The sequence below is a fragment of the Trematomus bernacchii genome, unplaced genomic scaffold (assembly GCF_902827165.1).
Source record: "Trematomus bernacchii unplaced genomic scaffold, fTreBer1.1, whole genome shotgun sequence".
Classification (NCBI taxonomy): Eukaryota; Metazoa; Chordata; class Actinopteri; order Perciformes; family Nototheniidae; genus Trematomus; species Trematomus bernacchii.
The window spans coordinates 81,852-147,500 of NW_022987752.1; the positions used below are offsets into that span (position 1 = coordinate 81,852).

Here is a 65,649-nt window from a genome sequence, read left to right on the forward strand (position 1 = left end):
TGGCAACTTGCAAATGTCCAGAGGCACAAAGCAGGAAACGTTTTTCACAAACACAATAGAGTGGCGAAATCACGCCCATCTACTTCCGGTCCATGGGACCTTATTTCGGAAAAATAATGTATTGAAGTCAATGGAGAGAGAAAACTTATCTTTCGATCCCGTTTGAATTGTGCCATGAATTACACATATGATGTTTGTCAATTTAAAAAAATCATTTCCATGTCAAAAAAGTCACAGTTTGTCGTAAAACTGTTGAAATATAAGACTATGAAAAATACGCAACTAGAAAGACTACAAATCCCAGAGTCGCGTAAGTGATGTCATAATTGTTTTCCTCCACTAAGAGATAGCTAAGATCAGCGCCATATAGATATAATCTATCTATATGGCGCTGGCTAAGATAAGATAACTTTAACAAGATGCCTGTGTGCTTAGTACCAGGTTGTTATCATACCAGCAATGGGTCTTGCTCGTTCTTTTGCTTCCCGTCTGATGAAAGGACCAGGAGTGTCTGGATCAAGTTAGCTACCTAGCTAGTAGCTAGCACGTTAGTTAGCATTACAGCCTTGTCATTTGTATTAGCCTTAAATCAAATCAAATCAAATCAGGGTTTATTTATAGAGCACATTTAAAAGCGATTTTTGGTCGGGCCAAAGTGCTGTACATGTAATAACTACAATCACATAAAAACATATTTCTATAATCACAATAAAAGACAATAAATTACAACAGAAATTTAAAAAGAAAACACAGGGAAAAGTCAGGAGTCGTGCTCCGCTCTGACTAAAAGGCCAGGGAGAAGAAGTGTGTCTTAAGAGTAGATTTAAAAACCCCTAGGGTCTGGGCCGACCTCACATGGAGGGGCAGAGTGTTCCAGAGCCTCGGGCCAGCTGCTGCGAAGGCTCGGTGCCCTCGGGTTTTGAGCCTGGTCTTGGGCACTATCAGCAACAGCTGGTCAGCAGACCTTAAAGCTCTTGTTGGGGTGTAGTGCTGGAGGAGTTCAGCTATATAGGCCGGAGCCAGCCCATTTAGTGCTTTAAAAACAAATAAAAGGATTTTAAAATCAATTCGGAACCGGAAGCCAGTGCAGTGAGGCCAGAATTGGGGTGATGTGGTCACGCTTTTTGTGGCCAGTGAGTAGACGTGCAGCTGCGTTCTGGACTAGCTGCAGGCGTTTAATTGACGCCTGGTCCATACCCACGTACAGAGCGTTGCAGTAGTCCAACCTCGAGGTAACAAAGGCGTTAATAACCCTTTCCAGGTCCTCAAATGATAAAAACGACTTAGTCTTGGCCAATAGTCGTATTTTAAAAAAGCAGGTTTTGACTACGCTGCTGACCTGCTTGTCAAATTTAAAAGCGCTATTGAAGGTCACTCCAAGGTTCGTGACAGAGGGGAGGATATTATTTTTGAGGGAGCCCAGAATATCAACCTGGGAGGCTAGAGGTTGGGGTCCAAAAAAGATAACCTCAGTCTTGCTCTCATTGAGGTTGAGGACATTTTGGCTCAGCCAGGATTTGATCTCTGCTAAGCAGTCCATCAATAGCTGTAATGAGTTAACATTTGAATTGAGTGGCAGATAGATCTGTACATCGTCGGCGTAGCAGTGGAAGGGGATGTTGTGTTTTGTGAGAATTGAACCTCGGGGTAGTATGTACAGTAGAAAAAGGATGGGGCCCAGAATCGAGCCTTGGGGAACCCCACAGGTAAGAGGGGCTATGGCTGAGGAGAAGGCACCAAGCTGTACCGAGAAGCTACGGTCTGTCAGGTAGGACCTGAACCATGCAAGGGCAGAGCCTGTGATGCCAGCGGACTGTTCAAGCCGTGACAACAGGATGCTATGGTCCACAGTGTCGAAGGCAGCTGTCAAGTCTAACAGCACCAAGACAGCTGGGCTACCTGAGTCGGCGCCTAGGAGCAGATCATTAAAAACTCTTAAAAGGGCTGTTTCAGTACTGTGCATGGGTTTGAAGCCAGACTGAAACTTTTCATGGATTCCATGCGTGGTTAAAAAAGACTGCAGCTGGGCGTAGACTACTCGCTCCAGGGCTTTTGATAAAAAAGGTAGCTGGGAGATGGGCCTAAAATTTGCGAGAATGGAAGGGTCGAGATTTTTCTTTTTAAGTAGTGGCTTAACCACGGCATGTTTGAAGGCAGCTGGGACACATCCTGAGCTAAGAGAGGTGTTTAAAATTAATAAAATACTTGCTCCAACTGATCCTAAAACATCTCTGAGAAGGCGAGAGGGAATGCTGTCTGAGGTGCAGTTTGTCGGCTGCAGGTGCTTGACTACATCCGAGAGAGAAGAGAGGGATACAGGCTCAAAGTGGTCGAGGACAGCAGGGCACAGAAAAGGAGCAGGATCTGGGTTAGCACTAGTGTGGGCTAGCCTAAGAGCAGATACTTTTTCAATAAAAAATGTAAGAAACTTATCACAGAGAGTAGTCGATGGGGCACAATTGGAGGAACATCACAGGGATTAATGATAGAGTTGAGGACATTAAAAAGAACCTGAGGTTTATGGCTGTTTTTGGAGATTAACAGAGAAATGTGCTCTGTTTTGGCTGCTTTGACTGCCGTCTGGTAGTCAGAAAGGCAAGCACGAAGGATTTCTAAGGAGACATGGAGTTTATCCTTTTTCCATTTTCTCTCTGCATGCCTGCAGGTGCTTCTAAGAGCACGAGTACAGTCATTGAGCCACGGCTCTGAGAGAACTTTGGTGCGTCTAAGCGTAAAAGGAGCAACAGAATCCAGTATTAGTGTGCATGTCGAGTCAAACATGGAGATAAGCTCATCAGCACTAAAAACACAGTTCACCTCTAATTTACAGATAGGAGAAGCATTAAAAACATCAGAAAACTGTGAGGCAGTCAAGGGGTTAATCGAACGCAGACGACGCGCAGGGGCACGTGATTCGACTCCTGCGGAAGGGATCGAGGTTGTAAACATCACCGGTAAATGGTCTGAGATACGCGTTGCTGCACATATTTCGTCCACAGATACAGACAGTCCAAACGATAATACTAAGTCCAAAGTGTGTCCTTTTTCGTGTGTTGGGCCAGCCACGGACTGAACGAGACCAAGAGAATCAAGGAGATTTAAAAAGTCCCTAACCAGAGGTTTGGACTCGCAACACACATGGACATTGAAGTCTCCGGAGATCAAAACACGATCATATTTCACCATGATCCCGGACAGAAAGTCAGAAAAGTCATTTATAAAATCCTTATTGCACTTTGGCGGACGATACACGACTGGGCAGAGTATAGGCGAGGCCGGGTTCAGTTCAAAAAGCTGCAACTCAAAGCTAGCATAGCTAGTTACAGGGTGAAGCAATCGGCATTGGAGGCTAGCTCTAAACACTGATGCTATGCCCCCACCATGGCCAGTGGCACGGGGGGAGCTGAAGAATGTACAGTCAGGAGGAAGAAGTTCAGACAACGGTGTATACTCGCCAGCGTGGACCCAGGTCTCCGTCAGAAACATAAAATCCAGTTCACGAGAGGTGAAGAAGTCGTTTAGCAGGAACGTTTTGTTTGCTATCGACCTAGCGTTTAGCAAAGCCATGCAAAGTTTTCGCTCCGGGCTTGCCGAAGGTGTAGTGCGTCTCAGCTGACGAAGATGTGCGTGTTGAACTCCGCGCGGGCCGGGAGCAGTCAGTCGGGCAGGAGGAGCTGCCAGCGGGCCCAGCAGAGTCCGCAGCTCCGGAAAAACAGGGCGAATCCACCGATCCCTCACATGGCGTGCAGCGGGAGGGCCATGACATCCGAGGCGTGGATAAGTCCCAGAAGAAGCCGTCAGGTATGCCTTAAGATGGACCAGTGCACCACCACGCTTTCCCAGTCGTCTAAAGCGCTTTCGGCGAGGCAGGATGCAGGGCAACCGGCGCAGGTAGGTGGGAATATTCGACAGTAGAGGGGGGGGGGACGATTTATGGTTGCCAGATGTAGGTTTGGGCAGCAATATCAACTCCAGTGAGGGTCTGAGGTGGAGGAGAGCTTGGCGATCGTAAACGAGCAGAGCAGAGACATTCTGACAAACATAAAACAAAAACAGGATAGCTAAAGGTAGAGAGCTGAGGGAGCGGCGACCCGACACAGGCACCATCTTGAATCATGTCAGAATCACCGAATTAAGAATCACTTAACATGAAGTAACATTAAGTAACCCAAAATGTTAAACAGTAAGAGTAGCAGTCATATTTCGTGAACCCTTTGAAGAGTACTGTCACCGGTGTGATCATTCTATAATACACAATTTAAGCCCGGGGGACAAATGCTAACGCTAACGCTAGCATCGGCGATTGGCGATCTTTTCTACTTCATGCTATCTGCACAAATGGTTGAAATGAAAAAGACCAGGCAGTTCAGAGAGAATCAAAGGAAGGCAGGCAGGCAGCTTTGCATGACATTCTTCAGGGCGTGTTTCATTGTGGTGATAGTGAGGGTCGTCAATCGTTTTGTTGACAAGACAGTAGTGATGGCCATCTTGGTGACGTGTGTTGTTGACCAGAGATGTAGTTCATTGAGCGTTTCACACAAACAAATGTGTTACTTCACAGTTTTACGACACATCTTTTTTTTTTGACTTGCAAAATTATCTTTTAAATTGACAAACATCATATGTGTAATTCGTGGAACAATTCAAACGGGATCGAAAGATAATCTTTCTCTCTCCATTGACTTCAATACATAATTTTTCCGAAATAAGGTCCCATGGAGGTCCACCGGAAGGGGAGGGACTTCGCCACACTATGCAAAACATGTTAAAGCTCGGAGCATCTGGAGGAGATAACATGAACACATTTCACATTTAATTCCACGGTGGAAGATGTTTTAATGAATAATAGTTTAATAAAACACAGAGTGTTCACTTGATTCCATCCTTTATCAGAAATCTAAACACTTTGAGGGAACGTGTTAATCTTTATGTCATGGAAGAAGTTTCCTTCATAATTCTCCTTTATTCTTCTTTCTAGTAGCATCCCTCGTAGCTAGATTATATTTTACCGATTTTAAAATCAGACAGAAAACCTGGAGCCCTGGTTCAGTGTCTTTGGACACTGCCATGTCTGCTGGTGACCTCTGGTGGGTAAATAGATACATGAGTGCAATGATGATATATGTTATACTGTATGTTAATGTTATTATGTTAGTGGAAGACTTTGAGTAAACTCACACACTGAAGGAGAGGGGAAGTCCTCATATCCCTTCAAAGCACAGGAATAACTGTCTGCTGAATCATATCTGAAGTCTGCATAAGAAGATGTGTCTTCCTTCACTTCCTGTCCGTTCTTAAACCAGATGTAGGAAGTTTGACCAGGTGAACATCTGCTGAGACACTGAAGGAGAGTAGACGATCCTGATCTGTTCACCTGCACCTGGAGATCTGAATAAAGCTAGAATTAACAAAACTGTCATTATGTTCATACATAAATATAAATCAAAACATTCACACTATTTGCAAGAAGTTGAAAATAAGAAATGAATTGTTATAACTCAGTTATTGTCATAAACCCTGTGTAAATGTTACCTGTAACAGACAGAGTGGTTCCAGGATTACCCCAGTATCCAGCTAGGTTTGTTTCAAACCTGAACCAGTACTTAGCTGAGTCGCTCTCTGTCAGGTTTCTGATTCTCAGAGTGCAGATGTTGTTTCCACAGAGATCCTCTACACGACCTGCATACTCTGAGACTGTGGTCAGATCTAACAATTCACCATCTTTCTTTTTAGTGAACCAGAATGTTTTCTCTAATGTGTTAACACGACCTTTCCATCTAGATGGGTATGTGTAGCTGCAGTTTATCTCCACTGTTGATCCTTTCACTGCACAGATCTCAGTAGAAGTGTAACTCACTCCCCAGCCACCCTGACCCTGAACCGCTGTAACACAGAGCACACCAGAAACTATAATCAAAGTTAATCTATAAATTGTTGAGAAATTGCCTGAACAATACTTTCAACAAAGAATGTAAAAATAAACCTTTTACAGACTTTACTGGATCGAGCAGAAACACACATGTGAATTCCTTAGGCACTTTAAAACCAATGATACTCTTTGACTTTGTTGTTTCTTAATCAAACCAGGTAGAACAGAAGTCTACACAAACAGGGTATGGTCAGTTTGACACAAGGTTGGAAAATGCCTTCATATAAATGAATAGTGAATGATTAGCGATGATATTAATTAGAATAGTGTGTGATTCTCTGAACAGTTCCCTCTCTGCTCGCTCTGTGGTCAGGATGCTGCTGAGGTAAGAGTGAACAATAACTCTAAATGCAGAGCACTGAGGTGTGAGCAGCTTCTGTCTGATATACAGATAAGAAAAAGAAGAAGACTGCTTTTAACTCAGAGTGTGGAAATATAACACTGAGGTCAGAGAGGAGAGAAGGAACTAGAAGGGTTTGGTGCAGAGGTATGATCCATAAGAGTTGAGTCAATATGTTAAGACTTAGAACAAGAATATCTCTCTAAATCACTTAAACTTAATAAAAACAGAGCTGGAGATTCTTTAAGTCGTCTTAAGAAAAAAACAAAGCAATGTTTTCACAGAGAGAGGATGGAACAGTTCTGCATACACTATGTTCTCATTTTAACGCTTGTTAAGGTGATAAGCAAACTGATGTTCTATGCAGATGATTGGAGCAAAGGACAGTGGCAACGCACGATAAGATCTTTAGAATATCCATCAAAAACACGAGTACATTTAAAATGTTCCTGCTAGGTTTGCCTTTTACACGAATCCATCCCACTTATTCCCACATGTGACCTGATTTAACAAGTCCCACATTTCCCAGAATCCCCTCTGTTCATGTGATGAATGTAAGTGTAGATGTACAGTACCTGACACAGAGAGCAGGAAGACGACTAATCCACTTGCTGCTGCAGTTAGACTCATAGCTGCTCCTCTCCTCTCTGTGAGACTATACAACATGTCAGATTAAATAATGTTCACAGGAGGTATACAGAATCATTACATCAAGAAACTGTTTCTACTCACAGTGAAGGAGGAACCATGTGTTCAAAGATGCCTTTCCTCTGTAGCCAATGAGCAGAAGACGGATATCAGGATGTTAAGAGACTAGATTTCCTTCCTCTTTAGATTATTAGTATGCATGATGAGCCAAATGCCAGTTAACACCCACTACACAATTAAGTCATGTTTTTAATTTAGTAATCTCAAAGAACCCACAAAACAAACAGAAAAAACAGAACTTAAAAACATGCATAACGACTCAAAGGACAAGACAGAGCTAGGCAGGCAGGAAAAACACAATGGTACCCGGTGAACAGAATCAAAAATCAAAAAGGAGGGAAAACACAGAGACAGGAAGCAGACACAGACATAAGACAGGGGGTGAACACTTCTGAAAATAAAACAGGAAAACAGACAGACCGTCACGAAGGGGGAAATAAGTGTTTTAGTTTGGGTGAACTGACCCTTTAAAGCAGACGGTGGAGGGAGCTCTCTGAGTGATGAAGCCTGAATGTGTCTCACTTAAAGTGGACCTATCATGCTATATTTGAATAATATAGTGTAGGACCATACCTATATAAGGCATATTTATACTTTTTTTTTTCAAAATACCAAACAGATCATGCATTTTAGCCATGCCTCATTTTGCTCAATTTGACAATTTCTAGCTCTGTTTTTGCAAGGGCTGATTCTGTGAGAACAGCACCACCTACTGGCCTGGCATATGTACTACAGCGTCTCCAGCGCTTTCGAACGGCAATGGCCGTGGCTGTCTCCTCCTGATTGGTGGATTTGGCCCAATAGCCGTAGCGCCACCGTCCTGGCGTCAGGACAGTGTTCAAATCTGGATCAGTTTTTATCAGATCCGTTGCAGCCCCTTTTTTAGAGATTTGGGTATGGAGGAAAATAGAGAGGGTTGTGTTTTCTGACACTTGGTGAGTTCTCTGGAACACCGGGGACACATATTCATTTAGAAAAGACGTACAAAAGTGCATTTTGCATGATAGGTCCCCTTTAAGATCCCCCACTAGAGGACAGTGAAACATCAGATACTGAACCAGGACCCTGAGACACATTCTAACATCCATCAGTGACTGTTTTGGCACATTTAAATGCATCTTTTGTTTTTAAAGATTAAATGAGTTAAACTTATTGCCATTTTAGTCTTTTAACATCTGAGGTAATTTACTGTATATTAGACTTACACTTCACACTTTGACTGATTGGAAAGCAACTCTTTAAAACGGGTTTCACTTGAATGTACATAGAACTTGAAATAGATGAGGGCAGAGAGAAAGAAAAACTGTATGGTGTATGAATAGAGGAGTGAAGGAAAAGGACACATTAAGGAATGAAAGGTCAAGGGATGAAAGGATGAATGGTTATGGGGTGGAAGGATTGAGGGATAAAGAGTCAGGGTGATGGAAGAGAAAGGGAGGGTGGTTTGTAAAATATGAATATCAGCATTTTTCCAAAGGCAAATCATTGAAATAGATTCTCAGTTGAAAACTCTGTCTGTGGATCTTCATATCAGAAACATCTCAGATCCTTATGAACACTGTGGCTCCTTTCCTTCCTATAGTGACACATCACCACATAGGGACAATATGGGAGATATACAAAGGCAACACTTATTACATTTTGTTTTTGTATTGCTAGCTAATAATGAAACATTATATACCGCAAAGTGAAACAGAAAACCTGAATCTGATCTTTTCCAAACACTCGTCCGATGGTCCTTCACTTGTTGTAGAGCTGGCTGTTGATTTATTCTGATTTGAATCTTACACAGTAACATCTAACAAGGTCTTCTAGTGAGCTTATGTTTCATGGTGTGAACATCTAAACTGTACATGGAGTGAAATGTGATGTTTTTAGGCTCTCTCTGTTTTGAATAGACTTAATTGGCTCTGTCAGCAGGACAGTTATTAACCAAGACACTGATGAGGATTTTTCAAAGTTATTTATTATGTGAAATAAAAAAAAACAATTTGACTAGACTTTTGTAATATCAACAACTCTGCAGTCTGCATATAACAAATAAGCATGTACACATAGTTGAAGCAGTAATATAGAGCACCTGACCACCGGCTGGTCTTAACGATAAATCATGTTTGACACCTCGACATGATTCACTTCAAGCTGCCAGCAGCTCATTCTCTAAGGCCCCGCTCACACGGGACCGTTTGCGTTTATGCACAGTATGCGTATTCAAAAAAGTCTTCCGTTCACATGCATTTGTTTCATTTAACGTGTCTGTTTAAACGAGGCCGCTGGAAACGCTGTAGTACATATGCTGGGACTGTAAGTGGCGCTGTAACTTCCGCCAAAATACACCAAAAGCCGCGAAGAAGAGCAGCCTGGAGCAGCCCCGCAGCAATGTTGCCATGGCTACCCTTCTGTTTAAGCCCTGAAACTGAAACTGAAACTGAAAGAAACTGAAAGAAACCGAATCTGTTGTTGCTGATGGTTGTGGTAGAGGAGCTGTATATTTTTGCACTAATATCTGTAGCATGGTCAGTAGCAGTAGCACTAGCAGTAGCTACTGACAGGAGGAAGTCAGTGTCTGTGGCGATTGCTGGTATTCAGCGGGATATAGTCATTTCCTCAGCATATGGATAAATGCAACGGGGAAGTTAACTGAAAGAAACCAAGAAGCACGTCTCTGTGGATATTGCATCGAGAGGACGGCTCAAAAAGAGAGATATTCTCTACAAACACCGGGTGAGATGCACCTTTGTCAATATAATGGATCAATGCATGAAATCTGACTCTGTTTATTTTGTTTAAGGAGTATATTGGGCGTTAACAATTCTGGTTTGCCTTTTATAATATTATTTCATTCAAGAACCCCTTGTGCGTTTAATTAACACAGCTATTTTTGATGGTTGCTACAGCAATGAGCAGGAGAGGTGCTATTTTTTTTTTTTTTCGCTATTTTTTCAGGAAATATTCGTATAGAGGTGATTACACGGACTCGGTTGACCCCCCAGAGCGTTTCGTTTGCAAATCTATCCACCTTGGGACCCGTTATCGTTTGTGGGGTCAGTTTCTATCGGCCTCGTGTAAATAATAGGGCTATACGCACGCGAAACTATGCAGATACAAGCAGTTTTCTCCTCGTGTAAACGGCGCCTAAAGCTACAAGCTGCTGCTACTGAAAACTGACAGTAAAAGCTTTAAGAGTTGAACGTGAATATATCCACTTCGCACACATCCTGCACAGCCTCGCTCTCCTCAGGGACATTTCAACGTCCTTCTTCTTTGTTTCCATCAGGTGAGCGTCTGAAGAAAATCACAGAAACTTTGTGTAAAGTTACAGCTGGAACTGTGACTCTAAATGTGGAGTGGGCCTGTTATATCTCTCACAGGCTCCGCCCTCTACTAATATAACAAGGGTTACAATACGTAACCCGGCGTTTTACCTGATGCAGGAGGCTCTAATCTGACTGGACTTCACACCAGGTCTTCCTGCTCCTCTCTGTCTTCTCTCTGTGCTGCAGTGTGTGAGTCGTTCTGATACTCAGGGATAGAGTCCAACTGATGAAGAGAGAGAAGATACAATTAGACCCTCATTCATGAAACCTGCATATACTTTAAGATTTTATAAAACATTGTTCATATTTTAAAGTTGACCCCAATTATTTCTTGGCTAAATTAATTACTGGTTTCAACTCAGGAAGTTGTCTTCAATCACAAGTTCTCTTCTCATTGCATTTATGAGCCACAGTATAGCTTTGACGAAGGGGTAATGTTGTCAATAGGTCCGCTCTCTCTCACCTCTATCTCTTCAGGTTCATGTGCTTCAGTGGTGGAGCGCAGAGCTTTCTTCTTCCTGGATTAAGGGCAAGAACAAATACAGATTTTATTTCATAACAGTAAACCAAAAGATGTTAGAAGGATGTGTGAAGTGATGAATTGATATGGTTGTACCTCGTCCAGAGACTCAGGAGAAACACAGGAACCAGCATCAAGACCCCCAGAGTCGTCCTGATGATATTCACTATCATTGGTGAACTCCCTTGAAACATGAACACATATGTGATACTTCTAACTACTAGATTGATCAATCACATTGTCAGTGTGATCCACCTCTGACACCATGGAGGTTCCTCCCTGGACACTGACATTTTGAATATGCTTGGGTTGCTTCAGATTACAAAGTGAATCAGGTCTGGTGAATGTAGAGAACTTACCTGTTCCAACACTCAGATGAAAGGTGGAGTTACTACGTCCTAACTTGTTCTGGGCTCCACAGGAATAACTCCCACTGTGTTCAGCTCTGAAGTCAGTGATGGTGAAGATCTGTCCTGAAGCTTTTGGAGAGTCTTCATCCTCCTTGTACCAGGTGTAGCTAGCTGCTGGGTTAGCATCACTGCTACAGGTCAGAGTCACTGAACTGCCCTCCTCTATCTCAGCAGAGGGACTCACTGACACAGAGGGGAGCTTTGGAGCATCTGGAAGAGAAAATTCATGTTAACATTTATATTTTTTTATGACACATGATTTACTATTTTATAATTTATTTGTAAACTATCCCTAGTCATCTATATTGTAATTTGATCAGGTGTCGAATCAAAGATTCCTGCTTATGGAGAAAGCCACTGAAATGGCTTAATCTTAATATTAATGGCTTCACAACTCATGCTTCTCTCTGTTAACTGGCTTTAATAGAGCATCTAAGTAAAATAAACTGTATAACATCAAACATTATCCCAATCCAATCCCAATCCATTGTATTTCTATAGCACATTTAAAACAACAGAGCTGAACAAAGTGCTGTGCATCAACAACTGTATAAAAACATAGCATACATACATAAAAAACAGACAGGACATGAAACAAATGTGAAACACGAGACAATGAAACCAGATCAGAAGCCACAGACTGAGAAACTCTCCTACATGACGTACAAACAATACAAAACACTAGTAAGATAAAAACCCAAATGTAAAAGCGTGTCACACCTGTTCTTTAAATGCCAGGGAAAAGAAGTGGGTTTTTAAACGAGATTTAAAAACAGGCTGAGTTGGAGCAAGTCTAACCTGGAGGGGCAAGTCTGACCTGGAGGGGCAAGTCTGACCTGGAGGGGCAAGTCTAACCTGGAGGGGCAAGTCTAACCTGGAGGGGCAAGTCTAACCTGGAGGGGCAAGTCTGACCTGGAGGGGCAAGTTTGACCTGGAGGGGCAAGTCTAACCTGGAGGGGCAAGTCTAACCTGGAGGGGCAAGTCTAACCTGGAGGGGCAAGTCTAACCTGGAGGGGCAATTTGTTCCATAACTTTGGAGCTGCAACAGCAAAGGTTCAACCTTGATTTAGGGACGACCAGAAGGAGTCTGTCAGCAGACCTCAGTGACCGTGTGGGTGTGTTTGGTTTTAAAAGATCTGCCAGGTACGCTGGGGCTAAACCGTTTAGGGCTTTGTATGCAAACAGTAACATTTTAAATCGTATTCTAAAACTGACTGGTAGCCAATGTAAAGAGGCGAGTACAGGCGTAATATGTTCACACCTGCCTGTCCTTGTAAGGAGGCGTGCAGCATCATTCTGGACCAGCTGTAGGCGAGACAGGGAAGCCTCGCTTACTCCAATGTACAGAGCATTGCAGTAATCCAGTTTAGTGGATATAAAACAATGTATTACTTTCTCAAAGTCATTAAAAGAAAGGAAAGGCTTGACCTTTGCTAAAAGTCTTAGCTGAAAGAAGCTGGATTTGACCACAGAATTGATCTGTTTGTCTAGTTTAAAATCACGATCAATCCGTACACCCAGGTTTGTGACAATGGGTTTCACATATGGGACAAGAGAATCCAGCACAGGCGGGGCATTGGGGCCACCACTGGGTCCACATATTATCACCTCAGTCTTTTTTTCATTGAATTTAAAAAAGTTTAAGGCCATCCAGGCTCTGATGTCCTGCAGACAGTCAGACAGACGTTGCTGAGGGTTTGGGTCATTTATTTTCAGGGGCATGTAGATTTGCGAGTCATCTGCATAAAAATGAAATGAGACGCCATATTTTTTTAATGATAGCGCCCAGTGGGAGCAGGTACAGGGAAAATAAAATCGGCTCAAGAATAGAGCCTTGGGGTATCCCGTACGGGAGAGGAGCAGAGGAAGCAGAGCATTAGATGCAGCAACAACGTTTTTATACTTCAAAATGTCATTAAAAAAGAACTGTACATATTTGTATTCATAACAAAGTAATGTCTGTATGTAACACTTAACATGTTGGGTTTATTGAAAGCTAAAGTGCTTGTAGGATACTTGTTTTTATCTTTATGGTTGTCTGTAATGTACTGTAGAAGACTCCGATGAGGTTATGTACAGTATGTCTTTAATGTCAGTTCATGTGTGTATGAGTAAACTCACACACTGCAGGAGAGGGGAAGTCTTCATGTCCTTTCAGAGCACAAGAGATGTTGTCTCTGGGCTGAAACCAGCCTTCATAAGAAGATGTATTCGTGGATGTGATTTTCTCTCCGTTCTTGAACCAGACGTAGTTCAGAGAACCAGCTGGACTGCAGCTGCTGTGACACTTCAGCTCTGCCTCGGTAGAATAGTTGTAGACCTTTGCTCTGATCACCTGCACCTGGAGAGCTGGACGTTAGAACAAGAAACAATAATAAGGCAAGGCAAGGCAAGTTTATTGATATAGCACCTTTCAATGAAGCAACAGAAAAAAATGATGATAAATAAATAGAGAAAAACAACAGTATCTATTCATCAAACATTCATTACACAAACTGATTGATCATTATCAACATTTAGAGTATTTTTAACTGTCCTGGTGTATTTACATCAGGGTGTGTTGATCAGTACCTGTGACAGTCAGAGTTGTTCCAGGTAAATCACTCCCCCATTCAAAGCTTGGTGTTTTGAATTTGAAGAGATACTGAGCTGAATCTGAGTCTCTCAGGTCAGAGGTCCTCAGAGTGAAGCGTCCTCTCTCTGTTTCAAGGATCTGAACACGACCTGCATACTGGGAGTCTTCACTAAGGTCCTCAGGTTGAGAGGGATTCTGTCTCTGATGACTACGCTCAGGTCTGAACCAGAATTTAGATTTAACATCATCTTCAAAGCTGCTGTACGTGCAGGAAATGTCCACTGATGATCCTTTTAAGGCGCAGATGCTTCTCTCAGTGTAAATCACTCTGTTGCAGGTTTGACCTCTGACACCTGAAAAATAAAAACATATTTGTATATGTGCATTTCCATCCTTCTTGTACCAGGTGTAGTTAGCTGCTGGGTTAGCATCACTGCTACAGGTCAGAGTCACTGAACTGCCCTCCTTTATCCCAGCAGAGGGACTCACTGACACAGAGGGAGGCTTTGGAGCATCTGGAGGAGAAGTGTTTAAAGTTATTCACATTAAAGGGTAGATATAATGGCAACTTGCAAATGTCCAGAGGCACAAAGCAGGAAACGTTTTTCACAAACACAATGCAAAACATGTTAAAGCTCGGAGCATCTGGAGGAGATAACATGAACACATTTCACATTTAATTCCACGGTGGAAGATGTTTTAATGAATAATAGTTTAATAAAACACAGAGTGTTCACTTGATTCCATCCTTTATCAGAAATCAAAACACTTTGAGGGAACGTGTTAATCTTTATGTCATGGAAGAAGTTTCCTTCATAATTCTCCTTTATTCTTCTTTCTAGTAGCATCCCTCGTAGCTAGATTATATTTTACCTATTTTAAAATCAGACAGAAAACCTAGAGCTCTGGTTCAGTGTCTTTGCACACTGCCATGTCTGCTGGTGACCTCTGGTGGGTAAATAGATACATGAGTGCAATGATGATATATGTTATACTGTATGTTAATGTTATTATGTTAGTGGAAGACTTTGAGTAAACTCACACACTGAAGGAGAGGGGAAGTCCTCATATCCCTTCAAAGCACAGGAATAACTGTCTGCTGAATCATATCTGAAGTCTGCATAAGAAGATGTGTCTTCCTTCACTTCCTGTCCGTTCTTAAACCAGATGTAGGAAGTTTGACCAGGTGAACATCTGCTGAGACACTGAAGGAGAGTAGACAATCCTGATCTGTTCTCCACCTGGAGATCTGAATAAAGCTAGAATTAACAAAACTGTCATTATGTTTGTACATAAATATAAATCAAAACATTCACACTATTTGCAAGAAGTTGAAATTAAGAAATGAATTGTTATAACTCAGTTATTGTCATAAACCCAGTGTAAATGTTACCTGTAACAGACAGAGTGGTTCCAGGAAAACCCCAGTGTGCATCTTGGTTTGTTATGATCCTTAAATGGTACTCAACTGAGTCGCTCTCTGTCAGGTTTCTGATTCTCAGAGTGCAGATGTTGTTTTCACAGAGATCCTCTACACGACCTGCATACTTTGAGACTGTGGTCAGATCTACAAATTCACCATCTTTCTTTTTAGTGAACCAGAATGTTTTCTGTACTGTGTTAACACGACCTTTCCATGTAGATGGGTATGTGTAGCTGCATCTTATCTCCACTGTTGATCCTTTCACTGCACAGATCTTAGTAGAAGTGTAATTCACTCCCCAGCCACGCTGACCCTGAACCGCTGTAACACAGAGCACACCAGAAACTATAATCAAAGTTAATCTATAAATTGTTGAGAAATTGCCGTACAGTACTTTCAACAAAGAATGTAAAAATAAACCTTTTACAAACTTTACTGGGATAGAGCAGAAACACACATTTGAATTCCTTATTAGGCACAATTGGAAAAAGCCTTCATATAAATGAACAGTGAATGATTAGCGATCACATTAATTAGAATAGTGTGTGATTCTCTGTCCAGTTCCCTCTCTGCTCGCTCTGTGGTCAGGATGCTGCTGAGGTAAGTGTGAACAATAACTATGAATGCAGAGCACTGAGGTGTGAGCAGCTTCTGTCTGATATACAGATAAGAAAAAGAAGAAGACTGCTGTAACTCAGGGTGTGGAAATATAACACTGAGGTCAGAGAGGAGAGAAGGAACTAGAAGGGTTTGGTGCAGAGGTATGATCCATAAGAGTTGAGTCGATATGTTAAGACTTAGAATAAGAATATCTCTCTAAATCACTTAAACTTAATAAAAACAGAGTTTTAAGTCGTCTTAAGAAAAAAACTAAGCAAAAAGTTTTCACAGAGAGAGGATGGAACAGTTATGCATACACTATATTCTCATTTTAACGCTTGTAAAAGTGATAAGCAAACTGATATTTGATCCAGATGATTGGAGCAAAGGACAGTGGCAACGCACGATAAGTTCTTCAGAATATCCATCAAACAAACTAGTAACGTCTTTGAGTTTCTACAATTCTACACACAAATACATTTAAAATGTTTCTGCTAGGTTTGCCTTTTACACAAATCCATCCCACTTATTCCCACATGTGACCTGATTTAACAAGTCCCACATTTCCCAGAATCCCCTCTGTTCATGTGATGAATGTAAGTGTAGATGTACAGTACCTGACACAGAGAGCAGGAAGACGACTAATCCACTCGCTGCTGCAGTTAGACTCATAGCTGCTCCTCTCCTCTCTGAGAGACTATAAAACATGTCAGATTAAATAATGTTCACAGGAGGTATACAGAATCATTACATCAATAAACTGTTTCTACTCACAGTGAAGGAGGAACCATGTGTTCAAAGATGCCGTCTCTGTCGTCAATGAGCAGAAGACGGATATCAGGCTGTTAAGAGACTAGATTTCCTTCCTCTTTAGATTATTAGTATGCATGATGAGCCAAATGCCAGTTAACACCCACTACACAATTAAGTCATGTTTTTAATTTAGTAATCTCAAAGAACCTACAAAACAAACAGAACTTAAAAACATGCATAACGACTCAAAGGACAAGACAGAGCTAGGCAGGCAGGAAAAACACAATGGTACCCGGTGAACAGAATCAAAAATCAAAAAGGAGGGAAAACACAGAGACAGGAAGCAGACACAGACATAAGACAGGGGGTGAACACTTCTGAAAATAAAACAGGAAAACAGACAGACCGTCACAAAGGGGGAAATAAGTGTTTTAGTTTGGGTGAACTGACCCTTTAAAGCAGACGGTGGAGGGAGCTCTCTGAGTGATGAAGCCTGAATGTGTGTCACTTAAGATCCTCCACTAGAGGACAGTGAAACATCAGATACTGAACCAGGACCCTGAGACACATTCTAACATCCATCAGTGACTGTTTTGGCACATTTAAATGCCTCTTTTGTTTTTAAAGATTAAATGAGTTAAACTTATTGCCATTTTAGTCTTTTAACATCTGAGGTAATTCACTGTATATTAGACTTACACTTCACACTTTGACTGATTGGAAAGCAACTCTTTAAAACGGGTTTCACTTGAAAGTACAGATGGAGCATCTTATTTCAGACTCCAGCTTACTGCTTCCTGCCTACTACCTGCCAGCTACCTGCCAGCTACCTGCCAAAGACCAGCATCTGGGAATGTTAAGCCCTCCCACTATTTTCCAAGAGGGCGTTGCCAGATTTTCAATTTCAGGATTTAACCAGGAGATGGCGCTTCCTTCACAAAAACAGGAAGACAACTTTCATGGACTTTCAGTTTTGTTTAGAAGAGCATTTGAACACATCAATATTTTAGATCAAATAAAGTATATCTAATCTTGTAATTCAATAATATATAGTCTTTATATATTAAATAACTATGGCCAAACTAAAACTTAGTTTTTCAAAAGAGAAAATGCAGATATTATATAAAAAACTAAAGTTAAAATCTTGTTTTTAATGCCCCAAGAGCAATAAAAACACTTGGTAAAAAAATACAAGCTGTAAAAATACTTATATATATTTAATACTAATAACATAATGATTAATTTCAGATGATAATACTTTTCAGTGTCTGTCTCATGCAGCAGCTGACCCGGCCGACAGTAAAAATAAACATTTATAACTAGTTTAGGTTGTTTGAGAGGTAATTCAAATAGCTAAGGGTGATGATCTGACTTGAAGTGTGTGTTTTTGCTCCTAATTAAATGTGTACAAGATGTGAAGTCAACAGGTATTCACTCAGAGGGGGGTACTGTAGCTACTATTTATTTTCTAATGCATATAGGCTCAGTCAAGAATTTGAATGGGATGGGGAGACGTGTGTGATTAAAAATGAGTGTCCAAACTATGGCCAAACTAAGACTTAGTTTTTCAAAAGAGAAAATGCAAATATTATATAAAAAACTAAAGTTAAAATCTTGTTTTTAATGCCCCAAGAGCAATAAAAACACTTGGTAAAAAAATCCTGAGTGAGGCTTTCATAAATTGCATTTAGCTGACGCTTTTATCCAAAGCGACTTACTATTTAATAAATGATAAATGATTATTCATAACAAATATGAGTGATGTGTGATTATTATTCATGCTATATACTGATATAGGGCTAAGTAAGCAGTCAATCCTGCAAATTAACCCTTAGTTGTTCAATATATTTATTCAGACAATGTGAGTAGAAATACAGAAAGGTGCGACGGGGTGGGGGGGGGGAGAGAGTTAGACGCTCGTGAATTGTCAACGTGGGGGGGGGTGTTGTCGGCCGTAAGCGAACCGGGCCGTTGGCGTCCGGCCGTTCTGTGATTCTGACTGCACGTTGCTGACACACAGCGCTGCAAACTCTCTGCACAGAGGAGCCGCGGAGGAAGAGACACACGTTCACCAAGCCGAAAATCCGGTCACAGTGATCTGCTATTTTAAAGTAAATTCAACACATATCGACCCTAAATATAGCATATATAAAGCAATGCTTTTTGCTCCCAAGTCAGCGTCCTCCTCTTGCCTCTCCATTGACACCCTTGATGGCGTTTCTGTTGAGTTTGTTGATACCTACAAATATCTGGGCTTTTGGTTGGACAGTAATCTGAACTTTAAACACCATATTGAAGTTTTAACAAAGAAATTGAAATTCACTCTTGGCTTCCTTTACAGACTTAAATGTTGTTTTTCAATTTCATCTCGTAAAAGGTTGGTCTCTGGCTTATTCCTGTCCCAGCTGGACTACGGTGATACAACAGGTATTCACTCAGAGGGGGGTAGGTACTAAATGCCACCCATTTACATGTAGGCAAACAAAGTCAAAAATCAACATACAGTAGGGGGGTGGGGGATGGTGAACGGTATGTGGGACACTGAAAAGTCTATGTTAAAAAGCCTCAGTCACCTTAATTCATGTAATAAAAACATCTCAGGTCAGTAACACTGAAAGCTAAATGTGCAATACCATGTTCAGCTATGTTACTATTTATAATGTTATTGTTGTTACAACAGAAGATGTTTTTCTTTATATTGAAGTTAAATGCATCAATCTGGTGCACTTTGAGGTCAAAATTAAGAGATTTATGGATACCGCTGGAAAAAGCTGCAGTACATATGCCGAGCCTGTACGTAGCGCTGTAACTTCCTCCACAAAAGCAGCCTTCTGTTTATTCAACGTGGTGGGGGCCGAGGGAACCGGGCAGAGTTTTTCGCCGGTCAACGTGTGTGAAAGTTTAAATCTTCCTTATTGAGCTTTAAAACAAATGAATAACGACTATATATAATAATAAAATAAACACCGGCTGTTGTTATGCCTGCTGTAACGTTAAATTACTCCGTTCTCCGCTTGTAATTATGCCGTTACAAGCTTGACTGCCTCACAGTTCTCTGATGTTTTTAATGCTTCTCCGATCTGTAAATTAGATGTGAACTGTGCTTTTAATGCTGATGAGCTTATCTCCATGTTTGACTCGACATGCACACTAATACTGGATTCTGTTGCTCCTTTTACGCTTAGACGCACCAAAGTTCTATCAGAGCCGTGGCTCAATGACTGTACTCGTGCTCTCAGACGCGCTTGCAGACGTGCAGAGAGAAAATGGAAAAAGGATAAACTCCATGTCTCCCTAGAAATCCTTCGTGCTTGCCTTTCTGACTACCAGACGGCAGTCAAAGCAGCCAAAACAGAGCACATTTCTCTGTTCATCTCCAAAAACAGCCATAAACCTCAGGTTCTTTTTAATGTCCTCAACTCTATCATTAATCCCTGTGATGTTTCTTCTATTGTCCCATCGACTACTCTCTGTGATAAGTTTCTTACATTTTTTATTGAAAAAGTATCTGCTCTTAGGCTAGCCCACACTAGTGCTACCCCAGATCCTGCTCCTTTTCTGTGCCCTGCTGTCCTCGACCACTTTGAGCCTGTATCCCTCTCTTCTCTCTCGGATGTAGTCAAGCACCTGCGGCCGACAAACTGCACCTCAGACAGCATTCCCTCTCGCCTTCTCAGAGATGTTTTTGATTCAGTTGGAGCAAGTATTTTATTACTTTTAAACACCTCTCTTAGCTCAGGATGTGTCCCACTGCCTTCAAACATGCCGTGGTTAAGCCACTACTTAAAAAGAAAAATCTCGACCCCTCCATTCTCGCAAATTTTAAGCCCCTCTTACCTGTGGGGTTCCCCAAGGCTCGATTCTGGGCCCCATCCTGTACATACTGCCCCTAGGTTCAATTCTCACAAAACATAATATTCTCTTCCACTGCTACGCCGACGATGTACAGATATATCTGCCTCTCAAAGCAAATGTCAAACACTCACTACAGCAGTTGATGGACTGCTTAACAGAGATAAAATCCTGGCTGAGCAAAAACGTTCTCAACCTCAACGAGAGCAAGACTGAGGTCATCTTTTTTGGACCCCAACCTCCAGCCTCTCCGGTTGATATTGTGGGCTCTCTCAAAAAAAACATCCTCCCCTCGGTCATGAACCTTGGAGTGACCTTCACTAGCACTTTTAAATTCGACAAGCAGGTCAGCACCGTAGTCAAAACCTGCTTTTTAAAAATAAGACTATTGGCCAAAACCAAGTCGTATTTATCTTTTAATGACTTAGAAAGGGTTATTAACGCCTTTGTTACCTCAAGACTGGACTATTGCAACGCTCTGTATGTGGGTATGGACCAGGCCTCAATTAAACGCCTGCAGCTAGTCCAAAACGCAGCTGCACATTTGCTGACTGGCCACAAAAAGCGTGACCACATCACCCCAATTCTGGCCTCACTGCACTGGCTTCCAGTTCGGTTCAGAATTGATTTTAAAATCCTTTTATTTGTTTTTAAAGCACTAAATGGGCTGGCTCCGGCCTATATAGCAGAACTGCTCCAGCACTACACCCCAGCCACAGCTTTAAAGTCTGCTGACCAGCTGCTGCTGGTAGTGCCCAAGACCAGGCTTAAAACCCGAGGGCACCGAGCCTTCGCAGCAGCTGGCCCTAGGCTCTGGAACACTCTGCCCCTCCATGTGAGGTCGGCCCAGACCCTAGGGGTTTTTAAATCTACACTAAAAACACACTTCTTCTCTCTGGCCTTCTAGTTAGAGCGGAGTACGACTCCTGACTTTTCCTTGTGTTTTATTTTTATTTTTTATATATATCTGTTGTAATTTATTGTCTTTTATTGTGATTGTAGTAATGTGTTTTTATTACATGTACAGCACTTTGGCTCGACCAAAAATCGCTTTTAAATGTGCTTTATAAATAAAACTTGATTTGATTTGATTTGATTCAAAGTTGTATTTATCATCTAAATTTGCCGAAACAAGTTTAATATTCTGAAAGCCAAGACTTTGTTTATTTGAAATCAGATGAAAACAAACTGTAACGGTCCCTGCCGTGTTATCTATGATTACTATATGCCTTACTGTACATTCATAATTTCAGCCGGAGGGAGGGGGGCGGCGCTGTGGAAGAGCAGATTGCGAGTGAGAGGTGCCTGTCATCTTCCCTTTACAAGCTTCACAAATGTATTTATCGTGTGATTTTGGAAATAAAAGTTTCATATTCTGAAAGCCAAGACTTTGTTTATATATTATACGTGGGTAGCTATGACGTCAGAAGGAGTTACCGTAAATGAGAGCTGCCGTAAAAGTGTTTCTAGGATTTCTAAACAAACTATTACAGCTGTTATAAAGCATTAAATAAAAAGTCATGAAAGAGATAAGGAGGAGAAAAGGTTTAAGGAAGTAAGCAATGAATACAGAATGTCGAAATCCTCTGTTTCACGCGATGTCGAACATTGAAGACAGAGGACGGCGGTCCTCCAATCTACACAGCGGGAGAAAGAAGATCATAAAGCAGATCGGAGGAGACATCACGATCTTTCCCACATTAGTGCAATTCACCTATACTTAACCCCAAATAAAAGAACCCAATAAAAACAGTTGTTAAATAATAGTGAAGTCACGTTGTAATAATAACTCATCTCTCGGTTTGAGTGTTCTTTTTCTGCTTTTCTGACTATTTCTCATTGTGGGGAAAAATAACACCCAGGGATCCTGATCGTTTTAATGAGGTTGAATACAGAATATTCATATTTGTCAGTGATTTCATGTCAATTCGGCGAACATAAACATAAATGATCGTGGTGAAGATGATGATTAAATTAGGATTAAAAATCGGGAGAGCCGGCTGCATTTCCTCTCGTTCGTTTTTTTCGACTAAACAACATTATTTTGTTAAATAACAACATGGTGATGTTTTGTAAATGATTACATGTCTTATTTAGCACAGACTATGATCCTATCCGTGACATATGGATCTTAACAAAGATCCGCTATACATTAGTACCAGACATACTGTACATCCAGCTTACTGTATCGAAGTTGATTTCACATGAGCTCCAGTGTGGAACGCCACTGCACCCCCTGGTGGATCAATGATCCATTGCAGCTGGCTTCACAATAATTAAATGTATTTATCACGGGGGCGGTCTCAAGTCAGACTGGGGGCCGGCTCTTCATCACGAACCTTTCACGGGCCGATCACGGACCGTGCACGAGCCAACCACGACCCTCGCGTTTCAAACTGTCCTAAATAAGACGCTCCATCTGTACGTAGAACTTGAAATAGATGAGGGGAGACAGAAAGAAAAACTGTATGGTGTATGAATAGAGGAGTGAAGGAAAAGGACACATTAAGGAATGAAAGGTCAAGGGATGAAAGGATGAATGGTTATGGGGTGGAAGGATTGAGGGATAAAGGGTCAGGGTGATGGAAGAGAAAGGGAGGGTGGTTTGTAAAATATGAATATCAGCATTTTTCCAAAGGCAAATCATTGAAATAGATTCTCAGTTGAAAACTCTGTCTGTGGATCTTCATATCAGAAACATCTCAGATCCTTATGAACACTGTGGCTCCTTTCCTTCCTATAGTGACACATCACCACATAGGGACAATATGGGAGATATACAAAGGCAACACTTATTACATTTTGTTTTTGTATTGCTAGCTAATAATGAAACATTATATACCGCAAAGTGAAACAGAAAACCTGAATCTGATCTTTTCCAAACACTCGTCCGATGGTCCTTCACTTGTTGTAGAGCTGGCTGTTGATTCATTCTGATTTGAATCTTACACAGTAACATCTAACAAAGTCTTCTAGTGAGCTTATGTTTCATGGTGTGAACATCTAAACTGTACATGGAGTGAAATGTGATGTTTTTAGGCTCTCTCTGTTTTGAATAGACTTAATTGGCTCTGTCAGCAGGACAGTTATTAACCAAGACACTGATGAGGATTTTTCAAAGTTATTTATTATGTGAAATAAAAAAAAACAATTGGACTAGACTTTTGTAATATCAACAACTCTGCAGTCTGCATATAACAAATAAGCATGTACACATAGTTGAAGCAGTAATATAGAGCACCTGACCACCGGCTGGTCTTAACGATAAATCATGTTTGACACCTCGACATGATTCACTTCAAGCTGCCAGCAGCTCATTCTTCTAAACCTACAAGCTGCTGCTACTGAACACTGACAATAAAAACTTTAAGAGTTGAACGTGAATATATCCACTTCGCACACATCGTGCACAGCCTCGCTCTCCTCAGGGACATTTCAACGTCCTTCTTCTTTGTTTCCATCAGGTGAGCATCTGAAGAAAATCACAGAAACTTTGTGTAAAGTTACAGCTGGAACTGTGACTCTAAATGTGGAGTGGGCCTGTTATATCTCTCACAGGCTCCGCCCTCTACTAATATAACAAGGGTTACAATACGTAACCCGGCGTTTGATCTGATGCAGGAGGCTCTAACCTGACTGGACTTCACACCATGTCTTCCTGCTCCTCTGTGTCTTCTCTCTGTGCTGCAGTGTGTGAGTCGTTCTCATACTCAGGAATAGAGTCCAACTGATGAAGAGAGAAGATTAGACCCTCATTCATGAAACCTGCATATACTTTAAAGGACACCTATCATGCTATATTTAAATGATATATTGTAGGGCCATACCTATATAAGGTATATTTATACGTTTCTGTTTTCAAAATACCAAACAGATCATGCATTTTAGCCATGCCTCATTTCGCTCTATGTGCTGTTTGCTGTCTACGGGTCTGATTCTGCTGACCACGCCCCCCTGCAGGAGAGGTGAGCCGTGCTCTGATCAGCTGCTGGGCTGTCAGAAGAGTGGGAGAAAAAGAGATCTCCGTCCTCCGTGTTTTATTATATAGAGTCGTTATTCATTTGTTTTAAAGCTCAATAAATAACAAAGAAGACCTTTGACCGGCACTTTTCTAATTTTGTCCGGAAGATTTAAACTTTAATGGACATCTTGACCGGCGAAAGAAACTGAAACTGAAACTCTGCCGCACGGTCCCCTCGTTCCTTGGAAGAGGCGGAGAGGTGGGTGTTTGTCATCTGCTGGTGGACTAACCGGAGAGAATTACAGTGCTTGCCTCGACGGGGAGGGATGCATTGAATTAAAGCAGCGGGAGCAAACGCTTGCCTCGGGGAGGGAGAAAAAAAAGCCACAGCGGAGAATAAACAGAAGGGTAACCATGGTAACCATGCGCGGGAAGTCTTCTTCGCTGCTTTTATGGCAGACTACAGCGCCACTTACAGGCCTGGCATATGTACTACAGCGTCTCCAGCGCTTTCGAGCGGCAATGGCCGTGGCCCAACCCCACATTCCCCTGATAGGTAGAGAGTTGCCCAATAGCCGTAGTGCCACTGTTCTGACGTCAGGACAGTGTTCAAATCTGTATCAGTCTGTATCAGATCCTTTGCAGCCCCTTTTTTAGAGATTTGGGTATGGAGGAAAATAGGGAGAGTTGTGTTTTCTGACACTTGGTGAGTTCTCTGGAACACCGGGGACACATATTCATGTAGAAAAGACGTACAAAAGTGATAGGTCCCCTTTAAGATTTTATAAAACATTGTTCATATTTGAAAGTTGATGCCAATTATTTCTTGGCTAAATTAATTACTGGTTTCAACTCAGGAAGTTGTCTTTGATCACAAGTTCTCTTCTCATTGCATTTATGAGCCACAGTATAGCTTTGAGGAAGGGGTAATGTTGTCAATAGGTCCGCTCTCTCTCACCTCTATCTCTTCAGGTTCATGTGCTTCAGTGGTGGAGCGCAGAGCTTTCTTCTTCCTGGATTAAGGGCAACAACAAATACAGATTGTATTTCATAACAGTAAACTAAAAGATGTTAAAAGGATGTGTGAAGTGATGAATTTATATTGTTGTACCTCGTCCAGAGACTCAGGAGAAACACAGGAACCAGCATCAAGACCCCCAGAGTCGTCCTGATGATATTCACCATCATTGTTGAACTCCCTAGAAACATGAACACATATGTGATACTTCTAACCACTAGCTGCAAGACTTCTCTCCCGGTCAAACAAATGGTCCCACATTACCCCGATACTCAGATCACCTCACTGGCTCCCTGTAGTTTATAGGATTAAGTTCAAAATCCTCACTCTTACCTGTTCCAACACTCAGATGAAAGGTGGAGTAACTACGTCCTAACTTGTTCTGGGCTCCACAGGAATAACTCCCACTGTGTTCAGCTCTGAAGTCAGTGATGTTGAAGATCTGTCCTGAAGCTCTTGGAGAGTCTTCATCCTCCTTGTACCAGGTGTAGTTAGCTGCTGGGTTAGCATCACTGCTACAGGTCAGAGTCACTGAACTGCCCTCCTCTATCTCAGCAGAGGGACTCACTGACACAGAGGGGAGCTTTGGAGCATCTGGAGGAGAAGTGTTTAAAGTTATTCACATTAAAGGGTAGATATAATGGCAACTTGCAAATGTCGAGAGGCACAAAGCAGGACACGTTTTTCACAAACACAATGCAAACCATTTTAAAGTTTTGGAGCATCTGGAGGAGATAACATGAACACATTTCACATCTAATTCCACGGAGGAAGATATTTTAATGAACAATAGTTTAATAAAACACAGAGTGTTAACTTGATTCCATCCTTTATCAGAAATCTAAACACTTTGAGGGAAAGTGTTAATCTTTATGTCATGGAAGAAGTTTCCTTCATAACTCTCCTTTATTCTTCTTTCTAGTAGCATCCCTCGTAGCTAGATTGTATTTGACCTATTTTTAAAATCAGACAGAAAACCTGGAGCCCTGGTTCAGTGTCTTTGGACACTGCCATGTCTGCTGGCGACCTCTGGTGGGTAAATAGATACATGAGTGCAATGATGATATATGTTATACTGTATGTTAATGTTATTATGTTAGTGGAAGACTTTGAGTAAACTCACACACTGAAGGAGAGGGGAAGTCCTCATATCCCTTCAAAGCACAGGAATAACTGTCTGCTGACTCATATCTGAAGTCTGCATAAGAAGATGTGCCTTCCTTCACTTCCTGTCTGTTCTTAAACCAGATGTAGGAAGTTTGACCAGGTGAACATCTGCTGAGACACTGAAGGAGAGTAGACGATCCTGATCTGCTCACCTCCACCTGGAGATCTGAATAAAGCTAGAATTAACACAACTGTCATTATGTTCAAAAATAACTATAAATCAAAACATTCACACTATTTGCAAGAAGTTGAAATTAAGAAATGAATTGTTATAACTCAGTTATTGTCATAAACCCAGTGTAAATGTTACCTGTAACAGACAGAGTGGTTCCAGGATAACCCCAGTATGCAGATAGGTTTGTTATGATCCTTAAATGGTACTCAACTGAGTCGCTCTCTGTCAGGTTTCTGATTCTCAGAGTGCAGATGTTGTTTTCACAGAGATCCTCTACACGACCTGCATACTTTGAGTCTGTCGTCAGATCTAAAGTTTACCATCTTTCCATTTAGTGAACCAGAATGTTTTCTCTACTGTGTTAACACGACCAAATCTCAATGTAGATGGGTATGTGTAGCTGCATCTCATCTCCACTGTTGATCCTTTCACTGCACAGATCTCAGTAGAAGTGTAACTCACTTCCCAGCCATACAGACCCTGAACCACTGAAACACAGAGCACACCAGAAACTATAATCAAAGTTAATCTATAAATTGTTGAGAAATTTCCTGAACAGTACTTTCAACAAAGAATGTAAAAATAAACCTTTTACAGACTTTACTGGATCGAGCAGAAACACACATGTGAATTCCTTAGGCACTTTAAAACCAATGATACTCTTTGACTTTGTTGTTTCTTAATCAAACCAGGTAGAACAGAAGTCTACACAAACAGGGTATGTTCAGTTTGACACAAGATTGGAAAATGCCTTCATATAAATGAACAGTGAATGATTAGCGATCATATTAATTAGAATAGTGTGAGATTCTCTGAACAGTTTCCTCTCTGCTCGCTCTGTGGTCAGGTTGCTGCTGAGGTAAGAGTGAACAAAAACTCTAAATGCAGAACATTGAGGTGTGAGCAGCTGCTGTCTGATATACAGATAAGAAAAAGAAGAAGACTGCTTTTAACTCAGAGCGTGGGAATATAACACTGAGGTCAGAGAGGAGAGAAGGAACTAGAAGGGTTTGGTGCAGACGTATGATCCATAAGAGTTGAGTCGATATGTTATAACTTAGAATAAGAATATCTCTCTAAATCACTTAAACTTAATAAAAACAGAGCTGGAGATTCTTGAAGTCGTCTTAAGAAAAATACAAAGCAAAATGTTTTCACAGAGAGAGGATGGAACAGTTATTCATACACTATGTTCTCATTTTAACGCTTGTAAAGGTTATAAGCAAACTGATATTGTATGCAGATGATTGGAGCAAAGGACAGTGGCAACGCACGATAAGTTCTTCAGAATATCCATCAAACAAACGAGTAACGTCTTTGAGTTTCTACAATTCTACACACAAATACATTTAAAATGTTTCTGCTGGGTTTGCCTTTTACACGAATCCATCCCACTTATTCCCACATGAGACCTGATTTTACAAGTCCCACATTTCCCAGAATCCCCTCTGTTCATGTGATGAATGTATGTGTAGATGTACAGTACCTGACAAAGAGAGCAGGAAGACGACTAATCCACTCGCTGCTGCAGTTAAACTCATAGCTGCTCCTCTCATCTCTGAGAGACTATAAAACATGTCAGATTAAATAATGTTCACAGGAGGTATACAGAATCATTACATCAATAAACTGTTTCTACTCACAGTGAAGGAGGAACCATGTGTTCAAAGATGCCTTTCCTCTGTAGCCAATGAGCAGAAGACGGATATCAGGCTGTTAAGAGACTAGATTTACTTCCTCTTTCGATTATTAGTATGCAGGATGAGCCAAATGCCAGTTAACACCCACTACACAATTAAGTCATGTTTTTTAACAAAATATCAACTTTTCTTAACACTAGAACCGCCAGAGATTTTTTATACCTAAAACCGCCACCTGGGTCAAATTGACCCGCTATTAGAATGCATTGATTTTCAAGGTAAAATGTTCTTTTATTGAACAGTGAGATTTGATCGCACAGGGATGAAATGTATACCAATATAATCTGTGGACTCTCAGGGCTCGACATTATAAATGGCCCGCTGGCCCGGAAGCATTATTTAGACACGGCGGCCAGCATAACGTACTTTCAACTCGCCCCACAGCTGTTTGCTGCGGAGCGCAGCGCGAGCAGTCTCCCGTGAGCGGGAGCGCACTCCTTCACTACAGACTGTCTCTATCTCTCTCTCTATCTATAACTATCTATCAATATATCTATCCATCTATCTCTCTCTCTCTCTCTCTCTCTCTCTCTCTCTCTCTCTCTCTCTCTCTCTCTCTCTCTCTCTCTCTCTCTCTCTCTCTCTCTCTCTCTCTAAATCTATCTCTCAATCTATAAGGAACCGCAGTAGACAAAAGGCGTTGCTATAGCAACACGTCATGTTTATATGAAAAGGGGTGGGGTCAATATGACCCGCTGGGCGGAAATAGGCAAGGCAAGGCAAGGCAAGGCAAGTTTATTTATATAGCACCTTTCAACACAAGGTAATTCAAAGTGCTTTACAAAAATGGAAGACATTTTAAAAATGGCATTTAAAATCAGTCATTAAAAAGAAAAGATAATAAAATAAACATTAAAAGAAAAAATACATGGATAAAAGTTAAAAGTTACAGTGCAGTTTAAGATGTGAATAGTTCAATTAAAAGCAGCGGCAAAAAGAAAAGTCTTCAGCCTGGATTTAAAAGTAGTCAGAGTTGCAGCGGACCTGCAGGTTTCTGGGAGTTTGTTCCAGATATTTGGAGCATAATAACTGAACGCTGCTTCTCCATGTTTAGTTCTGACTCTGGGGACAGAAAGCTGACCAGTCCCTGAAGACCTGAGAGTTCTGGATGGTTCATAATTTAGCAGTAGGTCAGACATGTATTTTGGGCCTAAACCATTCAAAGCTTTATAAACCAGCAACACTATTTTGAAATCTATTCTTTGACACACAGGAAGCCAGTGTAAGGACTTCAGAACAGGAGTGATGTGATCCACTTTCTTAGTGTTAGTGAGGACTCGAGCAGCGGCGTTCTGAATTAGCTGCAGCTTTCTAATAGATGTTTTAGTGAGACCTGTGAAGACACCATTACAGTAGTCCAGTCTACTGAAGATAAAAGCATGGACAAGTTTTTCCAAATCCTGCTGTGACATTAGTCCTTTAATCCTAGATATGTTCTTTAGGTGATAGTAGGCTGATTTAGTAACTGTTTTAATGTGACTGTTGAAACTCAGGTCAGAGTCCATGACTACACCTAGATTTCTGGCTTTATCTGTTGTTTTGAACATTGCAGACTGAAGCTCAGCGCTAACTTTTATACGTTCTGCCTTGGCTCCAAAAACCATTACCTCAGTTTTATCTTTGTTTAATTGGAGAAAGTTCTGACACATCCAGTCATTGATTTGTTCAATGCACTTACTCAGTGTTTGAATTGGAGCATAATCTCCTGGTGAAATTGTTACGTACATTTGTGTGTCATCCGCATAGCTATGGTAACTTATTTTGTTGTTTTTCATTATCTGAGCCAGTGGTAGCATGTAGATGTTAAAGAGAAGAGGCCCCAATATGGAGCCTTGAGGTACCCCACATGTCATATTTGTCAACTCAGATGTGTATTTACCTATAGAAACAAAGTTTTTTCTGTCCTTTAAGTAGGACCAATTTAGAACTGTTGCCGAAAGTCCCACCCAGTTTTCCAGTCGGTCTAGTAATATGTTGTGGTCAACAGTGTCAAACGCAGCACTGAGATCTAATAATACTAACACTGAAGTTCTGCCACTGTCTGTGTTTAAGTGGATGTCATTGAAGACCTTTACAAGAGCAGTCTCAGTGCTGTGGTTTGGACGAAATCCTGACTGGAACACATCCAAACAGTTATTTAAATGCAAGAAGTTACTCAACTGTTGAAATACAACTTTTTCAATGATTTTACCTAGAAATGGCAGGTTTGATATTGGCCTGTAATTGTTCATTACTGAGGCATCTAGATTATTCTTTTTTAAGAGCGGTTTAATGACTGCAGTTTTCAGGGCCTCTGGAAAAATACCTGAGTGAAGAGATGTGTTTACTATATGAAGTAGATCTGAGGCCATGCAAGGAAAAACATCTTTGAAAAATCCTGTTGGAATAATATCAAGGCAGCAGGAGGAGGATTTCAGAAGTTGAATAATGTCCTCTAAGTTTTTACCATTAATCTGATGGAATTGTGTCATGGTGTTTGAATTGATATTAGGTGGACATAGGGACAAAACATTTGCTGTACCTGATGCAGAGGCACTGACTGCTTGTCTAATTTTCTGAATTTTGTCAGTGAAGAAGGAGGCAAAATCATTGCACGCCCTGGTGGATAGAAATTCAGAGGCTACTGACACTGGGGGGTTAGTTAGTCTGTCGACGGTAGCAAACAAGGCACGTGCGTTGTTTTTGTTTTTGGTAATGATGTCAGAGAAGAAAGACTGTCGTGCGTTTTTCAATTCCAAATTATAAAGGCCAAGTCTCTCTTTATAGATTTCAAAATGAACCTGGAGATTTGTTTTTCGCCACCTACATTCAGCTTTTCGACACTCTCTTTTTTCTGTTCTCACGGTCATGGCCTTTCTCCATGGAGATATTTTCTTGCCAATCACTTCCTTTACCTTAGTTGGAGCAATGGCATCTATAACATTTTTAATTTTTGAATTAAAATTATCTACTAGCTCATTTACTGAGATGTTAGCAGGGGCAAGTGTGGATGAAAAATTATGAGTAAACATTTCCCTAGTATTTTCTGTTAAATAGCGCTTTGTGGTTACCTCTTTCTGAACATTTTTGTGAACAGAAATAGAGCTCTCAAAGAAAACACAGGAATGATCAGAGAGTGCAACATCAGTCACCACAACCTTTGAGATATTCAGACCCTTTGAGATAATTAAGTCCAGAGTGTGCCCCTTATTGTGCGTGGGCTCCGCCACATGCTGAGTCAGTCCATAGTTATCAAGAACACAAAACAGTTCTTTAGCCCCTCTGTCCTGGGGGTTGTCAACATGGATGTTAAAATCACCAACAATGACTAGACGGTCAAAGTCAATACACACTATAGACAGCAGTTCAGTAAAATCATCAAAAAAGCTTGCACAGTATTTGGGTGGTCTATAGATATTAGGAACAGAGCTCGAGAGGAGCATTTCAGCTGAAGGGCCACATATTCAAAAGAAGCAAAGTCCCCATAAGATGTCTTCCTGCATTGAATGGAATCATTGAACAAAATAGCAACTCCACCCCCTTTCTTATGCATTCTTTCCTGACTCATAAAACTAAAGTTGGGAGGGGTTGATTCGATAAGAACAGCTGCACTGTTATTTTGTTCAATTCAAGTTTCCGTTAAAAACATAAAATCGAGATTGTGCTCAGTGATAAAATCATTGATTAAAAATGTTTTTCCTGCCAAAGACCTGACATTTAATAAAGCTAGTTTAAGTTTGTTAAATACACTATCAGTAAAAAATGTTGTGACAAGCTGTGGCTGACATGGAATCACTGCTAAATTTGATAACCTCACACAAACGTTTGAGCACTTCCTGTTTCTAAGCTGATTTACCGCTCTTAATCTATTACCTATCAACACAGATATCGGCAAAGCTACTGGCAGGCAGGGCCCCGGCATGTGCTGGAAAGAGTTGAGAGTGCCAAACGCCCTTGAGCCTGGACCCAGCACATATCAGTAAAAGTTTGTTGCGTTTTGTACACACACATCCTTATCAGGCTTCGGAGACTGCAGATGCTTTCTTGAAGGGAGGGGAGGTGGTTGACGTAGGCACGGTGATGAAGACGGGGGAGATGGTGCGCGTCTCTGCTTCTGTGATTTTGGTGGGCGTTGTGGAAGGGCGGGGGTAAAGGAGATGCTGCCAGGGGGGGGGAGGTGGTTGACGTAGGCTTGTCTTCGGGGATTTTGGTGGGCGTCGTTGAGGGGCGGGGGTAAAAGACATGCTGCCAACCCTGCATATCGCCTTCATGCGGTCATCGAACTCCAGGGGGGAGGGCGAGGGTGAAAGGGTGAGCGGAGAGTAGAGAGAGCTGGGGGATGAATGAAGAGTATCCTCAAAGGCGTTGACAGGGGGGGTGACGGGCAGTGGAGACTCCTCCATTTGTGTCATAGGTCTCCCATAATCAGAACATTCCTCAGGCGGGTGCAGTGATACTTCTTCAGGGTTTTCTGCGCAATGTGTTGTGTCTTTCTCCTGTTTTGATTCCTCTTGCCGCTTGTCCTTGGCAGAGGGAACAGATTGCTGACGCAGGCAGTTGAATATGTTGGAGATAAACAATTTCACTCCTGACTTGTTCAGGCAAACTCCATCTGCCTTAAAAAGATGTCTGCGATCCCAGAAAAAGTTAAAATTGTCAATAAAATGGACAGAATGGTCAGTGCAGGCAGCTGAAAGCCACATGTTCAATGCAAACAGTCTGCTGAATCTCTCCACTCCTCTTCTGACTGGCGGTAGAGGGCCACTGATGAACACCTCCGCATTTAGAGAGCTGACAGTTTCCAACAGACATTTAAAGTCTTCTTTCAGCGCTTCTGACTGTTGTTTCACAACATCATTTGTTCCAATATGTAGTACCACATTCTTCACAGTCGGATGTTCAGCCCCAATATGCAGGATCTTCTCAGCCAAGTCGGAGACCATATCCTTTGGAAAACAGAGTACTTTGGTGTTGTTCTTACTACACAGACCTTTTACATCTCTTACAGCAGAGTCACCCACAATCAGAGTTTCAGGCCCAGTCGTTAGCTTTCCCTCTAGCCTTTTACTTTTGGAGTAGCTATTGGTCCTTACCCTGCTGTGTGAAGAGGACAGGTTACCCAGGTCATCAGAAAGAGATCTCCGGTTCTCGGTCAGCGGAGCGTATCTGTTCTGGATTGGCACACTTGGTGGTTTAGGAGGATTGTTTGTAGTTCTCCCTTTAGCAGCTGTCCACGGCTGTTTCCTAGTATGAATAGGGGTTGAAGAGGCACTCTTCCTGGGTGATAACAATGCAGGCCAGCCGGTCGCATCACAGATTTCAGAGCGCTGGGCTCTGCCTGTTATTCGTCCTCCCAAATCCCATGGAAATGATTTACTCTTAGGCTTTGCACCCAGAGAGTTCCAGGGAGGACTACCACTTGTAGATTTATTACCCAGTACACAGCCCTCCTGTTCCTTGGAAACCTTGTAGCTGCTAACTAGCTGTGAGTTAGCATACCCTTTTCCATTATTTTGCAACACTGGTAAAGTGGTGTTATTCCCACAACATAGTCCATTCACTTCCACGTTAACTTCCAACCGTTGCATTTTCATTTCCAACACAGCCATCTTCTGTTGAAGTTTGTGGAAGTCATCTGTAGAGAACGGAGGCATTTTGCTACCAACTAGCTTAAGCTAAATAGCATGCAGTAGCCTACCAGGCTTTAGCTGTTGCTAGGCCGCGCTACTGTAAGACTGAGGTCGTCGTAAAAATGTTGAAATATGGCTGAAACCCTATTTACGATGAATAACTATCCCAGTGATAAGTTAATGTCCAGGAGCCGCTGCTCGAAGTTTTCAGAGAATAAGAATAGGAAAATCAGCATAAAAAGTAAGCAGAGGCAAGAGCAAGCAGAAAAGCGTCTGCACTGTAAGAAAGTCCAGCAGCAAGGAAATAGGTATAAATGGCAATTTTTTGGGCGATTTCTTCAATCTGACTTCATATTGACAATTTTTAACAACATAGGGTGCTACATAACAGACTTTCAGGAAAAGTCATGGACTGGAAGACTTTAATATTTTATTGACCCGATTGGCGATTCAAGTGAAAAGAAAACTGTGGGGGGGGGGGGGGGTGGTCAATAACGTAACCAGATGAGTGATTACAGCGCCCGGTATCATTTTACACACATTTGTATCACACAGATGCAGGACTTGCACACGCCTGTTATCTAACCGACAGGTCCGCACGCACTCTCCAGCCGAAACTCTCGTTTTGTTAATTTAAGCATTTTCTTATTAATTTATGCAGACACACCCCCCCCCCCATATGCAATACCAGCCGCTCAATGCGCAGTGCAGATTCGGTAATGAATAAAAAAGAAGCATTCATTCACAAAGTAAATCAGGAGACCTTTAAAGTTTTATGTACACATCAAAGTATCAGTAGGCGTGTATGAAACACATGAATTCAAAAACAATTATGTACAGAAGCATTTGCATGCGATAGTCCACCTTCTCTTCCCTTCCCTTTCTAACACACGGCAAGTGCAGCAACAGTCCTCGTCTCTGTAATTAGCTCAGTCCGTAGTCCAAAAGTAACTAAAAAATATAAACAATCTCATCTATTCAGGTGAAATCGCCAGCCGCCTCTGAAGGGAAGCCAGAGTTAGCTGGCTTCCCTTGGCATGGCCCTGACCAATCACAGGTTGGCAGGGGCATCACGTGGGCCTCATCTGATTGGTCAATCCCTCAATTTTTTTCACCAAGGGAAGCCTGATCCGACTGGCCTCCTCTCGCAACAGTGAATGCAATCTACTGTTTCACCATAACATCTAGAGGGGCGCTGATTGTTTCACTCTTTGTAAAATACTCAATGAGAGTGGGGGAGAGACGGGCCGGCAGCAACACACAGCAAAGGAGAATTATCGAAACAAAACAAAGTGTTTTTATTTATTTATTTAAATTATAACTACAATCCGAAAAAACAGGGGAAGCCTGGCTTCCCTTGGCCTCCGGGAGAAAACGCCACTGTATATACTACTGACTGCTTCAATCAATCAATGTTTATTTATATAGCCCAATATCACAAATGTTACATTTGTCTCAGTGGACTTCACAGTTTGTACAGAATATCAGTATGACAATACGACACCCTCTGTCCTTAGACCCTCACATCGTACAAGGAAACACTTCCGGAGAAAACCCACAGTTTAAAGGGAAAAATGCTTATATTACATTACATGGCACGCTGCTGCTGCTTCCTGCTTACAGGCAGAAACTTAAACGGGACAGACCGGTAACAGTACAGCGATGGAGTGAGGAGTCAGATTCAGCTCTGCAGGATTGCTTTGCATCTACGGATTGGAGTGTGTTTGAGGACAATAAAATCAACACACACACGGATACGGTCATCTGCTACATTGGGAAATGCATCGATGACGAAGGTTTCTGTACGAACATTCCCAAATCAAAAGCCCTGGATAAACAGCGAGGTGCGTACCAAGCTGAAAGCAAGATTTGGAGGAGTTCAGAAATTCTAGGTATGAACTCCGGAGAGCTATCAGCAGTGCAAAGAGACAATACAAAGACAAGGTGTGTGTGTGTGTGTGTGTGTGCGTGCGTGCGTGCGTGCGTGCGTGCGTGCGTGCGTGCGTGCGTGCGTGCGTGCGTGCGTGCGTGCGTGCGTGCGTGCGTGCGTGCGTGCGTGCGTGTGTGTGTGCAGTAACTTCTCAATTTTACTTAATTTATTAAAAAGTAGTGACACTAAAATGTAACACTCTTTTAACTGTAACTTTCACTGTTACTTAGTAAAAGTCCTACATTTCCAAACATACTTAAAGGGGACCTTTCATGCAAAATGCACTACGTCTTTTATACATGAATATGTGTCCCCGGTGTGTCAGGGAACTCACCAAGTGTCAGAAAACACAACCCTCTCTCTTTTCCTCCATACCCAAATCTCTAAAAACGGGGCTGCAACGGATCTGATACAGACTGATACAGATTTGAAATATCTCTGACGTCAGAAACAGGGAGCTCCGCCTATATGGGCCAACTCTCCACATATCAGGGGAATGTGGGGTTGGGCCACGGCCGGCCATTGCCCCTCGAAAGCGCTGGAGACGCTGTAGTACATATGCCAGGCCTGTAAGTGGCGCTGTAGTCTGGCACAAAAGCAGCGAAGAAGACTTCCCGCGCATGGTTGCCATGGTTACCCTTCTGTTTATTCTCCGCTGTGGCTCTTTTTCTCCCTCCCCGATGCAAGCGTTTGCTCCTCCTGCTTTAATTCAATGCAATCCCTCCCCGTCGAGGCAAGCACTGTAATTCTCTCCGGTTAGTCCACCAGCAGATGACAAACACCCACCTCTCCGCCTCTTCCAAGGAACGAGGGGACCGTGCGGCAGAGTTTCAGTTTCAGTTAGATTTTTTTTCACCGGTCAACATGTCCGTTAAAGTTTAAATCTTCCGGACAAAATTAGAAAAGTGCCGGTCAAAGGTCTTCTTTGCTATTTATTGAGCTTTAACACAAATGAATAACGACTCTATATAATAAAACACGGAGGACGGAGATCTCTTTTCCTCCCCCTCTTCTGAGAGCCCAGCAGCTGATCTCAAAGCAGGCCCCCCTCTCCTGCAGGGGGGCGTGGTCAGCTGCAGCTCACAGAATCAGCCCCCTGCAAAAACAGGGCTGGAATAGAGCAAATAGAGAGAAATGAGGCATGGCTAAAATGCATGATCTGTTTGGTATTTTGAAAAAAAAACTTCACAGACATGTTTTATATAGGTGTGGCCCTACAATATATTTTTCAAATATAGCATGATAGGTCCACTTTATGTGTGTGTGTGTGTGTGTGTGTGTGTGTGTGTGTGTGTGTGTGTGTGTGTGTGTGTGTGTGTGTGTGTGTGTGTGTGTGTGTGTGTGTGTGTGTGTGTGTGTGTGTGTGTTTGTGTGTGTGTGTGTGGCCTAGCATTACCATACTTGTGGGGACCTAAATCTGTTTACACAGTCACGTGTGGGGACTCGCCTCCCTTATGGGGACAAAATGGAGGTCCTCATGAGGGGAATCATTAATTTTACGGTGAAGACTTGGTTAGGTTTAGGGTTAGGGTTGCGGAGCGTCCACACAGCAGCGTTAAAAAAAATCTTGGAGGTGGGCGTATCTGAAGCTTGGGGATTTTTTGCGAGCAAGGCACCAACAACCAATCACATGAATCTCCCGCCCCCGACATACGAAGCAAAAAAGCCCGAAGTAAACTGGATATAAACTCCCCAAACAGGCGAAAACCTACCACTGTCTCTGCCACCTCCCTCCATGCCTGGCTCCTCCGGTTTGTATCCCGGTAGGTAAATAGGGACTGGTCATAAAGCACCGGGTGATTCCCTACCGCTCATTTCTCCTCCATGTTTTGGAATATGAGGAAATGACCTGCGGTGTGTCTCTCCCAGCATACACGCAGTTTGATTGGCTAGCGCTTGAACTGTCAGATTTGCATACACGGGATTTGATTGGCTGACGCTTCCACCTCAGCTTCAAAAGTTGAACATTGCTCAACTTTGAATCCTGAATATCCTGAAAATCTCCGCTCTGCTTCCCACAATGCAGTTCGGCGAAAAGTGAGGCAAAGTGACGTCGCCCCATTCAAAGTGAATGGGCAGAAGCGTTCCAAGATTTTTTAACGCTGCTGTGTAGACGGGCCGTAACGGAGCGTCCACACAGCAGCGTTACATCTTTTTACACTCATCACACACTTCACTCACAACATTACATAAATAAAAGTTATTTAAAGTATGTTATGGCTATACTGTGTCTTGACTTGTTCATGTGGTTTGTCAGTTGCAACATACCAGAAGCTTCATGTATGTCGATATATAATGTGCGGTCTTCTGTAATTGTTCAGGTGAAAACCTGTTGTAATTATGAGTGGTTTATCACTAAAAACAGGACTGAAGGAAGAATCATACTGATATTCTGAACAAACTGTGCTGTTGAATTTGTTGTAAAGTGTCTTTATTGTAAAGTATTTTTATTGTATGTACAGCACTTTGGCTCGACCAAAAATCGTTTTAAAAATGTGCTATATAAATAAAACTTGATTTGATTTGATTTGATTTGATTTGATTTGATTTGATTCCTCTCTAATATCCCAATGTAGTGATGGGAATTATGGCTCTTTGAAGGGAGCCGGATGTTATGGCTCCGTTCCTTTCAAAGAGCCGTTCAACATAGCCGTTTTTTAAAGGGGGTGGGGTTACTAGGTTTATCTGCAAAATAATCACCAGGATAATGATTGACTGTATTACCAGACCTAATGTCAATAATCTGCATTGTAAACATGACACAAGGTGGCGCCATATCCATGTCATCATGTCAGTGAATGTACTACTTTGAATTTACCCTCTGTACGTGTTAAGTAAATAAAGTTGCCTTGCCTTGAATGAAATTCACGCAACTCTTAATATTAGAACACTTTTTATTGGCAATATAAAAAAACAAGTATAATAAACCTTTGTACAAAACAGATTTTAGTGCAAATCGAACAACAACACCAAAAATATTTAGGAATAAAAAGGAAAACTACTTCTGAATAATATTTAAAGTATTATAAAAACAGAGTAAAAAAAAATAGAGAAGAATCTGTGAGCTGCTTTGTCAAAAACAGGAGATGAGCTGCTCCTGGCCTATGGCCTGCTTGCTGCTTGAGAAGCACTGGCGCCTTTACAAATGGTGCGCTTTATCACTGCCTGGGTTTTGGTTGAAGTCCAAATGCTGCTGCGTTTTCGCGTTTGGCTCATTTTCCATCCGAAAAACCCGTCGTCTACCTGTCCTGTTCCACTTGTTATGACTTCTCTCTCTCTCGTATTCCGTTAAGACCCACCCCATCTCACTCCTCGTGCTGAAACCTACCAAACAGAGTAGGGGCGGGTCTTCACAGAATACGTTTGGGGAACAAAATCAAGCTTTTTAAAAGGCGAGTGGATTTTGGCAGACAGTGAGTGCGGACCAACGATTGAACGATAAAAAGAACGGCTCTCACCAAGTACGACTCGGTTCCCCTCGTTCGTACCAAAGAGCCGCTCAAAAGAATCGGCTCGTTCGCGACCGACACATCACTATCCTAATGTGCTTTTCAAAAACTACATTTATTTTGGAAGTAGTTGTTGATATTTCAGTCTAGACAAGAAGAAGAACATTGTAAAGAAATATTATTTGAATAAAGTTGATAAATGTTCTTACAAAACAATGGAAGTTGTTTTTTCATCAGTAAATTATAACTCTTTAGTAATATCTACATGTTCCAACCAGCCAGCAGTTAGGGATCAGATCCCTTGTTGCAACATCTCTACATTTTGGAATTTCTTTGCGGCAAAAATCATGTTACAAAAGAAATATTTACAATTCAGTACATTAAGCTGTGAAATACTTAACAAAATCTTTACATTTGAGCCATTCAGATTAATAAAAACTAGGCTGAAAAGTCATCGCCTCATTCTTGGAGAGGTCCACCCTGAGACATGTATTTAATAAATCCACATTACCCTGTGGACATAGAAATGTGATTGTTAAAAAACTGAAGTATCATCATTCAAAAGCAACGCCTGCTGTGTTTATCTGGATTTGTTGACCGTGCTGTAAAATGCAGCTGGATCCTCTCCAGGGTCCTGCCCTCTGGTCCTGAGAGATAAATGATGAGATTTTTAGTGGTAATAATAATGCAAAGGGAATTAAATGATATGTGAGGATCTGCTCACCTCGGGGCAGCACTGCTGAACTTGACGGCTGCGTACTCCGGGACTTCCTGTTGCTCCGTGTGTCTGAGGGGCCGAGTTGCTCTCATGTTGGAGTAAAGAGGGTCTGCCCGGTTGTTGGAGAAGTGAACGCTGGCATACTGAAGGTCATCCTGCTGCTCCGGCTGATCAGGTACACACAGCAGGGAAGAAAACATTTTAAACTACGCATTTTCACATTCATAGATATTTCATTTACAGAGGAATGGACCCAGGACAGAAAAGGCCAAAGCAACAGCAGCTGTGGTAATGATGGAAAAATATCTCTGCTTCATCAACATGCTGCTTTATGACAGAAAAGATTAAAGGACAAAAGATAGGAAAACCTCTGGATGTACTTGGAATGTACTCACGTCTAAGAGGAGAGTCAAAGAGATTGTGATAGAAATGAACTTTTTATAGAAGGATGTAAAAAGAGCAGCAAGAGGTCTTTCTCTGTCAGATCAATGTTCAATAAGCACCTAAAGACCACCATCATTATACATTGAGTGTAACATGTTTTCTTTTGTACTAGATTAATTACGTAAGCATCTCCTCTCACCTCTTCCCTGGTGTCCGCTCTCTCTTCAGGCTCAGACGAGTCTCTAGAAGCCCTCTTTCTTCTGGTCAGGAGAGTTTATGAAGAAACAGAAGATCAAATGTTTGACACCAGACAAACAGACTTTCAATGATTTAACAAACAACGATTAAGACGATCAGATCTGCTCACCTGATCCACAGGAAGACAGAGAGAGAAATGACAGCCAGGAGAACAACAGGGATTGTTACAGCAGCAGCAGCTGGTAGCTTCCATGATCCTGAGAAACAGAGATCAACAGAGAACAGGTAACACAGCGGTGTTTCTCTAATCAAGTCAAAGTCAACTTTATTGTCAATCTCAAAATATGTTTGAACACACAGAACGATCGAAATACTGTTTCCCACGGTCCCAAGGTATAAAATAAAGGATATACAATATATATAAAATATGTATATACATACCTATACCCCTAACTTATTTACATGACTATTTATAGATACACATTAAAATACAAGAACACTCAATAATAAAAAAACAAAAACAAATAACCGTTTATTTCAAGTAAGCAGGATATATATAAAAAGAAGATGTGCAAATGAGAGTGCAACATATGGGATTTTTAACAAAGAGATGTAACAAACTAATAATAATTACTCTTATTCTTAAAATCAATGTGGTGTAGGTCTTTGACGTGCCTTTAAAATCGGAGGCGGTCTCCAGGTGCTCCTCCAGCTCAGTGTGCAGGGAGGAAACTAAATCCACCAACCCCTTGAAAGTGCCAGGGTTGACTGAAGAGTCTCGTCATGCCCACGCAAAGCCAACTCAGAAGCTCCACAAAACTTCATTATTTTGGATAATATGTGCCTGTTTTTATCCCCCTCCTCATTGTGTTTCCTCACCTCCTGTGGCCGGCGTCCAGCTGCGTAGCAGTTGCTTAGTTGGGGGATAAAATAATCGCCGCTCTGGTATTAGTTTTGAGGACGCTGATTGGCTACTACAGTTTATGACAGATATGTTCATATCTTGAATCAGCAATTGGCTAACCTGCTACAGAGACTCCGTGGGGCTCCATCGCCGCAGCACAGAACTTCAGTCATAGTGTAGGAAAAGCATATGTATTGCGCAAATTATTTTAAAATCATCTTTTACACATATTTCTGGGTGCATTCCATATTTTAAACATACAAATATTGACAATTTATATAATTAATCAGTATTATTATTATTAATAATGTATATGTGTGTGGTTTAGGGAGGGCGGCGCCCTATCAGCCGCCACTGTTCATGATAACGTTTGATCGGGGTCCAGTTTCTGCATTTTCGATAAAAATGAATGAACAAATGTAATTGTGGTTAAAAACGTAGTTGAAATTAGAGAGAAATAAGTGAAAAAAATAAGTAGAAGTGCCATCTAATGTCCCAATAAATGGTAAATACTTTACAAAAATATAAAGGCTTTACTTTTATTTTTGAATCTAAAGAAAACATTATGAACCCTATCCCTGATCCAAGAATAACATTGAACAATCTGACTACCATGCAGATGATGTGACTGAAACAAACTGGTAGTAGATGAATGCATACAACTTACCTGCCACAACAATCTGATGTAAGGTGGAGTTACTACGTCCTAACTTGTTCTGGGCTCCACAGGAATAACTCCCACTGTGTTCAGCTCTGAAGTCAGTGATGTTGAAGATCTGTCCTGAAGCTCTTGGAGAGTCTTCATCCGTCTTGTACCAGGTGTAGCTAGCTGCTGGGTTAGCATCACTGCTACAGGTCAGAGTCACTGAACTGCCCTCCTCTCTCTCAGCAGAGGGACTCACTGACACAGAGGGGAGCTTTGGAGCATCTGGAGGAGAAGTGTTTAAAGTTATTCACATTAAAGGGTAGATATAATGGCAACTTGCAAATGTCCAGAGGCACAAAGCAGGACACGTTTTTCACAAAAACAATGCAAAACATGTTAAAGCTCGGAGCATCTGGAGGAGATAACATGAACACATTTCACATTTAATTCCACGGTGGAAGATGTTTTAATGAATAATAGTTTAATAAAACACAGAGTGGGTGGTTCACTTGATTCCATCCTTTATCAGAAATCTAAACACTTTGAGGGAACGTGTTAATCTTTATGTCATGGAAGAAGTTTCCTTCATAATTCTCCTTTATTCTTCTTTCTAGTAGCATCCCTCGTAGCTAGATTTTATTTTTCCTATTTTAAAATCAAACAGAAAACCTAGAGCCCTGGTTCAGTGTCTTTGGACACTGCCATGTCTGCTGGTGACCTCTGGTGGGTAAATAGATACATGAGTGCAATGATGATATATGTTATACTGTATGTTAATGTTATTATGTTAGTGGAAGACTTTGAGTAAACTCACACACTGAAGGAGAGGGGAAGTCCTCATATCCCTTCAAAGCACAGGAATAACTGTCTGCTGAATCATATCTGAAGTCTGCATAAGAAGATGTATTTTCCTTCACTTCCTGTCCGTTCTTAAACCAGATGTAGGAAGTTTGACCAGGTGAACATCTGCTGAGACACTGAAGAGTAGACGATCCTGATCTGTTCACCTCCACCTGGAGATCTGAATAAAGCTAGAATTAACAAAACTGTCATTATGTTCATACATAAATATAAATCAAAACATTCACACTATTTGCAAGAAGTTGAAATTAAGAAATGAATTGTTATAACTCAGTTATTGTCATAAACCCAGTGTAAATGTTACCTGTAACAGACAGAGTGGTTCCAGGATTACCCCAGTATGCATCTTGGTTTGTTATGATCCTGAACCTGTACTGATCTGAGTCGCTCTCTGTCAGGTTTCTGATTCTCAGAGTGCAGATGTTGTTTCCACAGAGATCCTCTACACGACCTGCATACTTTGAGTCTGTGGTCAGATCTACAAATTCACCATCTTTCTTTTTAGTGAACCAGAATGTTTTCTCTAATGTGTTAACACGACCTCTCAATGTAGATGGGTATGTGAAGCTGCAGTTTATCTCCACTGTTGATCCTTTCACTGCACAGATCTCAGTAGAAGTGTAACTCACTCCCCAGCCACGTTGACCCTGAACCACTGAAACACAGAGCACACCAGAAACTATAATCAAAGTTAATCTATAAACAAAGAATGTAAAAATAAACCTTTTACAGACTTTACTGGATCGAGCAGAAACACACATGTGAATTCCTTCTTAGGCACTTTAAAACCAATGATACTCTTTGACTTTGTTGTTTCTTAATCAAACCAGGCAGAACAGAAGTCTACGCAAAAAGGGTATGTTCAGTTTGACACAAGATTGGAAAATGCCTTCATATAAATGAACAGTGAAGGATTAGCGATCATATTACAGGGATGCAAACTTGTCACCTTTCGGCGACATTCGCCGTTTTGAATCCAAAATAGGTCGTTTGTGTGATTCATGTAGATCTGCAATAAAAATATTTTTGGGGTATGGGGGGGGTCTGGGACCCGGAGTAATCTGCGGCCGCGAGCTGTTATGTGCCATCATGACACGCATGGTGTTCTTTTTTTATATATTATAATGCAGCGCGAGCTGTGTGCTGGAGTCTTCCTGCCTGTCGGCTCTGCTCATGGATGTATAATAAGGCTCTGCTGCTCCGGGATGAGGGTCTAGCTTCAGCAGCTACATTACCTACGGTGCGTTCGTTAATATTAACTGTGCGGTCCGGAGTCACTGTGGCACAGACTGGACCGCTGGTGAACAGCTGTTAGAACGGGCCGTTCAGGTGTTCAGAGCAGAGCTCCCTGTCGGAGCGGCAGAGCGTGATGTGCACTGAAAAGTTTTTCTGTCGCAATATTATCGTTGAGCTAGCTAACTAGCATACATTGTCACTGCTAACGTTAGCTTTAGCCTTCGTTTTCAAATAGTTGTTTTCATAGGCTATAAACAGGTGGTATAAGTATAGATCTTGTACTAGAGTAAAAGTAGAAGTACTCAGATCTTGTACTTGAGTAAATGTAGAAGTACTCAGGTCTTGTACTTGAGTAAATGTAGAAGTACTCAGGTCTTGTACTTGAGTAAAAGTAGAAGTACTCAGGTCTTGTACTTGAGTAAAAGTAGAAGTACTCAGATCTTGTACTTGAGTAAAAGTAGAAGTACTCAGATCTTGTACTTGAGTAAAAGTAGAAGTACTCAGGTCTTGTACTTGATTAAAAGTAGAAGTACTCAGATCTTGTACTTGAGTAAAAGTAGAAGTACTCAGATCTTGTACTTGAGTAAATGTAGAAGTACTCAGGTCTTGTACTTGAGTAAAAGTAGAAGTACTCAGATCTTGTACTAGAGTAAAAGTAGAAGTACTCAGGTATTGTACTTGAGTAAAAGTAGAAGTACTCAGATCTTGTACTTGAGTAAATGTAGAAGCACTCAGGTCTTGTACTTGAGTAAAAGTAGAAGTACTCAGATCTTGTACTTGAGTAAAAGTAGAAGTACTCAGATCTTGTACTAGAGTAAAAGTAGAAGTACTCAGGTATTGTACTAGAGTAAAAGTAGAAGTCCTCAGATCTTGTACTTGAGTAAAAGTAGAAGTACCAGAGTGTAGGAATACTCTGTTTCAGTAAAAGTCCTGCATTCAAAATGTTCCTCAAGTGAAAGTAGAAAAGTATTCTCATCAAAATATAGTGAAAGTAGAGACAGTAAAAGTAGTCATTGTGCAGATTGGTCCATTTCAGAATAATATATATGATATGTTTTATAATGATTGATCATGAAAGTGTTCTCAAAGCTGGTAAAGGTGCAGCTAGTTTGAATGACTTTGTATACTGCAGGGCAGCTTGTGGATTTACTCCAGGTGGAACTAAAGTCTGATTTAACACTTGATTATATTTCACATCATTCATCCAGATCTGTAAAGTAACTAAAGGTATTAAATACATGTAGTGGAGTAGAAGTACACCATGTACCTCTGAACTGTAGAGGAGAAGAAGAACAAAGTAGCAAAACATTGAAATACTTAAATAAGGTATAAGTATCTCAAAATTGTACCCAAGTATAGTACTTGAGTTTATGAACTTAGTTACTTTACACCACTGGCTATACAGATAGAAAGACTAAGCCTTGCACAGAGGCATGAAAATACATTTTCAAAATGCTCAACAGTGCTGCCAAAATTATAAACTGACTGTTACACAATTAAAATAAATGCTTTTATACATTTCTATTAGATGTGACTCTTTGGTGTTTCTGTTATTATTAACTGCTTTAGTTGTTGTGACTGCTAACATCCTGTTATTCCTCATTTTAAAGCCGATATTCCGTGGGGTCGGGGGGGCTCGAATCCTTGTTACCTTTTTCATACCTGATGAGTTTGCATCCCTGATATTAATTAGAATAGTGTGAGATTCTCTGTAGTTTCCTCTCTGCTCGCTCTGTGGTCAGGATGCTGCTGAGGTAAGTGTGACAAAAAACTCTAAATGCAGAGCACTGAGGTGTGAGCAGCTCCTGTCTGATATACAGATGAGAAAAAGAAGAAGACTGCTTTTAACTCAGAGTGTGGAAATATAACTCTGAGGTCAGAGAGGAGAGAAGGAACTAGAAGGGTTTGGTGCAGAGGTATGGCGACATAAGAGTTGAGTCAATATGTTATGATTTAGAATAAGAATATCTCTCTAAATCACTTAAACTTAATAAAAACAGAGCTGGAGATTCTTGAAGTCGTCTTAAGAAAAAAACAAAGCAAAATGTTTTCACAGAGAGAGGATGGAACAGTTCTGCATACACTATGTTCTCATTTTAACGCTTGTTAAGGTGATAAGCAAACTGATATTTGATCCAGATGATTGGAGCAAAGGACAGTGGCAACGCACGATAAGATCTGCAGAATATCCATCAAAAAAACTAGTAACGTCTTTGAGTTTCTACAATTCTACACACAAATACATTTAAAATGTTCCTGCTGGGTTTGCCTTTTACACAAATCCATCCCACTTATTCCCACATGAGACCTGATTTTACAAGTCCCACATTTCCCAGAATCCCCTCTGTTCATGTGATGAATGTAAGTGTAGATGTACAGTACCTGACACAGAGAGCAGGAAGACGACTAATCCACTCGCTGCTGCAGTTAGACTCATAGCTGCTCCTCTCCTCTCTGAGAGACTATAAAACATGTCAGATTAAATAATGTTCACAGGAGGTATACAGAATCATTACATCAAGAAACTGTTTCTACTCACAGTGAAGGAGGAACCATGTGTTCAAAGATGCCTTTCCTCTGTAGCAATGAGCAGAAGACGGATATCAGGATGTTAAGAGACTAGATTTCCTTCCTCTTTAGATTATTAGTATGCATGATGAGCCAAATGCCAGTTAACACCCACTACACAATTAAGTCATGTTTTTAATTTAGTAATCTCAAAGAACCCACAAAACAAACAGAAAAAACAGAACTTAAAAACATGCATAACGACTCAAAGGACAAGACAGAGCTAGGCAGGCAGGAAAAACACAATGGTACCCGGTTAACAGAATCAAAAATCAAAAAGGAGGGAAAACACAGAGACAGGAAGCAGACACAGACATAAGACAGGGGGTGAACACTTCTGAAAATAAAACAGGAAAACAGACAGACCGTCACGAAGGGGGAAATAAGTGTTTTAGTTTGGGTGAACTGATCCTTCAAAGCAGACGGTGGAGGGAGCTCTCTGAGTGATGAAGCCTGAATGTGTCTCACTTAAAGTGGACCTATCATGCTATATTTGAATAATATAGTGTAGGACCATACCTATATAAGGCATATTTATACTTTTTTTTTTTCAAAATACCAAACAGATCATGCATTTTAGCCATGCCTCATTTTGCTCAATTTGACAATTTCTAGCTCTGTTTTTGCAAGGGCTGATTCTGTGAGAACAGCACCATCTACAGGCCTGGCATATGTACTACAGCGTCTCCAGCGCTTTCGAACGGCAATGTCCGTGGCTGTCTCCTCCTGATTGGTGGAGTTGGCCCAATAGCCGTAGCGCCACCGTCCTGACGTCAGGACAGTGTTCAAATCTGGATCAGTTTTTATCAGATCCGTTGCAGCCCCTTTTTTAGAGATTTGGGTATGGAGGAAAATAGAGAGGGTTGTGTTTTCTGACACTTGGTGAGTTCTCTGGAACACCGGGGACACATATTCATTTAGAAAAGACGTACAAAAGTGCATTTTGCATGATAGGTCCCCTTTAAGATCCCCCACTAGAGGACAGTGAAACATCAGATACTGAACCAGGACCCTGAGACACATTCTAACATCCATCAGTGACTGTTTTGGCACATTTAAATGCATCTTTTGTTTTTAAAGATTAAATGAGTTAAACTTATTGCCATTTTAGTCTTTTAACATCTGAGGTAATTTACTGTATATTAGACTTACACTTCACACTTTGACTGATTGGAAAGCAACTCTTTAAAACGGGTTTCACTTGAATTTACATAGAACTTGAAATAGATGAGGGCAGAGAGAAAGAAAAACTGTATGGTGTATGAATAGAGGAGTGAAGGAAAAGGACACATTAAGGAATGAAAGGTCAAGGGATGAAAGGATGAATGGATATGGGGTGGAAGGATTGAGGGATAAAGAGTCAGGGTGATGGAAGAGAAAGGGAGGGTGGTTTGTAAAATATGAATATCAGCATTTTTCCAAAGGCAAATCATTGAAATAGATTCTCAGTTGAAAACTCTGTCTGTGGATCTTCATATCAGAAACATCTCAGATCCTTATGAACACTGTGGCTCCTTTCCTTCCTATAGTGACACATCACCACATAGGGACAATATGGGAGATATACAAAGGCAACACTTATTACATTTTGTTTTTGTATTGCTAGCTAATAATGAAACATTATATACCGCAAAGTGAAACAGAAAACCTGAATCTGATCTTTTCCAAACACTCGTCCGATGGTCCTTCACTTGTTGTAGAGCTGGCTGTTGATTTATTCTGATTTGAATCTTACACAGTAACATCTAACAAGGTCTTCTAGTGAGCTTATGTTTCATGGTGTGAACATCTAAACTGTACATGGAGTGAAATGTGATGTTTTTAGGCTCTCTCTGTTTTGAATAGACTTAATTGGCTCTGTCAGCAGGACAGTTATTAACCAAGACACTGATGAGGATTTTTCAAAGTTATTTATTATGTGAAATAAAAAAAAACAATTTGACTAGACTTTTGTAATATCAACAACTCTGCAGTCTGCATATAACAAATAAGCATGTACACATAGTTGAAGCAGTAATATAGAGCACCTGACCACCGGCTGGTCTTAACGATAAATCATGTTTGACACCTCGACATGATTCACTTCAAGCTGCCAGCAGCTCATTCTCTAAGGCCCCGCTCACACGGGACCGTTTGCGTTTATGCACAGTATGCGTATTCAAAAAAGTCTTCCGTTCACATGCATTTGTTTCATTTAACGTGTCTGTTTAAACGAGGCCGCTGGAAACGCTGTAGTACATATGCTGGGACTGTAAGTGGCGCTGTAACTTCCGCCAAAATACACCAAAAGCCGCGAAGAAGAGCAGCCTGGAGCAGCCCCGCAGCAATGTTGCCATGGCTACCCTTCTGTTTAAGCCCTGAAACTGAAACTGAAACTGAAAGAAACTGAAAGAAACCGAATCTGTTGTTGCTGATGGTTGTGGTAGAGGAGCTGTATATTTTTGCACTAATATCTGTAGCATGGTCAGTAGCAGTAGCACTAGCAGTAGCTACTGACAGGAGGAAGTCAGTGTCTGTGGCGATTGCTGGTATTCAGCGGGATATAGTCATTTCCTCAGCATATGGATAAATGCAACGGGGAAGTTAACTGAAAGAAACCAAGAAGCACGTCTCTGTGGATATTGCATCGAGAGGACGGCTCAAAAAGAGAGATATTCTCTACAAACACCGGGTGAGATGCACCTTTGTCAATATAATGGATCAATGCATGAAATCTGACTCTGTTTATTTTGTTTAAGGAGTATATTGGGCGTTAACAATTCTGGTTTGCCTTTTATAATATTATTTCATTCAAGAACCCCTTGTGCGTTTAATTAACACAGCTATTTTTGATGGTTGCTACAGCAATGAGCAGGAGAGGTGCTATTTTTTTTTTTTTTCGCTATTTTTTCAGGAAATATTCGTATAGAGGTGATTACACGGACTCGGTTGACCCCCCAGAGCGTTTCGTTTGCAAATCTATCCACCTTGGGACCCGTTATCGTTTGTGGGGTCAGTTTCTATCGGCCTCGTGTAAATAATAGGGCTATACGCACGCGAAACTATGCAGATACAAGCAGTTTTCTCCTCGTGTAAACGGCGCCTAAAGCTACAAGCTGCTGCTACTGAAAACTGACAGTAAAAGCTTTAAGAGTTGAACGTGAATATATCCACTTCGCACACATCGTGCACAGCCTCGCTCTCCTCAGGGACATTTCAACGTCCTTCTTCTTTGTTTCCATCAGGTGAGCGTCTGAAGAAAATCACAGAAACTTTGTGTAAAGTTACAGCTGGAACTGTGACTCTAAATGTGGAGTGGGCCTGTTATATCTCTCACAGGCTCCGCCCTCTACTAATATAACAAGGGTTACAATACGTAACCCGGCGTTTTACCTGATGCAGGAGGCTCTAATCTGACTGGACTTCACACCAGGTCTTCCTGCTCCTCTCTGTCTTCTCTCTGTGCTGCAGTGTGTGAGTTGTTCTCATACTCAGGGATAGAGTCCAACTGATGAAGAGAGAGAAGATACAATTAGACCCTCATTCATGAAACCTGCATATACTTTAAGATTTTATAAAACATTTTTCATATTTTAAAGTTGACCCCAATTATTTCTTGGCTAAATTAATTACTGGTTTCAACTCAGGAAGTTGTTTTTGATCACAAGTTCTCTTCTCATTGCATTTATGAGCCACAGTATAGCTTTGACGAAGGGGTAATGTTGTCAATAGGTCCGCTCTCTCTCACCTCTATCTCTTCAGGTTCATGTGCTTCAGTGGTGGAGCGCAGAGCTTTCTTCTTCCTGGATTAAGGACAACAACAAATACAGATTGTATTTCATAACAGTAAACCAAAAGATGTTAGAAGGATGTGTGAAGTGATGAATTGATATGGTTGTACCTCGTCCACAGACTCAGGAGAAACACAGGAACCAGCATCAAGACCCCCAGAGTCGTCCTGATGATATTCACTATCATTGGTGAACTCCCTTGAAATATGAACACATATGTGATACTTCTAACTACTAGATTGATCAATCACATTGTCAGTGTGATCCACCTCTGACACCATGGAGGTTCCTCCCTGGACACTGACATTTTGAATATGCTTGGGTTGCTTCATATTACAAACTTGAATCAGGTCTGGTGAATGTAGAGAACTTACCTGTTCCAACAGTCAGATGTAAGGTGGAGTTACTACGTCCTAACTTGTTCTGGGCTCCACAGGAATAACTCCCACTGTGTTCAGCTCTGAAGTCAGTGATGTTGAAGATCTGTCCTGAAGCTTTTGGAGAGTCTTCATCCTCCTTGTACCAGGTGTAGCTAGCTGCTGGGTTAGCATCACTGCTACAGGTCAGAGTCACTGAACTGCCCTCCTCTATCTCAGCAGAGGGACTCACTGACACAGAGGGGAGCTTTGGAGGATCTGGAAGAGAAAATTCATGTTAACATTTATATTTTTTTATGACACATGATTTACTATTTTATAATTTATTTGTAAACTATCCCTAGTCATCTATATTGTAATTTGATCAGGTGTCGAATCAAAGATTCCTGCTTATGGAGAAAGCCACTGAAATGGCTTAATCTTAATATTAATGGCTTCACAACTCATGCTTCTCTCTGTTAACTGGCTTTAATAGAGCATCTAAGTAAAATAAACGGTATAACATCAAACATTATCCCAATCCAATCCCAATCCATTGTATTTCTATAGCACATTTAAAACAACAGAGCTGAACAAAGTGCTGTTCATCAACAACTGTATAAAAACATAGCATACATACATAAAAAACAAATGTGAAACACGAGACAATGAAACCAGATCAGAAGCCACAGACTGAGTCTCCTACATGACGTACAAACAATACAAAACACTAGTAAGATAAAAACCCAAATGTAAAAGCGTGTCACACCTGTTCTTTAAATGCCAGGGAAAAGAAGTGGGTTTTTAAACGAGATTTAAAAACAGGCTGAGTTGGAGCAAGTCTAACCTGGAGGGGCAAGTCTAACCTGGAGGGGCAAGTCTAACCTGGAGGGGCAAGTCTGACCTGGAGGGGCAAGTCTAACCTGGAGGGGCAAGTTTGACCTGGAGGGGCAAGTTTGACCTGGAGGGGCAAGTCTAACCTGGAGGGGCAAGTCTAACCTGGAGGGGCAAGTCTAACCTGGAGGGGCAAGTCTAACCTGGAGGGGCAAGTCTAACCCCTGGAGGGGCAAGTCTGACCTGGAGGGGCAAGTCTGACCTGGAGGGGCAAGTCTAACCTGGAGGGGCAAGTCTAACCTGGATGGGCAAGTCTAACCTGGATGGGCAGGTCTAACCTGGAGGGGCAGGTCTAACCTGGAGGGGCAAGTCTAACCCCTGGAGGGGCAAGTCTGACCTGGAGGGGCAAGTCTGACCTGGAGGGGCAAGTCTAACCTGGAGGGGCAAGTCTAACCTGGAGGGGCTAGTCTAACCTGGATGGGCAAGTCTAACCTGGAGGGGCAAGTCTAACCTGGAGGGGCAAGTCTAACCTGGAGGGGCAAGTCTAACCTGGAGGGGCAAGTCTAACCTGGAGGGGCAAGTCTAACCTGGAGGGGCAAGTCTAACTTGGAGGGGCAAGTCTAACCTGGAGGGGCAAGTCTAACCTGGAGGGGCAAGTCTAACCTGGAGGGGCAAGTCTAACCTGGAGGGGCAAGTCTAACCTGGATGGGCAAGTCTAACCTGGAGGGGCAAGTCTAACCTGGAGGGGCAAGTCTAACCTGGAGGGGCAAGTCTAACCTGGAGGGGCAAGTCTAACCTGGAGGGGCAAGTCTAACCTGGAGGGGCAATTCGTTCCATAACTTTGGAGCTGCAACAGCAAAGGCTCTGTCTCCTCGCTGCTTCAACCTTGATTTAGGGATGACCAGAAGGAGTCTGTCAGCAGACCTCAGTGACCGTGTGGGTGTGTTTGGTTTTAAAAGATCTGCCAGGTACGGTGGGGCTAAACCGTTTAGGGCTTTGTATGCAAACAGTAACATTTTAAATCGTATTCTAAAACTGACTGGTAGCCAATGTAAAGAGGCGAGTACAGGCGTAATATGTTCACACCTGCCTGTCCTTGTAAGGAGGCGTGCAGCATCATTCTGGACCAGCTGTAGGCGAGACAGGGAAGCCTCGCTTACTCCAATGTACAGAGCATTGCAGTAATCCAGTTTAGTGGATATAAAACAATGTATTACTTTCTCAAAGTCATCAAAAGAAAGGAAAGGCTTGACCTTTGCTAAAGTTCTTAGCTGAAAGAAGCTGGATTTGACCACAGAATTGATCTGTTTGTCTAGTTTAAAATCACGATCAATCCGTACACCCAGGTTTGTGACAATGGGTTTCACATATGGGACAAGAGAATCCAGCACAGGCGGGGCATTGGGGCCACCACTGGGTCCACATATTATCACCTCAGTCTTTTTTTCATTGAATTTAAAAAGTTTAAGGCCATCCAGGCTCTGATGTCCTGCAGACAGTCAGACAGACGTTGCTGAGGGTTTGGGTCATTTATTTTCAGGGGCATGTAGATTTGCGAGTCATCTGCATAAAAATGAAATGAGACGCCATATTTTTTTAATGATAGCGCCCAGTGGGAGCAGGTACAGGGAAAATAAAATTGGCTCAAGAATAGAGCCTTGGGGTATCCCGTACGGGAGAGGAGCAGAGGAAGCAGAGCATTAGATGCAGCAACAACGTTTTTATACTTCAAAATGTCATTAAAAAAGAACTGTACATATTTGTATTCATAACAAAGTAATGTCTGTATGTAACACTTAACATGTTGGGTTTATTGAAAGCTAAAGTGCTTGTAGGATACTTGTTTTTATCTTTATGGTTGTCTGTAATGTACTGTAGAAGACTCCGATGAGGTTATGTACAGTATGTCTTTAATGTCAGTTCATGTGTGTATGAGTAAACTCACACACTGCAGGAGAGGGGAAGTCTTCATGTCCTTTCAGAGCACAAGAGATGTTGTCTCTGGGCTGAAACCAGCCTTCATAAGAAGATGTATTCGTGGATGTGATTTTCTCTCCGTTCTTGAACCAGACGTAGTTCAGAGAACCAGCTGGACTGCAGCTGCTGTGACACTTCAGCTCTGCCTCGGTAGAATAGTTGTAGACCTTTGCTCTGATCACCTGCACCTGGAGAGCTGGACGTTAGAACAAGAAACAATAATAAGGCAAGGCAAGTTTATTGATATAGCACCTTTCAATAAAGCAACAGAAAAAAATGATGATAAATAAATAGAGAAAAACAACAGTGTCTATTCATCAAACATTCATTACACAAACTGATTGATCATTATCAACATTTAGAGTATTTTTAACTGTCCTGGTGTATTTACATCAGGGTGTGTTGATCAGTACCTGTGACAGTCAGAGTTGTTCCAGGTAAATCAATCCCCCATTCAAAGCTTGGTGTTTTGAATTTGAAGAGATACTGAGCTGAATCTGAGTCTCTCAGGTCAGAGGTCCTCAGAGTGGAGCGTCCTCTCTCTGTTTCAAGGATCTGAACACGACCTGCATACTGGGAGTCTTCACTAAGGTCCTCAGGTTGAGAGGGATTCTGTCTCTGATGAATACGCTCAGGAATGAACCAGAATTTAGATTTAACATCATCTTCAAAGCTGCTGTACGTGCAGGAAATGTCCACTGATGATCCTTTTAAGGCGCAGATGCTTCTCTCAGTGTAAATCACTCTGTTGCAGGTTTGACCTCTGACACCTGAAAAATAAAAACATATTTGTATATGTGCATTTCCATCCGTCTTGTACCAGGTGTAGCTAGCTGCTGGGTTAGCATCACTGCTACAGGTCAGAGTCACTGAACTGCCCTCCTCTATCTCAGCAGAGGGACTCACTGACACAGAGGGAGGCTTTGGAGCATCTGGAGGAGAAGTGTTTAAAGTTATTCACATTAAAGGGTAGATATAATGGCAACTTGCAAATGTCCAGAGGCACAAAGCAGGAAACGTTTTTCACAAACACAATGCAAAACATGTTAAAGCTCGGAGCATCTGGAGGAGATAACATGAACACATTTCACATTTAATTCCACGGAGGAAGATGTTTTAATGAATAATAGTTTAATAAAACACAGAGTGTTCACTTGATTCCATCCTTTATCAGAAATCTAAACACTTTGAGGGAACGTGTTAATCTTTATGTCATGGAAGAAGTTTCCTTCATAATTCTCCTTTATTCTTCTTTCTAGTAGCATCCCTCGTAGCTAGATTATATTTTACCTATTTTAAAATCAGACAGAAAACCTGGAGCCCTGGTTCAGTGTCTTTGGACACTGCCATGTCTGCTGGTGACCTCTGGTGGGTAAATAGATACATGAGTGCAATGATGATATATGTTATACTGTATGTTAATGTTATTATGTTAGTGGAAGACTTTGAGTAAACTCACACACTGAAGGAGAGGGGAAGTCCTCATATCCCTTCAAAGCACAGGAATAACTGTCTGCTGAATCATATCTGAAGTCTGCATAAGAAGATGTGTCTTCCTTCACTTCCTGTCCGTTCTTAAACCAGATGTAGGAAGTTTGACCAGGTGAACATCTGCTGAGACACTGAAGGAGAGTAGACGATCCTGATCTGATCACCTCCACCTGGAGATCTGAATAAAGCTAGAATTAACAAAACTGTCATTATGTTTGTACATAAATATAAATCAAAACATTCACACTATTTGCAAGAAGTTGAAATTAAGAAATTAATTGTTATAACTCAGTTATTGTCATAAACCCAGTGTAAATGTTACCTGTAACAGACAGAGTGGTTCCAGGATAACCCCAGTATGCATCTTGGTTTGTTATGATCCTGAACCTGTACTGATCTGAGTCGCTCTCTGTCAGGTTTCTGATTCTCAGAGTGCAGATGTTGTTTCCACAGAGATCCTCTAGACGACCTGCATACTTTGACTCTGTGTTCAGATCTAAAGTTTACCATCTTTCCATTTAGTGAACCAGAATGTTTTCTCTAATGTGTTAACACGACCTCTCAATGTAGATGGGTATGTGAAGCTGCATCTTATCTCCACTGTTGATCCTTTCACTGCACAGATCTCAGTAGAATTGTAACTCACTCCCCAGCCACGTTGACCCTGAACCACTGAAACACAGAGCACATCAGAAACTAGAATCAAAGTTAATCAATAAATTGCTGAGAAATTGCCTGATCAATACTTTCAACAAAGAATGTAAAAATAAACCTTTTACAAACGTTACTGGGATAGAGCAGAAACACACATGTGAATTCCTTCTTAGGCACTTTAAAACCAATGATACTCTTTGACTCAGGTAGAACAGAAGTCTACGCAAAAAGGGTATGTTCAGTTTGACACGAGATTCATATAAATGAACAGTGAAGGATTAGCGATCATATTACAGGGATGCAAACTTGTCACCTTTCGGCGAAATTCGCCGTTTTGAATCCAAAATAGGTCGTTTGTGTGATTCATGTAGATCTGCAATAAAAATATTTTTGGGGTATGGGGGGGGTCTGGGACCCGGAGTAATCTGCGGCCGCGAGCTGTTATGTGCCATCATGACACGCATGGTGTTCTTTTTTTATATATTATAATGCAGCGCGAGCTGTGTGCTCGAGTCTTCCTGTCGGCTCTGCTCATGGATGTATAATAAGGCTCTGCTGCTCCGGGATGAGGGTCTAGCTTCAGCAGCTACATTACCTACGGTGCGTTCGTTAATATTAACTGTGCGGTCCGGAGTCACTGTGACACAGACTGGACCGCTGGTGAACAGCTGTTAGAACGGGCCGTTCAGGTGTTCAGAGCAGAGCTCCCTGTCGGAGCGGCAGAGCGTGATGTGCACTGAAAAGTGTTCCTGTCGCAATATTATCGTTGAGCTAGCTAACTAGCATACATTGTCACTGCTAACGTTAGCTTTAGCCTTCGTTTTCAAATAGTTTTTTTCATAGGCTATAAACAGGTGGTATAAGTATAGATCTTGTACTAGAGTAAAAGTAGAAGTACTCAGGTCTTGTACTTGAGTAAAAGTAGAAGTACTCAGATCTTGTACTTGAGTAAAAGTAGAAGTACTCAGGTCTTGTACTTGAGTAAAAGTAGAAGTACTCAGATCTTGTACTTGAGTAAAAGTAGAAGTACTCAGGTCTTGTACTTGAGTAAAAGTAGAAGTACTCAGATCTTGTACTTGAGTAAAAGTAGAAGTACTCGGATCTTGTACTTGAGTAAAAGTAGAAGTACTCAGATCTTGTACTTGAGTAAAAGTAGAAGTACTCAGATCTTGTACTTGAGTAAAAGAAGAAGTACTCAGGTCTTGTACTTGAGTAAAAGTAGAAGTCCTCAGATCTTGTACTTGAGTAAAAGTAGAAGTACCAGAGTGTAGGAATACTCTGTTTCAGTAAAAGTCCTGCATTCAAAATGTTCCTCAAGTAAAAGTAGAAAAGTATTCTCATCAAAATATAGTGAAAGTAGCGACAGTAAAAGTAGTCATTGTGCAGATTGGTCCATTTCAGAATAATATATATGATATGTTTTATAATGATTGATCATGAAAGTGTTCTCAAAGCTGGTAAAGGTGCAGCTAGTTTGAATTACTTTGTATACTGCAGGGTAGCTTGTGGATTTACTCCAGGTGGAACTAAAGTCTGATTTAACACTTGATTATATTTCACATCATTCATCCAGATCTGTGAAGTAACTAAAGGTATTAAATACATGTAGTGGAGTAGAAGTACACCATATACCTCTGAACTGTAGAGGAGAAGAAGAACAAAGTAGCAAAACATTGAAATACTTAAATAAAGTACAAGTATCTCAAAATTGTACCCAAGTATAGTACTTGAGTTTATGAACTTAGTTACTTTACACCACTGGCTATACAGATAGAAAGACTAAGCCTTGCACAGAGGCACGAAAATACATTTTCAAAATGCTCAACAGTGCTGCCAAAATTATAAACTGACTGCTACACAATTAAAATAAATGCTTTTATACATTTCTATTAGATGTGACTCTTTGGTGTTTCTGTTATTATTAACTGCTTTAGTTGTTCTGACTGCTAACATCCTGTTATTCCTCATTTTAAAGCCGATATTCCGTGGGGTCGGGGGGCTCGAATCCTTGTTACCTTTTTCATACCTGATGAGTTTGCATCCCTGATATTAATTAGAATAGTGTGAGATTCTCTGAACAGTTCCCTCTCTGTTCGCTCTGTGGTCAGGATGCTGCTGAGGTAAGTGTGAACAATAACTCTAAATGCAGAGCACTGAGGTGTGAGCAGCTGCTGTCTGATATACAGATGAGAAAAAGAAGAAGACTGCTGTAACTCAGGGTGTGGAAATATAACACTGAGGTCAGAGAGGAGAGAAGGAACTAGAAGGGTTTGGTGCAGAGGTATGATCCATAAGAGTTGAGTCAATATGTTAAGAATTAGAATAAGAATATCTCTCTAAATCACTTAAACTTAATAAAAACAGAGCTGGAGATTCTTTAAGTCGTCTTAAGAAAAAAACAAAGCAAAATGTTTTCACAGAGAGAGGATGGAACAGTTCTGCATACACTATGTTCTCATTTTAACGCTTGTAAAGGTGATAAGCAAACTGATGTTCGATGCAGATGATTGGAGCAAAGGACAGTGGCAACGCACGATAAGATCTTTAGAAAATCCATCAAACAAACGAGTAAAGTTTTTGAAATGCATACATTTAAAATGTTCCTGCTGGGTTTGCCTTTTACACAAATCCATCCCACTTATTCCCACATGTGACCTGATTTTACAAGTCCCACATTTCCCAGAATCCCCTCTGTTCATGTGATGAATGTAAGTGTAGATGTACAGTACCTGACACAGAGAGCAGGAAGACGACTAATCCACTCGCTGCTGCAGTTAGACTCATAGCTGCTCCTCTCATCTCTGTGAGACTATAAAACATGTCAGATTAAATAATGTTCACAGGAGGTATACAGAATCATTACATCAAGAAACTGTTTCTACTCACAGTGAAGGAGGAACCATGTGTTCAAAGATGCCGTCTCTGTCGTCAATGAGCAGAAGACGGATATCAGGCTGTTAATAGACTAGATTTACTTCCTCTTTAGACGATTAGTATGCATGATGAGCCAAATGCCAGTTAACACCCACTACACAATTAAGTTATGTTTTTTAACAAAATATCAACTTTTCTTAAAAAAGAAAACTATGGTTAAAGACCCGTTTTGCTGCTTATACACTACTGACTGCTGCTTATATACTACTGACTGCTGCTTATACACTACTGACTGCTGCTTATATACTACTGACTGCTGCTTATATACTACTGACTGCTGCTTATATACTACTGACTGCTGCTTATATACTACTGACTGCTGCTTATACACTACTGACTGCTGCTTATATACTACTGACTGCTGCTTATACACTACTGACTGCTGCTTATACACTACTGACTGCTGCTTATACACTACTGACTGCTTCAATCAATCAATGTTTATTTATATAGCCCAATATCACAAATGTTACATTTGTCTCAGTGGACTTCACAGTTTGTACAGAATATCAGTATGACAATACGACACCCTCTGTCCTTAGACCCTCACATCGTACAAGGAAACACTTCCGGAGAAAACCCACAGTTTAAAGGGAAAAATGCTTATATTACATTACATGGCACGCTGCTGCTGCTTCCTGCTTACAGGCAGAAACTTAAACGGGACAGACCGGTAACAGTACAGCGATGGAGTGAGGAGTCAGATTCAGCTCTGCAGGATTGCTTTGCATCTACGGATTGGAGTGTGTTTGAGGACAATAAAATCAACACACACACGGATACGGTCATCTGCTACATTGGGAAATGCATCGATGACGAAGGTTTCTGTACGAACATTCCCAAATCAAAAGCCCTGGATAAACAGCGAGGTGCGTACCAAGCTGAAAGCGAGATTTGGAGGAGTTCAGAAATTCTAGGTATGAACTCCGGAGAGCTATCAGCAGTGCAAAGAGACAATACGTGCGTGCGTGCGTGTGTGTGTGTGTGTGCGTGCCTGTGTGCGTGCAGTAACTTCTCAATTTTACTTAATTTATTAAAAAGTAGTGACACTAAATTGTAACATACTCTTTTAACTGTAACTTTACTGTTACTTAGTAAAAGTCCTACATATACAAACATACTTAAGTGTGTGTGTGTGTGTGTGTGTGTGTGTGTGTGTGTGTGTGTGTGTGTGTAGTAACTTCTCAATTTTACTTTTTTTTATGCTGCTGCAATCCAAAAATGTCCCAAATTGGAATCAATAAAGTAGCTCTTATCTTATCTTATTAAGGTATTCTCTAGTTTGCTTCTAAATAACTGATTCCCTGTCAGAAGTGTAGCCTAAGAGCTTGTCTTCAGTGTTGATAACAGGTATTTAGAGGACTTACTGCAGTCCGCTGGATCCACTGTGTGTCTGAGGGGAGGCTGTAGCTCAGTGGGATAGTGCGCTGAACTTAGTGCGCTGAACTTTGAATCAGAGGATAACAAGTTCAAACCCCACTGCAGTCAGCATGTCGTTGTGTCCCTGAGACACTTCACCCCAAATTGCTCCTGTGGGGATTGTCAACAGTACTGAATGTATGTAAGTCGCTTTGGATAAAAGCGTCTAACAAGTGACATGTAATGTCTGCAGTCTGAACAGCAGCCCCTGAAAGAGCATTTAGATGAACCACCACTAAGGGGTGCCATTTGTTTTGTTTCTGTCACATGTGGTCCGGCATGAACCAGAGAAGGAGACCGGAAACAGTTTCAAAGTTACAGCATCATCGCTATGGTGGTGCAGAGTGAAAAATAAATAAATAAAATACCATAGACTAACAGGAGACAAGGCACTACTGTGGACTCTTATTTTGAAAACCCAGACCGGAAGTGTTGCTGTGTTTCGTTGTTATTTTTCCAACTGTCAACAGACACCGAGCTGTCAGTGAGCTCGGTCTGTTTCTCCGTCTCTGACCGCAGAAATGACACAGACCTCCACACTTTCATCAGTTAAAAACACCCTTTAAGTATTAAGGTGCTTTTTATCGGACTTTTTTTTTTAGTTTACCCATGTTTCTTTAAGCGGAGTTCGGTGCTGGTGAGGCCGAAAGAGGAGCACCTTTTCCGGCCAGATTCTGACTGTCACACCGCTGAATGCGGCTGGTTCTTTATTTGTGTTTTTAAACTGAGAAATCCTTCACAACACACAGAGGTAAGTAGATTACACAGTAGTTTATCATAGGTCTAATGTTTACACGTGTTCACTGTGCTTTTTACGTGTAAATATCTAGTTTTAATGTGGGTTTTAAGTGATGCTTTTGTCAACCTGCTGTTGTGATGGATAACGGTTACTGTAGCTAAGTATGCTAAGCTAATAAAGTTAGCCACATTCACAATTAGCCAGATGTGTAAAGTAACTAAGTAAACATGTACTGAAGTACAATTTTGAGGTACTTGTACTTTACTTGAGCATTTCAGTTTTTGTTTTACTGTGTACTTCTACTCCACTACAGTTCAGAGGTAAATGGTGTACTTTTCCTCCACTACATGTATTTAATACCTTTAGTTACTTCACAGATGTGGATGAATGATGTGAAATATAACCAAGTGTTAAATCAGACTTTAGTTCCACCTGGAGTAAATTCACAAGCTACCCTGCAGTATACAAAGTCATTCAAACTAGCTGCACCTTCACCAGCTTTGAGAACACTTTCATGATCAATCATTATAAAACATATCATATATATTATTCTGAAATGGACCAATCTGCACAATGACTACTTTTACTGTCTCTACTTTCACTATATTTTGATGAGAATACTTTTCTACTTTTACTTGAGGAACATTTTGAATGCAGGACTTTTACTGAAACAGAGTATTCCTACACTCTGGTACTTCTACTTTTACTGTAACAGAGTATTCCTACACTCTGGTACTTCTACTTTTACTCAAGTACAAGATCTGAGTACTTCTACTTTTACTCAAGTACAAGATCTGAGTACTTCTACTTTTACTCAAGTACAAGACCTGAGTACTTCTACTTTTACTCAAGTACAAGACCTGAGTACTTCTACTTTTACTCAAGTACTAGATCTGAGTTCTTCTACTTTTACTCTCAAGTACATGATCTGAATACTTCTACTTTTACTCAAGTATAATATCAGAGTACTTCTACTTTTACTCAAGTACAAGATCTAAGTACTTCTACTTTTACTCAAGTACAAGATCTGAGTACTTCTACTTTTACTACAAGATCTGAGTTCTTCTACTTTTACTCAAGTACAACATCTGAGTACTTATACTTTTACTACAAGATCTGAGTACTTATACTTTTACTCAAGTACAAGATCTGAGTACTTCTACTCATTTTGATGTTTAAAACGTGTATCTTCCAGTTGTACTACAAAGAGACAGTATTAACAGTAAGTGTGTAAGATATAAACAGGCTTCAGTAGTTTGTGTTTCCTCCCTCTTTCTCAAAGAGCCAGAGTAATCTGTCTAACGATGAGTCATCTGCTGAGTCACTGAGCTACAGTTAGCCACAGTATTACAGTTGTGACTGATGAGGAGTAATACTCTGCATACTTTCTGTACTTTCCTTCATTCCTGTGCTGTTTCCACTCATTAGAGCTGGCTTTAACCCACATGTCCCCGTCAGACTCACATTCCTGTGTTTCCCCCTCTGTCATTGTACCTCTTTGTCCGGCCCTCTCATTGCTTTTGTTCTGCCAGTGTGTCAGTGGTCAGATAATGGACCGGTTACAGTCGCCCTGAGCAAACACACGCTCTACATCCCAGTACTCTGATGTTTTTACAAGTACTGATGCTCTCACTGTTTGTATGTTTGACTTCATGATGGTTGAGAGGATGATCCATTTTGTTCCTTTTGTGTACTTGATTGTTAAAGAGGCCCAATAGCTGAGAGCAACACATCCGGGTACTTTCCCTTTATGCAAGGCCACGCCCCCTTTTTGGGTGAAAAGACTGGCTGTCATTTGAATGGCGGTAAATACAGATTCTGAAGTTTTCACATTAAAACACTTTTGTATCTACAAGGAACCCTACATACTGATATACAACCTGGACATCAGCAGGAGAGGACTCTTTAAAGTAGAGACACTACATACTGATATACAACCTAAACATCAGCAGGAGAGGACTCTTTAAAGTAGAGACACTACATACTGATATACAACCTAAACATCAGCAGGAGAGGACTCTTTAAAGTAGAGACACTACATACTGATATACAACCTGAACATCAGCAGGAGAGGACTCTTTAAAGTAGAGACACTACATACTGATATACACCTGAACATCAGCAGGAGAGGACTCTTTAAAGTAGAGACACTACATACTGATATACACCTGAACATCAGCAGGAGATGACTCTTTAAAGTAGAGACACTACATACTGATATACAACCTGAACATCAGCAGGAGAGGACTCTTTAAAGTAGAGACACTACATACTGATATACACCTGAACATCAGCAGGAGAGGACTCTTAAAGTAGAGACACTACATACTGATATACACCTGAACATCAGCAGGAGAGGACTCTTAAAGTAGAGACACTACATACTGATATACACCTGAACATCAGCAGGAGAGGACTCTTTAAAGTAGAGACACTACATACTGATATACACCTGAACATCAGCAGGAGAGGACTCTTTAAAGTAGAGACACTACATTCTGATATACACCTGAACATCTTTTGTTACCAGATTACATTCAGTTGTAGTTGGTGTTTACCACGTGCTCTCTATTGGATAATATGAACTTCTGGAACTATTTTTATATTTGTATTTTTAATTGCATAACAATCAAACCATCCTATATCAGGTTATCATAAATAAAAAAAGGCACCTCTATAAAAGCATATATATCAAATAATAGCAACATTGTGCAGGTCTGTCTTTTCTAACATGACATGTCTTTGCTTCTCTAAAACTTGAAACCCAATTTACTTAATTCATAATACATTAAATTATATTCATAAAGCGCCTCGTGCAAAACAAGGGGCTTAACCTTTCAATACAAATATAACTACTCTGATCACATGGACGGCATGATGAGCCAGAAACAAAGAGGCTCATGTTACCTCAGGATGTGAAAAGGGAACACACATTTCTGCAGGATTTGAGAGGGAATCAGTCGATGAAGGGAGGTGAGAGGAGAGGAAGAGGAAGGTGAAGGAGGTGTGTCTTTGTGCAGGCTGACCTCTGCTTTAATGAGGAGGGGGATGGAGGGTTTGAAAGGTGCTGAGCTAAGCTGCTCCAAGGGGCTGGATTTGAGGGATTTATTCAACTCTTCCTCCACTCTGACTGAAGCCTCTTCCTCCACTCTGAAGCCTCTTCCTCCACTCTGAAGCCTCTTCCTCCACTCTGACTGAAGCCTCTTCCTCCACTCTGAAGCCTCTTCCTCCACTCTGAAGCCTCTTCCTCCACTCTGACTGAAGCCTCTTCCTCCACCCTGACTGAAGCCTCTTCCTCCACTCTGACTGAAGCCTCTTCCTCCACTCTGACTGAAGCCTCTTCCTCCACTCTGACTGAAGCCTCTTCCTCCACCCTGACTGAAGCCTCTTCCTCCACTCTGACTGAAGCCTCTTCCTCCACTCTGAAGCCTCTTCCTCCACTCTGACTGAAGCCTCTTCCTCCACCCTGACTGAAGCCTCTTCCTCCACTCTGACTGAAGCCTCTTCCTCCACTCTGACTGAAGCCTCTTCCTCCACTCTGAAGCCTCTTCCTCCACCCTGACTGAAGCCTCTTCCTCCACTCTGAAGCCTCTTCCTCCACTCTGACTGAAGCCTCTTCCTCCACCCTGACTGAAGCCTCTTCCTCCACTCTGAAGCCTCTTCCTCCACTCTGAAGCCTCTTCCTCCACTCTGAAGCCTCTTCCTCCACTCTGACTGAAGCCTCTTCCTCCACTCTGACTGAAGCCTCTTCCTCCACTCTGACTGAAGCCTCTTCCTCCACTCTGAAGCCTCTTCCTCCACTCTGACTGAAGCCTCTTCCTCCACTCTGACTGAAGCCTCTTCCTCCACTCTGAAGCCTCTTCCTCCACTCTGACTGAAGCCTCTTCCTCCACTCTGAAGCCTCTTCCTCCACTCTGACTGAAGCCTCTTCCTCCACTCTGAAGCCTCTTCCTCCACCCTGACTGAAGCCTCTTCCTCCACTCTGAAGCCTCTTCCTCCACTCTGACTGAAGCCTCTTCCTCCACTCTGACTGAAGCCTCTTCCTCCACTCTGACTGAAGCCTCTTCCTCCACTCTGAAGCCTCTTCCTCCACCCTGACTGAAGCCTCTTCCTCCACTCTGAAGCCTCTTCCTCCACTCTGACTGAAGCCTCTTCCTCCACTCTGAAGCCTCTTCCTCCACTCTGACTGAAGCCTCTTCCTCCACTCTGACTGAAGCCTCTTCCTCCACTCTGAAGCCTCTTCCTCCACTCTGACTGAAGTCTCTTCCTCCACTCTGACTGAAGCCTCTTCCTCCACTCTGACTGAAGCCTCTTCCTCCACTCTGACTGAAGCCTCTTCCTCCACTCTGAAGCCTCTTCCTCCACTCTGACTGAAGTCTCTTCCTCCACTCTGACTGAAGTCTCTTCCTCCACTCTGACTGAAGCCTCTTCCTCCACTCTGACTGAAGCCTCTTCCTCCACTCTGACTGAAGTCTCTTCCTCCACTCTGACTGAAGCCTCTTCCTCCACTCTGAAGCCTCTTCC

General features: G+C 41.5%; 5 protein-coding genes and 2 long non-coding RNA genes across 8 annotated transcripts; all 7 read right to left on the reverse strand.

Annotated features, from left to right (window-relative positions):
* Nucleotides 1-5,044: 5,044 nt before the first annotated feature.
* LOC117496544 lies at nt 5,045-7,041 on the reverse strand. Its single transcript, XM_034148247.1, has 4 exons — nt 7,002-7,041; nt 6,845-6,924; nt 5,533-5,883; nt 5,045-5,388 (listed from the first exon to the last, which is right to left on the reverse strand). Exons 1-4 carry the CDS (start codon nt 7,016-7,018, stop codon nt 5,147-5,149), a joined length of 690 nt encoding a protein of 229 aa, XP_034004138.1. The 5' UTR covers nt 7,019-7,041; the 3' UTR covers nt 5,045-5,146.
* A 3,007-nt stretch (nt 7,042-10,048) lies between these two features.
* Nucleotides 10,049-16,623, reverse strand: LOC117496541 (B-cell receptor CD22-like). The gene is made up of 11 exons (XM_034148243.1): nt 16,597-16,623; nt 16,440-16,519; nt 15,193-15,543; nt 14,842-15,048; nt 13,796-14,152; nt 13,346-13,573; nt 11,174-11,434; nt 10,911-10,998; nt 10,758-10,812; nt 10,403-10,517; nt 10,049-10,262 (listed from the first exon to the last, which is right to left on the reverse strand). Exons 1-10 carry the CDS (start codon nt 16,611-16,613, stop codon nt 10,434-10,436), a joined length of 1,728 nt encoding a protein of 575 aa, XP_034004134.1. The 5' UTR covers nt 16,614-16,623; the 3' UTR covers nt 10,049-10,262; nt 10,403-10,433.
* A 6,965-nt stretch (nt 16,624-23,588) lies between these two features.
* LOC117496543 (sialic acid-binding Ig-like lectin 10) lies at nt 23,589-46,972 on the reverse strand. Of its 2 annotated transcripts, XM_034148245.1 has the most exons (9): nt 46,923-46,972; nt 46,766-46,845; nt 43,452-43,802; nt 26,530-26,739; nt 25,740-26,000; nt 25,500-25,587; nt 25,347-25,401; nt 24,060-24,154; nt 23,589-23,899 (listed from the first exon to the last, which is right to left on the reverse strand). In XM_034148245.1, exons 1-8 carry the CDS (start codon nt 46,937-46,939, stop codon nt 24,071-24,073), a joined length of 1,146 nt encoding a protein of 381 aa, XP_034004136.1. In that variant the 5' UTR covers nt 46,940-46,972; the 3' UTR covers nt 23,589-23,899; nt 24,060-24,070. The 2 variants fall into 2 exon arrangements, with proteins under 2 accessions (XP_034004136.1, XP_034004137.1); XM_034148246.1 differs by lacking the exon at nt 24,060-24,154.
* On the reverse strand, nt 39,420-41,194 carry LOC117496545. The gene is made up of 4 exons (XR_004557297.1): nt 40,906-41,194; nt 40,738-40,798; nt 40,161-40,321; nt 39,420-40,083 (listed from the first exon to the last, which is right to left on the reverse strand). It is a non-coding gene; the product is annotated as an uncharacterized LOC117496545 (long non-coding RNA).
* Nucleotides 46,973-49,969: 2,997 nt separating the features above from the next.
* Nucleotides 49,970-53,031, reverse strand: LOC117496529 (B-cell receptor CD22-like). The gene is made up of 6 exons (XM_034148226.1): nt 52,998-53,031; nt 51,096-51,356; nt 50,832-50,919; nt 50,679-50,733; nt 50,324-50,438; nt 49,970-50,183 (listed from the first exon to the last, which is right to left on the reverse strand). The coding sequence occupies exons 1-5, from the start codon at nt 53,029-53,031 to the stop codon at nt 50,355-50,357; spliced, it is 522 nt and encodes a 173-aa protein (XP_034004117.1). The 3' UTR covers nt 49,970-50,183; nt 50,324-50,354.
* A 694-nt stretch (nt 53,032-53,725) lies between these two features.
* On the reverse strand, nt 53,726-55,969 carry LOC117496530. The gene is made up of 5 exons (XM_034148227.1): nt 55,933-55,969; nt 55,702-55,875; nt 55,348-55,557; nt 54,302-54,658; nt 53,726-54,084 (listed from the first exon to the last, which is right to left on the reverse strand). Exons 1-5 carry the CDS (start codon nt 55,967-55,969, stop codon nt 53,828-53,830), a joined length of 1,035 nt encoding a protein of 344 aa, XP_034004118.1. The 3' UTR covers nt 53,726-53,827.
* Nucleotides 55,970-56,031: 62 nt separating this feature from the next.
* On the reverse strand, nt 56,032-58,952 carry LOC117496546. The gene is made up of 3 exons (XR_004557298.1): nt 58,920-58,952; nt 58,763-58,842; nt 56,032-56,051 (listed from the first exon to the last, which is right to left on the reverse strand). It is a non-coding gene; the product is annotated as an uncharacterized LOC117496546 (long non-coding RNA).
* Between the last annotated feature and the right edge of the window lie 6,697 nt (nt 58,953-65,649).

Coding starts and splice junctions, on each gene's coding strand:
- LOC117496544 (XM_034148247.1), bottom strand. Junction 5,884..6,844: donor CTTCCTGCTCTCTGTGTCAG/GTACTGTACATC, acceptor TCTGTGTTACAG/CGGTTCAGGGTCAGGGTGGC. Junction 5,389..5,532: donor AACCACTCTGTCTGTTACAG/GTAACATTTACA, acceptor AGCTTTATTCAG/ATCTCCAGGTGCAGGTGAAC.
- LOC117496541 (XM_034148243.1), bottom strand. Junction 15,049..15,192: donor AACCACTCTGTCTGTTACAG/GTAACATTTACA, acceptor AGCTTTATTCAG/ATCTCCAGGTGGAGAACAGA. Junction 10,999..11,173: donor TCATCTGAGTGTTGGAACAG/GTAAGTTCTCTA, acceptor TCATGTTTCAAG/GGAGTTCACCAATGATAGTG.
- LOC117496543 (XM_034148245.1), bottom strand. Junction 26,740..43,451: donor AACCACTCTGTCTGTTACAG/GTAACATTTACA, acceptor AGCTTTATTCAG/ATCTCCAGGTGGAGGTGAGC. Junction 26,001..26,529: donor CTTCCCCTCTCCTTCAGTGT/GTGAGTTTACTC, acceptor CTTCTCCTCCAG/ATGCTCCAAAGCTCCCCTCT.
- LOC117496529 (XM_034148226.1), bottom strand. CDS start 53,031: ATGATGCTGCACGCCTCCTTACAAGGACAGGCAG. Junction 51,357..52,997: donor CTCCTTACAAGGACAGGCAG/GTGTGAACATAT, acceptor TTTCTCTTCCAG/ATCCTCCAAAGCTCCCCTCT. Junction 50,920..51,095: donor ACATCTGACTGTTGGAACAG/GTAAGTTCTCTA, acceptor TCATATTTCAAG/GGAGTTCACCAATGATAGTG.
- LOC117496530 (XM_034148227.1), bottom strand. CDS start 55,969: ATGCAGCTTCACATACCCATCTACATTGAGAGGTCGT. Junction 54,659..55,347: donor CTTCCCCTCTCCTTCAGTGT/GTGAGTTTACTC, acceptor TTTATTTTTCAG/GTGTCAGAGGTCAAACCTGC. Junction 54,085..54,301: donor AACAACTCTGACTGTCACAG/GTACTGATCAAC, acceptor TCTAACGTCCAG/CTCTCCAGGTGCAGGTGATC.